We start from the raw sequence: 72089 nt of genomic DNA, 5'->3' as shown, positions 1-72089 counted from the left end.
CACCTTCCTACACAACCCCCCCAAATGAAAGGAGATAAGGCTATCCTTGACCAGGTAAGGCTATATTGCCTAAGTGGCCATATAAGGAAGTACCTGCACGGGCATGGTTACCCCCTGTCTCATGGTCCACTAAGCAATCCCTCACCCTAAGGGTATCAGAGGGTCTCCACCATAACTCTACCTGTGGTGTGTTTTGGCAAAGTAAAAGGCTGGTGTGGGAATGGAGTACTGAAGTGAGGCTCCACTAATGTTGGGCTCAGCTTCCTCCAGTCACTATCCACCATGTATGCCTTTCTTTCCATGACTGGGTTGCACTGTGCTCTTAGGGTAAACCTATGGCTACCTACAGCTGGAGGCTGGGTCCCTTCTGTTGGCTCACTGGAGGGACAGGTCAGGTTTGGCGCCCTTTGGTCCCAGGTTTGGCTGTGCCCAACAGAGTCCATTTGGGGGAGGTTCCTAACTAGGTGTAAGGGAGATCCCTCAGGAGTGTTTTTCACCTGGCTAAGGTTTCTAGCTTTGGTGCCCCATATCTGCTGATGGGGGTGTTCCTGTGGACAGGGGGCCCTTTGGGGTCCACTGGCCTCCCTGACCTCTACAGCCCTGGGCTGACTGAGGCAGGGTAGAGAGGGGCAGGTTACCTGCTCCAGACTGGGTTCCACCTTGGAAGGGTCCACTGATATCAGGGGCTCTGCCAGGCTAGGCCTGACTACCTCTGGGGCAGTTTCTTCACAAGGGGTAGGGTCAGTTCCCTGAGGAGGCTGACTCTCACCTAATGTCTGGTCGGAGGAAGACTTTTCTTCCTCCCCAATACTCTCTGTCTGAGTGGAGTGATCCATAGTTTCAGGCTTCACAACACTAAAATCTGTTTGAGTTTGGGCTGTGACCATCACAGCCCTACCAACCTTTTCAGGAAGGAACTCAGTTTGGGTGTGGGCTGTGACCATCACAGCCCTGCCAACCTTTTCAGGGAAGTCTGCCTGAGCTGGGGCTGTAGCCATCACAGCCTCACTAACCTTTTCTGGAAGGCCTACCATTTTGGAATGGGTTTCTTGTTCAACCTCAGCCCAGGCTGAGCTCTCTAGATCATTTCCCAGTAGACAATCTACAGGCAAGTTTGTAGACACTGCCACTCTCTTTGGGCCAGTGACACCTCCCCAGCTGAGATTTACTACTGCCATGGGATGATCGTTCTGCGCTCCATCAATGTTAGTCACCTGATAGGTGAACCCAGGTAAAAGTTGTCCTGAGGGGACTAGACTGTCAGTCACCATAGTGATGCTTGCCCCTGTGTCTCTGTAAGCTTCAACTTTCTGGCCATTGATGTGGGGATCCTGTCTGTACTTACCCAAAGTGTTGGGACCAGCAGTGAAGTTGGCAAACCCCATGCCATTTTCACAGACAAGAGTAGCTATGGAAGGGGACCTCGTTAGACCAGAGTCCGCATGAGTTCCCAAAGTAAACCCATCAAAATTCTTGGGGGCACTCCCACCACCTGGGGGATTTCTACTAATAGTAACAGGAGGTCTGGGAGTAATACTTGGGGAAATGTTATTCTTATTGTTGTCCTTTGGGCAACTACTGTCAGTCTTCCAGACATGGCAATAAGGTTTCTCTTGGTTAGAGGAAGTGTTTTGGGACCCACCCCCACCATTGAAGTTTTGGGGCCCTGTGGAAGACTTGACTTTTGATTTATCCCCACCTTTCTCTTGAGGCTTGGTAGAATCTTTCTTCTGGTCACCACCCTGATTTTTAGGCCTAATCCTGGTTCTGACCCATTTGTCTGCCCTCTTACCCAATTGTTGTGGAGAGGTCAGATCTGAGTCCACCAGGTTCTGGTGTAGAAGCTGGTTTTGACAATTACTAAGGATCTGCTCCCTCATAATCAAATTGTACAATCCTATAAAGTCCTGTACTTTGCTGCCCAATAACCAGCCCTCCAGAGCCTTAGTAGCACAATCTACAAAATCAGTCCAGTCCTGAGTCTGTGTCTTCTGGGTATCCCTGAACAACAGCGAAATTGCTCTGTGGTTAAGCCAAACCCATCAATCAGAGCACTCTTCAGGGCTGAGTAGTTTTTAGCATCCTCATCACTAACTGTGAGGAGCTTATCTCTACCTTTTTCTGAAAAGGAGAGCCATAAGATTGCTGCCCACTGACTTTGGGGTACCTGCTGTACTTTGCAGGCCCTCTCCAAAGCAGTTATCCATTTGTGGATGTCATCCCCTTCTTTGTAGGGGGGCACAATCTTGCTTAAGTGTCTATTCTCATAGGACCTATCGTTATTCTTAGGGATATTGCTGCCACCAGTGGGTTCTAACCCACTCTCTCTGTGCTCTCTAGCATGAGCAAGCTTCGCTTTGGCCAAGGCAACTTCAAGTTCTTGCCTCCCAATCCTCAGAGCAGCCTCTCTCATTTTGGCCTCATGTTCCCTTCTCTGAGGGGAGGTCATCCCTCTCTGAGCAGGGCCATGAGAGCTATTTGAAGCATGATATTGGAGAGATTCCATGGAGTGGGATCTTCCTCTTCTCTGCTTCTGGTTAAGCCCACTTGGGGGTCTGTATGGGGGCTGCCCATACTGACTGCCATGTATGCTTAGGTTAGCCTGGCTAAGTCTTCTGACTGGGACCTGGCTATTTGTCTCAAGATCAGAATCATCTTCTTCTACCCCCTCTTCGTCCTCATCTGGTACTGGAGTATCAGCGTTATCATCTGAAGAGGGAAAGACTTCATCTGCACTGTCTGTGTCACCTGTCTTAGGTGGCTGTTGAGCATCATACTCTTCTAAGAGCTCAACCAGGAACTTGATGGTAGGGTTTGAACCTTGTTTTAGCCTTCTAGAAGTACACAATTGTTTCAATTCTTGGAAGGCTAAGGCTTCATATCTCAAAGCAGTCCTCCAGGGATCTTCTTCTGCGGGCAGAGAACCACTGGGGTTCACTGTCTGAGACATGGTTTCTAGTGAGGTGTGGTGTTGCACCTACCTACACTATTTGTTTTCCTACAGAACCTTTCTAGGAGTTGTAGTCAGGGTATGCTAGGCCCAGGCTCTACAACAGCTAAGTTCAGTAGAACTTAAGTATACTAAGACTTGTTTTTATAAGTTCCTAGAGGTACCTATGTGATCTTTCAAATGATCTCAAGATTACAAGTGGTAAAACAACAGCAAGCTCTAATCCTAACTGCTGCACACCAATGTGAGAAGTTGGCCTGGTATATGATGTTCACTATTCCAGTGAACACCTTGCACCAGTCCAAACAACCCTTATGGTGATGGTTGTAAGTCAACCTTATAGACCAGCTATCCTAGTGGTAGCATGGACAGAACAGTCTTAGGCTAATAGACTCTTGAGGGCGTGTAAAGCCAGCTGTTTTACCATATGTAACCCCTTGAATATCAAATGAAAGGACACCACACAGGATATATGTAAAATATATATGTATTTATTTACTAACACACTCCCCTGAGCTCATTATGAGGTCAGAGGCAAAAGCACATAACAAGTTACTTAGTCAGAATACGTTAAGTTGCACAATTTACGGTTAGGCCCTAGGGGCGAAGCAAACCATATACTAAGTAAGTAGTATAAGTACCACGTCACAAGAAAAGGAAAGGCTTAGGGCCTAGGCAATCGATGGGGCTACACTATCTGAACCTTAGTTAAGAAGTAGGAGGCCCAAAGGCGGCGCGTGCAGTGTCTTTACACACACGCGTGAGTCAATGTTAAGTCAATGGGAACTTAGAAGTTCCAAAAAGAAGGATTTAGGACACTTCCGGTTTAGCTAGGAGGAAACAACTAAAAACCTAGACACTTGGATAGTCAATACCCTTGGGAGCACCGAAGTACTCGCGTTACCTCACCCACAGGAAGCGGGTGCATAGGTGTGAAGATGTGTCGGGTTTCGCCGTTGAAGCCTATGGAGAACTGGAAGATAGATGCTGCAGGCGACCAGGAGGAAGATGTCCGGGTGGATCCAAGGGTGGATCAAGGATGAAGAGGACCTGAAAGCAGAGGGGACAGAGTCTGGGTCACTAGCCAGTGACCGGGTGGAACCAGGAAGGAACCAGACGACGTTGAGGAGCAATCAGGTGCTGTCGTGAAGCTTGTTTCTTCAGCCACGCGGACCAGGAGGTGTCGAGGATGACCAGAAGCTGGAGAGGAGCTGTCCCACGAAGGTTCTCGCAGATGGAGGGGTCGACCGCCGGATTGGAGTCAACAAGCCTTGGCAAAGGCAACCCACGCAGGATTCAAAGAAGGCTTCTGATGCAGACCAGCAAGGTCAGAGGAGCCTCACCTTCGCAGGGAGGCAAGGGCCAGTCTGGAGCAACCAGACCAGCAAGTTGATTCAAAAGGATTGTCGTCACAGAGGCTACTAGCCAACGGGACAGTAACTGGACAACGCGTCAAGCAGAACACAAGCAGAAGGGCCCCACGCAGAACTCGTGGAGTGTGGAGGGCTGATCTTCGGTGCAGGTGAAGCTCGGATTCGGGGCTTCTCAATCCCCAGTGAACAGCTGCGAGGATACCTCAGGAGCTGCACTGTTAGCAAGTCGTGGACTTTTCAAGATGTCCGGTCCCACGTGTCTCGTCGCCTCTACGGATCTCAGCTATGCTGCAGACGTGAAGAGAGGGTCAGAGAGGTCTGGGTCTTGTCAGCCTCTGTACTCGGGTCCCGGCGGGAGCGTCGATAAAGCAAGCCGTTGATTTGCTGGATGGTGCCTGGTTGCCCAGGATGGTCACTCCTTGGCCACAAGGGAGATTCTTCAGTCTTCAGCTTCAGCAACATGACGCAGGTCCAGAGTTTTGTTTCAAGTTTCAGTTCAGGATCAAAATCTAAAGTCCTAGGTCTCAGCTCTTAACTTTATACAACTAAAAGGGGCTGGATTACTTTCTAGGTCCCTCCTATGTGTGAGACCAGGAAGGGGGGTGGTTACACCCCCTTTCCTTTGTCCAGTTTCGCGCCAGAGCTGGGGCTCGAGTGCCCCAGCAACCGGTTTGAACTGGGGTATGCATGGAGCACCTAGTGTGCCCCAGGCAGTGTCTCAATCTATTCAGCCCTCCCTGTCCCAATACACAAAGTCCTGTCTGGGGTGATGCTAGCACCTCTCCAGGCAGGAAACCTATTGTCCAAACCTCCGTGACTGGAAGGACTCCCAGCAGCAGGAGGTCAGACTTGTGTCTGTGGCAGCAGCGTCCATTTTGTGACGCTGAGGCTCTGGTTAACCTTAACCGGGATAGTCAGCAACAACATGTCTTCTCCCTCTAGAAGGGTGGAATGCTACCCCCGTCACCAGAATTGGCGAGGGGGTAGTATTCCAAAGCATATGACACCTTACACAACATGTTTAGATAAAGCCAAACCAATGTTAGCATTTAACCCCGAGGTTCATAATGCTCTTAAGAGTATATGGTATGGCAATATCATAGAACAGCAATAAGGACACGGTTCCGAAAGCTGCAGACAGGCTCAGCTCATGCTAGAGCACCATCTCACACATAACCAAGCACTCTGTCTCCACGATTGTTAAGGCTGCCATAGGAGTGACTTATAGGTTACCATGTGTCTATATATAGGTAGGTATAGGGATACTATACCTAAGCAAGGGGTGATTACACAACCTTCCCCAGCTGAGTTATCCACCAGTCATGTCAATTTAGGTGGTCAGCCAGGGGTGGAATAATATATGCTGCTGCCCCTGGTAGGCCTTGGGTGCACCTATGCCCTGGGTACCTATGGTACACTTATACAGGGACTCACAAGGGTGACCCAATATCCAATTTGGTTTGTACCTACAGTACATGGAGTCCATTTTACAGAGAGAGCAGATAGACTGTGGTCCTGAATAGCAGAATCCCAGGCCAACTAAGTCGCAAACAAGCTAAACACTAGGCAAAAAGTTGGGGATAACCATAGTCAGGTATCCACCTTCCTACACTCCTCACACCCTAAAATACAGACATCCATTCTCAAAAACATAGACACACCAATACTAGTACAACCACAATATCCTGTGCACTATGCATGCAGACCTTTAATCAGCTATATAGCATTGATACAGTCTTTTAAATACTCAATTAGTACCTATGAAGTCTAGTAATCCTTCTGTCTGTCCCATGCATTTGTCCATGTACCCGTCTAGCACTATGTATGTATCCTATCACTCTGCCAATACCTAAGCACTTATAAATTTAGCATGCACTGTTTTTACAGCACTGTAATTACTCCAGTTATTAGTCATATACTTAAGGAATGGCCTAGCCACTAACCCAAGTACAGGTACAATGTTTTGTACACTATGCATGCAGATCTCTAACAAGCTAAATACTATTAATACGCACTTCTAAATACCCAGTTAGTACCTATGCAGTGTTGGAATCCTTCTGTCTGTGCCATTTATTTCTCCAATCACCCATCCAGCACTGTCTACGTATCCTATCACTCCGCCAATACCTAAGCACTTATAAATTCAACATGTGCTCTCTTTGCAGCACTGATAATATTCTAGTTACTAGTCATGTACCTAAGGAATGGCATAGCCAGAAAAACTAGTACAGCTTCAATATTCCGTGCACTATGCATGCAGATCTCTAATCAGCTACATAGCATTGATACAGTCTTTTAAATACTCAGTTAGTACCTGTAGAGTCTAGGAATCCTTTTGTCTGTCCCTTCATTCATCCATCCAGAACTATCTACATATCCTATCACTTCACTAATACCTAAGCACTTAAATTGAGCATGCACTCTCTTTGCAGCACTGAAATTACTCCAGTTATTATTCATATACTTAAAGAATGGCCTAGCCACTAATACAAGTGCAGGTACAATATTTTGGACACTATGCATGCAGACCTTTACCCAGCTACATACTATTGATACGCTCTTCTAAATATCCAGTTAGTACCTATGCAGTGTAGGAATCCTCCTGTCCGTCCATGCATTTCTCTAATCACCCATCCAGCACTAGTTACTTATACTATTACTCCACCAATACCTAAGCACTTATAATAACTGAAAAAAAATGTTTAGCATTTTTTAATATGTACTACTGTCAAGGTGAGATTAAGTAATCCAAACACTATCAATGCACAACTAGATGTGCACTATATATATAAACCTCTAACCAGCTACTTAGTAAAGTACTCCCCATGCAACCTAGGAATCTTCCTATCTGTCCCATGCACTTCTCCAATCAGCCATCCAGCACTATCTACGTATCCTATCACTCCGCAATACCCAAGCACTTATAAATTCAACATGTACTCTCTTTGCAGCACTGAAATTATTCTAGTTACTAGTCATGTACCTAAGGAATGGCCTAGCCAGTAAAACTAGTACAGCTACAATAATCTGTGCACTACGCATGCACACCTCTAATCAGCTACATAGCATTGATACAGTCTTTTAAATACTCAGTTAATATGTATGCAGTCTAGGAAATCCTTCTGTCTGTCCCATGCATTTCTCCATTCACCCATCCAGCACTATCTACGTATCCTAACACTCCACCAATACCAAAGCACTTATAAATTCAGCACGCACTTTCTTTGCAACACTGAAATTACTCCAGTTTGATTAACCAGCTACAAACTATTAACACACTCTTCTAAATACCCAGTTAGTACCTATGCAGTGTAGGAATCACCCATCCAGCACTATCTACTTATCCTATTACTCCACCAATACCTACGCACGTATAAATTCACTATACACTCAGTTTGTAACCCTGTAATATTTATAGTTACTAGTCATGAACTTATGGAATAGTCTAGCTACTAACACAAGTAAAGCTATAATATTTTGTTCACTATCCAAGCACACCTTTAACTAGCTACATACTATTGATACACTCTTCTAAATACCCAGTTAGTACTCATGCAGTGAAGGAATCGTCCAGTCTGTCCCATGCACTTCTTTAAGCACTTATCTACCACTAACTACTTATCCCATCACTCCACCAATACGTAAGCACTTATAAATTAAGTGTTCACTCTGTTTACAGCACTGTCATCATTCCAGTTACTAATGGTATTCTTATAAAATATTCTGTGCATAATCCCTACAAATCTCTTAGCAGATACATACTATTGGTCCACTCAATTAAATACTTAAGTAGTACCCATGGAGCGTAGGATGCCTCCTGTCAGTCTCATGCAATTCTTCCATCACCCATCCAGCACTATGGTCTTATTGTATCAGTCTGCCAATACCTAACCACTTATGGGTCAGATTTACAAACACCCTGCACCACCAGTACATCACTTTTTGTAACGTAGTGGTGGCGCCAGTCACTCCTTCATATTTACAAGGAGAGGAAAAGCCACTCTGCGTGGTTTTTCCTCTCCTTGTAAATATGATCCCTTCATACCCTGACCTTTGCATTGAAGGGGCATTCCATAGGTGTTGCTGTGAGTGTTCCCACGCAACACTCATAGAACAAGATACATCTCCAAATTTATGAGAAATCGTAAATCTGGAGATGAGGTGTGAATGCAGCGCCATCCTAGAGTTGGTGTAGCAAGGCACAATGAGGAGAATTGTGTTCATTTCTCCTCATTCTTTCCTCTTTCAATGCATGCTGCATTCCACAGCATACATGGTACAACGGTGCCTGTGTCACCGCATGGCTGCAGTTTGTGTAGCAGTGAAGAGAGAAGCACAGAATTGCAACATATTCATGTACAAATGTCACATCCCTGTGCTTCGGAAGTGCCACGGTGCAGTGAAGCTAAAGAGCTTGCAATGTCACGCTGCAGTACTTCCTCATGATCTTCACCTATAAATTCACCATACACTACTAATGCATTCTTTCAGTCAATCATGCTGTATACATATATTCAACCAAACCTTCACACATTACATGGCAATTATAGTTCTTTCTTTAACCAGATAAGGTAGTTCTGATAAGAACTTTTTTCTTCTTCCTTTTTTCTTTTTTATCTTTTTATTTTTTTGAACAATGTTGTATTTTTTTGGTGTTTTTTCAAAAAATGAACAAAAAAAGAACAACTAAAACAGGAAACCTTTGGAATTACCCATCATTTCAAAAAATAAAAAAAATAAAAAACGTATAACAAAAGTTGCGTTGCGCAGCACAAACTGCATCCACCGGCTGCTCACCGAAGCATACACGTTTCTTACACTTCACGCAGTGGTGCTTGAGAAAGATGTCCATTGCAGGTATTCCTGAGGATGATCCAGACGTACTTGCCACAGCAGTTGAAGGGTTCAAAGCAGCTTGCCTCATTTCCTCCCGAGCAAGATTGAGAGGGTGTGTTGTCCGGAGATGCTTGTAGATAGAAGCAGTGCCACAAGAGTATTTTTTTTCACTTCTTCTTGACAGGACTCGGTCACAAATTTTGCTTGTCACCTTTCTCACATGCATTTTCTTCTCTCCAGGTGGAAAAGTGAAGAATTTCCACACGACAGATTCCGGCCACTGTGGACATGGTGCCTCATGCAAGAATTCTTCTTCAAAAGATACTTCCTCCTGCTGCTGCTGCTGTACAGATGCCATTTTGTTTGATATCTTTTGAAAAACACCAAACAAAACAAGCAAAAAGGGTTCTTGTAGGAAAAGAGATGTCTCCCTAAAGATGCTCCATCAAAAATGATTAAAATTGGTGGGGTCCTTCAATAGTTACAGTGGGAAATGTTATGAACCAATGAAATCTCTTTTTTTTTTAGGTCACATGGGATCCGGGCACTCTGCGTCCGCGAAGCATGCACCCGATGCGACTTAGCAAAAATACATTTAAAAATAATGTACGTTTTTTTATAAGTGCAAATATATTATTTTTATGATCATCTTAGATAATCTCTTGCCCTAATATGTATATTAAAGACACATACATATCATTTTAGAACATAATATTTTTTTGCGGGAGAAAAAAACATTTAAAAAAATAAAACAAAAACACAAAACAATATTTCAGTTAGATTTTTTAAATTTTTGTTTCCTATTTTCAGAAATATATATAATGTTATTTAATGAATACAATATTTATAAATAAACAGTTAAAAAAACTGTAGAAAATATGTAGAAAAAATAGGTATAACTACTATTACACTTAAAAATTAGCATTTACAAAAACCTTTGAAATTTACTGAAAACAACATAGGTTTCAGAGACGTTATAGTTAGAAATTAGCATTTAAAAAAGCTTTGAAATTCACTGAAAAAACCATAGGTTTCAGAGACGTTATAGTTAGAAATTAGCATTTAAAATACCTTAGAAATTCACAGAAAAACCATAGGTTTCAGGGGTGTTATACCTCATCATACACTAGTATAAACTTTCATCACTCACTATAAAATACAATGTACCATATTTGAAACCATTGACACACCAATACCAGTTACTACATACCCACTCACTGATTCCTAAGTCTACACTCACAACTACCCACTCAACAACAGAATCACTTATACATGCAGTCACTAATTAATAGAACACTATCAAATGCACTTATTCACATATATAGACATTGACACATCAGCAGTCATCTTAGTCGGTTATGCAGTCATCCTACTCACTCATGAAAACTTTAATCACACTTACATTTACTCACTTACACAATTATACACACATCACCTTATTTATTCAAACACATAGTAACTTATAGTTAATATGTTAAACAATCACTATTACAATTATACACTCATTCATAAAGTTACTCTCACAATCACTGATCCTAACATATACTTATGTATATACATCAACTCTCACATACAATGCAGTTTATTTTTTTACTTTGTCGAAGATGATCAACTAAAACATATATTCGCTCACCAACACACAAATAAATACACGCAGTCACCCAAACAACTGTTTACACATGCACTCTGAAACCTATGCACCTAGTCAGTCAACCATTCATACTTCTATGCATAGAGTTACACATAACCCATCCAACCACACACAAACTCAGTGTCCCATACAAATACTCACCCAACTAATCAATAACTAATATACACACTCATGTAGTTAGTGACCAACTGATGCAGCTTGTTATACAACAACAGAAACAGTGATGCAAACATTCACATAGTTTAGTTACTAATCCATGTATTAAGTGAGACACTTTTAATTACTCACTTAAACAGACAGTCAGACAGCTACTAAATCCTCCATCCAGACAGCTGTATATCCACTCAATCTAAAATAGAGAATGGTATATACTTAATACATATTTAAATTTCAAACTAAACCACATTCACTGGATGATATCATCAGTGATGTCATTTGAGATGTCACCAGTGATGTTCTCAGTGATGTCACTGACCATGCAATGCATGATGTAATATGTGACATCATCAGCAGTGTATTGCTGGCGTGCGAGTTATAGTTAGCAGAACTAACTATAACGGAGGAACTTCTATGGTTTTGTATAGGCGAAATGTCCAGCTAACTATAATACCCCTGAAACCTATGGCTTTTGCTGTGAACATATATATCTATATATATATCTATATATCTATATATATATATATATATATATATATATATATATATATATATATATATATATATATATATAGATATATATATATATATATATATATATATATATATATATATAAAAAAAACAAGTCTTCGACACTGCAACAAGCTCCTGCAATAGAAGACACGGACCCCAGGCTGCAGTAAGGTAGATTTTATTCTCCTCTCAGGCGACGCGTTTCGAGCAACACGTGCTCTTGATCACACACCATACACCTGGTCAGCACACATTTAAATACATTTTTTTCTTTGCAGTGCTCCACCTCCAAAGTGAGTCACATGGTGCATGAACATAAATAAAATACTTCACCGCACCCACCATCCTTCAACTTAAAGACAGGGGAAAGGAAAAGAAAAAATATATAGCTGCATGAATGCAATAAATAACAATGTTCTCATAAATCACTCCTTGTCCAATCCATCATACAAGGGTTATAATCTCACCTCCTATAGACCAAATCCAAAAAACTACCCCAATTCACAACCATTATCCACGTACTTAGAAAAAAAAATATATATATATATGTGCAATTCCTATATACAAATACTTACATATATTATATTCCTATACAACTATATACATTATCTACAAATATATACAACTAAATATTTTTGCATAGAAAAAATACTAAACTGGTGTTTATGGCCGGTCTAAATGATAGGTATTTGAGAACACCATATTTCATATATTCACATTTCCCCTATAGTCCATACTTTAACCCTAAGTGGCAATACATATATAAGTGATTGTAGACAATTAAAAAAACAACAAAGTACAAAAAAACCTTTGTGTTTAGTAAATATCATTAAACGTGCTCTTCTCTTGATTTATACATGTTCGTTGGATGAGAGTTTTAACAGAATTCTCAGCTTGTTATCAGTTCATTGTCGTGGACGATGTAATTCGCACGATTGTTTCCACATAGGTACAACTTAATGCTGCTACTGTTCTCATGTTACGTACTGTATTTCGTAATCCTTGAAGGCCCTTGAAGAATAAAAAAAATAAGAATCCTTAACAGGATCTAATTCATGTTGACTATTGCTTATATACTACGTAACACAACATACATCATGTGCATAATTATAGAAGATGATGCAGATCTTCAGTCGTATTAAGCCCATTCGGATATTTGCTATCCAGCTCCACAATGTACTCTGTCTCTTTTCTTCTTAGGAATCCCTCTCTGTCACCTCCCCGACTGAGAGGGGCCACCACATCTATAACAAAGTAAGTCAATTGTGACAAATCATTGTTATGTGTTGATTTGAAGTGGCGTGCCACTGGGTACGCACCCTTCGTTGTTCACTATTGCACGCAAGTGTTGCAAGATCCTGACATGCACCTGTAGCTTCGTGCTGCCCACATATCGCAGTCCACAGGTGCATGTCAGGACATATATTGCAAACTCACTATGACAGTTAAAGTTACCCCGAATAGCCTTCCTCGTAGGACAGAACGGTGTGCTGTAATGAGTGGTGTTCACACCAAACTTGCACGCCCTGCATGTGGAGCATTTAAAAAAACCTTTGTATTTGAGCCAGGTGCTGCCACCACCTGATTCTGGGCTGGTTTTCACTAGGCTGTTATGCATACTATGTGATTTTTTATAGGTTATCGTTGGTGAATCTTGTAATACCTCACTATAAAAACCATCTGTCATCAAAATAGGCCAATGTTTCCTAACAATGGACCTAATTTGTTTTTCCTGCTTGCTATAGGTTAGAATCAAGCGCGGAGTACTGTTTTCTGAAGTAGGTTTTGGTGTCTCAGATCTGAGTAATGATTCTCTAGATTTATCACGACTTCTTCTCAGGGCACTATTCAAAACCTTATCGCTGTACCCTCTGATTCTTAGCCTATCAATGGTATTTCTGGCTTCTTGTTCGAATATCTCAGGGGTACTGCTTATTCGTTTGACCCGCACCAATTCTCCATATGGGATATTATTAATCACATGTTGCGGATGGTTACTGCTGGCATGTAATATGCTGTTTCCAGCTGTCAGTTTACGGAAAAGAGAGGTAGTCACAGAATTATTTTCAATCATTAGATGAACATCTAAAAAATCTGCTTGTACCTTACTGATATTGGAGGTGAAGAAAAGATTCTCTTGATTATTATTGAGTGCATCAACAAAAACCTGCGCACTCACCTCATCCCCCTCCCATACACAGAAAACATCATCTATAAACCGTTTCCAGTATCGCACATGCTGAAATCCTGGTGTGGCAGTGAGGCCGCGCTCCTCCCACCAGCCCACGTGTAAACACGCGTAGCTGGGGGAGAAGCACGATCCCATCGCCACACCCCGTACCTGTCTCCATATGCCCTTAGCAAACATGAAGTAATTGTTATGCAAGCACCAGTGTATTAGTTCACATAACATTTTGTTGTGTGCGTAGTATTCACATGATCGTAGACCAAGATAATGTTTGATTGCCTCCAAACCTTTAGAATGATCTATAGACGTATACAATGACTCTATATCCAGAGTTACTAGACACCAGTTTTCTTGCCACACAATAGAGGACAATTTCATCAAAAAGTCCCCTGTGTCCTTAATGTAACTTGGTAAGTTTTTCACAATGTCTTGTAAGAAAAAATCAATGTAACTGGAAATGTTCTCTCCTACACTATTAATAGCCGCAATAATCGGACGGCCAGGTGTTGGAACTTTCTGTTTGTGTATTTTAGGAATCAGATATAGTATGGGTATCACTGGGTGCTCAACATTCAAAAAGTCATACTCAGTTTGTGAGATCAAATTATTCCTTTTAAATGACATTAGCATCTTTTTCACCTCATCCTTGGCTCGCTTATATGCCATTCCATTCGATCTATCATAACAAGAGGTGTCATTTAATTGTCTCATGGCTTCTACAATATATTCTTCCTTATTCCATAACACAATATTTCCACCTTTGTCTGATTTGTTGATCACCACTTCATGATTCTGACTCAATTTTTTCATTAACATGTTATATTGATTTACTTTAGCATTGTTCATGTGCGTTTGAGCCTGCACTTTGCGGTTTAGTTTCTTAAGATCTTCAATGACACAATCATGGTAAATGTCTACCGCATCTTTTGGCATTACAGGCAAAAACGTGCTTACCGGTTTACCGGTTTATAGATATATAGATATATATATATATGAATATATATATAGATCTATATATATATATATATATATAGATAGATATATATATATATATATATATATATATATATATATATATATATATATATATATATATATATATATATATATTCACTGAAAAAACCATAGGTTTCACACCAGTTATAGTTAGCTGGAAATTTTACTGACATAAAATCATTGAAATTCCCATGTTATAGTTAGTTGGACTCACTATAACTCGTGCGCCCGCAATGCACTGCTGATGATGCCACATATTACATCATTCATGACATGGTTAGTGACATCACTGATGACATCACTGATGACATCTCAAATGACATCACTGATGACATCTCAAATGACATCACTGATGACATCACTGATGACATCTCAATTGACATCACTGATGACATCACTGATGACATCATCCAGTGTCTGTGTGTTTCTGTAAAGTTAAAATATGTTTTACATATTGTAGAGTAAGTGTATGTATGAGTGTCTGGATGAAGGATTTAGTAGGTGCGTGACTGACTGTATGAGTGAGTGATTAAATGTATCTTAGTGAATGCATGGGTTAGTGACTAAACTGTCTGAATGTGTACATCATTATGTTTGTTGTTGTGTAAGCTGCTGCATGTGAGAGTTGTCATATATAAATGACTATATCTAACAGCTTGTGATTGCATAAGTGACTGTATCTATCAATATGTACTTGTATCAGTGATTGTAAAAGACAGTAAGTATGTGTTAGTCTATGTTTAAATAAGCAAGGTTTTGTGTGTATAACTGTATAGTTGTGGAAATGGGAGTGTGATTGATTCTTTACATGACTGACTAGGTGTATGAGTAACTCCATGGATGAGTGGCAGTGTGTGAGTCTCTGTGTAGGTGTATGAGTGCATATGTTGGTCTTGTATTGATGAGTGACTGTATGTATGAAAGATTGTATGGGTGAATGAGTGGAGGTGTATGTAGACCTAGAAATCAGTGAGTGCGTATGTGGTAAGTGGTTTTACTGTGTCAATGGTTTCAGGAATGGTAGTTTCTATTTAACACTAGGTGTATCATGTGTTAGATTAGAGTGTGAGGAGGTGTATTGCACTATCACATGGATGATGTCATCAGTGATGTCATTTGAGATGTCATCAGTGATGTCATCAGTGATGTCACTAACCATGTCATGAATGATGTAATATGCGACATCATCAGCAGTGCATTGCGGGCGCGCGAGTTATAGTGAGTCCAACTAACTATAACGTGGGGATTTCAATGGTTTTATGTCAGTAAAATTTCCAGCTAACTATAACTGGTGTGAAACCTATGGTTTTTTCAGTGAATTTAATAGGTTTTTTAATAGCTAATTTCTATAGCTATGAAATATAATATTTTTTATAATGAATCCTATATTGTATATTTATGTAATACTATTTTTTCATTTATATTGTTCATGTTTATTTATTTTATTTTTTTTGGCCTAGAGCGCTCCCGGTGCGCGTAACGGTGAGCGCACCGGTAAGCGCAATCTTGCGGCGCGCCCCGGTGCGCGTACCGGTGAGCGTCCCGTTAGCGCCATTGCCGCGAACGAAAACAACATTGTGACGTAACGCGTAGCCGCGTGATGCGTCTTAAGACGCACGCCGTAAGCGCCCCCGGGCCCGCCCAGACGCGCTTAGCGTAAGAGCGTCGGGTCATGTGACCTGAAAATAACACTTTTCATTGGTTCAGAACAGTTTTGGTTTCCAAATGATGAAAGCCCGGGTCATGTGACCTGTAAATAACACTTTTCATTGGTTCAGAACAGTTTTGTTTTCCAAATGATGAAAGCCCCCACCTTTTTTCCTCATTCTCACTTTGTTCTTTGAGTGAGGAAGACCTGCTTCTATTCATAGAGAAATGGCTACAGTAGCAGCAGCAGCCGGAGCATCTGCACCACCACCACCACCACCACAAGGACCACCACAACACCACATTGGTGGTGAAGAAGAAGAGGAGGAGGAGGAGGAGGAGGGGGAGAGGCAGTTCCTGCCTGAAGACAATCCCCCATATAAACCTAAGGAGCACTTTGTGGGGGAGTTTTTTAAAATCCCAAAGGATCAAAAGAAAGTCAATGCGCCAAAGGTGACCTGCCTCATCTGTGGCGCTGTACTTTAGAGTAAGCATGGGCGTAAAATCCGTTACGCTCGCGGATTTTTCGTATTTTCGGAGAATCCGCAATCCGCGAACTCTCGCGGATGCGGCGAGAATACGCAAAATCCGCGCGAAGCGGATTTTTTGTTTGTGTTCGCACTGCTCGCGCTGCTCGCGGTCCGCGGCGCGGGCAGGAACAATCTCACACTAGCGAAAGTACAAAAATTACTTAGTAAAGGAAGTGGCCCAGTCTCCAACTTCCTGTTCCTGTCCAGCAAGCTCCTCCCATAGGGGTGGGGTGAAGGAAGTGCCCCAGTCTCCAACTTCCTGTTCCTGTCCAGCAAGCTCCTCCATTTCCTGGCCACTTTGATTTCGATCTTGACTGGGAAGGATTACTTTTTGTGGTTGCTGCTGGATATTTGGATTTGAGGCCTTTTGGATTACTTTTGGATTCGAATTTTGATTTCACAAAGAAGTAAGTTGATGTTGTTTGTTTGTGGTGATTTTTGTGTGTGTTGTTTTTTTTCGACTTTTTTGGGGGGAAAATCTGCAAGTTCGCGAGCTGAGGATGTGTTTTTGCTTGTGTTCGCACTGCTCGTGTCCCGCGCAGCAACAATCTCGCACTCGCGAAATTGTAAAAATTACAATTCTGCTGCACATGAATTGAAAACCACCAGGCTTATTTATGGGTGCATGGATGATACAACTGTTTTGTTGAAATTATTTTTGTTAACATGATTCTGGCCAGGGCATGGATGACATTGGATTGTGCTGATTTTTGTGTGTTTTAGGACTTTTTGGGGTGGTGTTGGGGGCTTGCTATGGGGGTGGGGGCCATTTTATTGTCTGGTCCCGTGTGGGTGGGGGTCTAGGGGCCATTTGTAAGTTGTGTGCTTTGTGCCATAGGCCTGCACCCACTGTGCTCTGATGTCATCCATTATGCCCAGGGGGGCCCAGAATCGGTCTGTTCGCGGATTTTGTGGGTTTTTGCCACGTTCGCGCCGTGAAGCAACAATCTCGCACTCGCGAAATTGTAAAAAATGCAATTTTGCACCGGAAAACCACCAGCAGGCAGCATAAGCCTTCTGAAAATGGATGGATGGCATTGGATTGTGGTGATTTGATTTGTGTTGTGTGTTTTCACTTTTTGGAGTAGGGGTTGGGTGCTGGCTATGTTGGTGGTGGCCATTTTGAGGCATGGTCCTGGCCATGTGGATGGGGGGGTCAAGCGGCCATTTTGAAGGCAGGCAGTGAGCTTTGAGACATAGGTGTGCCTTGCTTTCACCCATTGTGCCCAGGCGGAGTCAGGGGTACATGAAAGCACAACCCTCTGTGTGTGTGCTCTCTTGGATCAATGTTAAATTCCTGTTTCCCAAAAATTTAGCAAATCCTAATTTTGAAAATTCCATATTGTGTGGTGTGCACGTGTGTATTCATAAATGCCTACTTGCTAACTGTTTATTCAAGCGCTACATATGCAACATTTATATTTACTGATGTTCCTCTGTCTTCGTTTGCGTTTAGGTGCACAAAACTACGCATCATCATCGTTGAGCATCAGTGCCAGGAAGAAGTGCTGCTGCGGCCTGTTGTTCCGACATCTGAAGAAGATGGCTCCAAAAAGAGGTGCCCGTAGGTCCTCTTCCAAGAAAGATGTCTCTACTAAGGAGAAGAAGAAGCAAGTGGCACCACTTACCAAGGCGACTGGTTGCTCAACCAAGACATTTTTTGGGCAACAACAACCAAAAAAACAAAGGCCCACCATGAGTGCTGCACAGGTAGCCTGTTTAGTTGTTGAATCACCAACGACCAGTGATGTTGGATCATCGCAAGAAAGTAGCAGCACGCCATCAACACAGGTTTTAACTCATCTCTCAAGTACTATTCAACAACCAAAGCCGCAACAACAACTGCATGGGCTACTAGTACAAGCAGAAGTACATGCGCAAGGAGCTGTCCGAGAAGGAGCTGTCCGAGAAGGAGCTGTCCGAGAAGGAGCTGTCCGAGAAGGAGCTGTCCGAGAAGGAGCTGTCCGAGAAGGAGCTGTCCGAGAAGGAGAAGGCCGAGAAGGAGAAGGCCAAGAAGGAGCTGTCCGAGAAGGAGCTGTCCGAGAAGGAGAAGGCCGAGAAGGAGAAGGCCGAGAAAGAGAAGGCCGAGAAGGAGAAGGCCGAGAAGGAGCTGTCCGAGAAGGAGAAGGCCGAGAAGGAGAAGGCCGAGAAGGAGCTGTCCGAGAAGGAGAAGGCCGAGAAGGAGAAGGCCGAGAAGGAGAGGTCCATGGAGACTTGCAAGTAGAGGTCAGTGAAGATGGCCATGGAGCGGTGCAAGTGCCCACAATGGTTGTTCTTCCAGAAGTAGGGGCACAGGAGGAAATTGACTTTGGAGCCGGGGTATCATGTCAGGAAGACGAAGCCACTCCTCCTGATGATTCATTTTCTCCCAGCTCCCCAGCAAGGAAAAGATCAAGGAGGGTGTGTAGAAGTTCCTCTTCAAGCCCCGCTCCATCAGATGATGATCTGGATCTGGATTGGCAACCATCTCCGACGTCTGAGAGGGAGGCACACCATGAGCTGCGAATGGTATCAAATCTTAAAAGGAAGGGCCCCGGAAAGCTCATACTTATGGATCCGAACGTCGGACTTGATGAAGTGGTGCATTCTGATGTTGTTGAAGAGGATGACAGCAATGACCTAGTCATCACACATGTCAGTCCAGCCACACCGGCCATGCAGCAGACAGACATTTACACCCTATCCCAACGTCATGCTGAGCGTGACCCTGGCGACGTGCCACTGGTAGCACCACCAACGCAGTCAAGTAGTACCACAAGTTCAACAAAACCTACAGCTCCCATATTTTCTCCCCGGAGGGGGACTCCATCCAGCTCGACTCCCTCAAGTAAGGTTGCTGCAATAATTGCACAACCCAGTAGATGTCTGCAAGGCTCATCCACCACTGCTTCATCTGGCATTGGCAGCAGTATCACCTCGTGCGGCAAAACCAGAAGTTTCCAGTCCCCAGTTTGGAACTTTTTTAGTGTCCATGAAAAATATGATAACATAGCCGTTTGTTGCATTTGTAAGACTAGCGTTAGCCGTGGTAAGACTGGTACCAACTATGGAACCGGAGGCCAGATAGGTCATCTTGAAAGAAAGCACGCTGTCGAATGGTTTCCGCACCTAGCAAACGTCAAGGGAAAGCGATCCCAAAGGGCAAGTGGCCAAAATATACCCATAGTAGGTGTTTCATCTGAAGATGATGGGGAGGTAGAAGAAGCGTCAGACATGTGTCCGGTTGCACCCAGTACCCCTTGCAGCACCACACCCTCCGTAACACATAGCAGGCACACTGAGAGTCTGGGAGACACACCAATGCGGAAAATGTCAACACTGATCAGAAGTGGGTCGAAGAAGGCATCAGCATCATCCCGTAAATTTGTCCAGCGCACCATTTCAGCCATGTTCTCCTCAGATGCGCAATTTCAACGCAACCACCCAACTGTACGCCTCTATAACACTAAGCTGGCAAAAATGCTAGCGGTGGACCTTCTCCCTTTTTCGTTTGTCGAAGGTGTGGGTTTCCTTGAACTCGTGGCAACATTGGCCCCTAAATGGAAGGTTCCTAGCCGGTACTATTTTGCCAGGGTTGCTGTTCCAGCACTACACAAAGAGGTGCTTGAGTTGGTGGGAGCAGCTTTGCAGAAGAGTGCTGTTCACACTATACACCTGACAACAGACATGTGGACCAGTTGCGCAGCCACTGATTACATGTGCATCACTGCACACTGGGTCTCTTTTTCAGGGGTTATTAAACAGATAAATGCAGGTGGTGACTTGGTCGAGATTTTTAAGGGTGCTCGTAAACATGCAACATTAGCCATGTTTGGCATGGAGAAAAGTCATACTGCAATCAACATTTTGGCTGACTTTAACAAAAAGGTCTTGCAATGGCTGCGCCCAAGACATTGCAAGGTTGGTTATGTTTCTACAGATAATGGCAGCAATGTAGTTAGGGCCATGGCGGACGGTTTCTATTTCAGAGTGCCGTGTTTGGCGCACTGTATCAACCTTGTTGTGCAACATTTTTTGAAAAAAGAACTTGCAGTCGACAAAACACTGACCATCTGCAGAAGAATATGCACACATTTCAACCATTCTTTTAAGGCCCGGAAGGAGCTGAGGCGCAAGCAAAATGAACGTAGAATGCCAGTGAAAGCACTTATCCAGGAGGTGGCAACACGTTGGAACTCAACCTTCTACATGCTTGAGCGTCTGCATGAGCTGTTTCCAGTAGTCAATGAGTATTTCTACAACCTGGGTGGTGATACGACAGGAATGATACTAGCGGTGGAGCAATGGCAGCTAGTTAAAAGCCTGACAGACATGCTTCGGCCTTTTGAGGTCTTCACGCGTGACGTGAGCAGGGAGGACTGTTCTTTGAGCAAAGCTATCCCACTGTTGCTGAAGCTCGAGCACCAAGTCAAGGTGGTGTCTTCACAATTAAAGGACGTTGGAAAGAACGAAGCACATGAGTTGGCGCAGAGATTATTACAACGCCTAGTTAGCAATGAACGGCTTGTAAATATCAAGAAACAACAGCACTACATTTGTGCTACTATTCTGGATCCACGTTACAAAAAGCCATTGTTTGGCAAAGTAATAATTCCTTTTGAAACATCGGATGTTACAGAGTACAAAGGTTGGCTAGCTCAGTCAGCCATTCGTTTTGAAATAGAACGGAAGGAAACTGTAGGAGAAGACAGTACTACTAGTGAATCAGCAGGCGATCAGGCGTCCCAAAAAAGCACTTCACCATCTGTGCCTGTGGCAGAAGTGAGTGATTTTTCCTCTGAGCCGTTAACCACACCAGCAACCGTATCATCTCCACCAGGCGCATGCGATATGTCTGAAGCGAGTTGGCTAACTCAGCTAGGGTTTCCTGGTCCTAGAAAGGACACAGAAGTGCAAAGTACAGGAATCCGGGAGGACATTCTTTCAATGGTGCAGGCCTATCTGGATGACTCAACAGAGGTCAATATTACTGAGGACCCATTGGCGTATTGGCATGGGAAAAGAAAAATATGGCGAGAGCTCACCAACCTGGCTATCAATTACTTGTCTTGCCCACTCGCAAGCGTGTCTTCAGAACGTGTTTTTAGTTCTGCTGGTGGCATTGTGACTTCCAAAAGGTCCCGCCTCTTGCCCGCAAATGTGGAGCGGCTCACCTTGATAAAGATGAACCAGCACTTCATACCACCAGATTACAGAGTACGAGAATGCACGCAGGAAGAAGAGGACACCGCCCTACCCGAGGAAAGTTCTCCTCAGTTACCAGAAGTAACCCCGACTGATGAGTTAGCAGAGTATGAGGACGAGTTCTGCTTCCCTGACAGCGAGTTCTGAAAATGACTCAATCATTCATTAATTGTAAATAGTCCTCCTTATTCACTTTTATTCCTGTGTGTCTGCCTTTCTTTAGCAAGTGCTTCATCACATTCCCAACAAAACTGTAATCAACCAATAAAACAACAAGCCCATCAACAGAACTATCTTGATTTTGATGCCGCAGCATTCCTCAGGTTCACAACAGTTAGTTGACAAGAACTCAGTCCTGGTCGTCTATCCTGAGTCCTCCTCCTCCAGACTCACCCTATCCATTACCCATAATGCTGATGCCTGGATTCTGCACAATGAAGAAATGAAGGAGCCAGCCCTCAAACACAAATTACAGGTAAGATAAGCTTTTGGATGGGAGGTAGTATAATGGAGTATTCGGAGAGGCGAGAGAGTGACAGTGGTACTAGCAGCAAAGTCCTAGGGCTCTTGAATTAACAAAGTCTGTGACAGGCATTTACTTAGGAAAACATTTGGCCTATTGCACGTGAACGTGTAGGCGTTATATTGCTCGCTTGCCTGTCTCAGGGGTGCTGTCTCTGGGGCTTCTAGGTTTTAGGGTTGTGTCAGCACCGCTACCACATTTCTAATGTTGATTGTTTTTGTTTTGCAGAAAATCCACGCCGGGAAACTCCAGTTGTGGCCCTGCTGCAGAACGCGTTAGGACTCTGTGAATTCCAGGTGGAGCCAGCCCTCAAACACAAATTACAGGTAAGATAAGCTTTTGGATGGGAGGTAGTATAATGGAGTATTCGGAGAGGCGAGAGAGTGACAGTGGTACTAGCAGCAAAGTCCTAGGGCTCTTGAATTAACAAAGTCTGTGACAGGCATTTACTTAGGAAAACATTTGGCCTATTGCACGTGAACGTGTAGGCGTTATATTGCTCGCTTGCCTGTCTCAGGGGTGCTGTCTCTGGGGCTTCTAGGTTTTAGGGTTGTGTCAGCACCGCTACCACATTTCTAATGTTGATTGCTTTTGTTTTGCAGAAAATCCACGCCGGGAAACTCCAGTTGTGGCCCTGCTGCAGAACGCGTTAGGACTCTGTGAATTCCAGGTGGAGCCAGCCCTCAAACACAAATTACAGGTAAGATAAGCTTTTGGATTGGAGGTAGTATAATGGAGTATTCGGAGAGGCGAGAGAGTGACAGTGGTACTAGCAGCAAAGTCCTAGGGCTCTTGAATTAACAAACTCTGTGACAGGCATTTACTTAGGAAAACATTTGGCCTATTGCACGTGAACCAACACGATGACAGTGTTCAGTTAAATGAAATTACTGCAAAACCACCACCCACCCAGCTCAAAAGTTGTAAAAAAACAGGTATGCTCAGATAAAGTTTGAAAAAGTATATTTATATCCCTAACAAAATAATCTCCCGCAAGACCCTCCCTAACCCCAACAAATAGTCCTCAAAAGTCCCCAAAAAACCCAACTCCCAATTCCCACCCCCCAAAAGTCTCAAAAAAAGGGGCAAGGGACACTCTAGGGATGCAAGCTGGTAAGTTTGGCCTCCAGGGCATCATGCTTTAGGGCCAGGGCATCATATTTTTCTTGGAGGATGGCTTGCTCTAGGCGGAGGCCCTCCACCACATTTTGAAATTTGTGCCATTTCTGGACCTCCGCCTCTAGGTCTGACACTCTGCGGAGTGCACGGCGCAAGCGACCTTTAACAGTGCTGCGAGGTGCAGCTTTTGCTGCTCGGCGGTGGCGTCTTCCGGCACGGCTCCGGTTCGCTGGAGCACTGTGCTTACCGGCAGAACGTGGGGTAACAGAGGAGGATGTAGACGATGTTAAGTTGGATGCACTGGAGTGCGTGTCATCCCCCTCGAGTTCCACCAGTCGCCGATATTCCGCAACAGTTGCTTCCAGCCTCCGTTGCCGGGCCAGTACAGCCAGCATACTCCTCGTTGGTTTGGAGGTTTTAGTATTGCCAACTATATGAAGAAAGAAAGACATAATCTGTAAGCAATGCTCTTTAGGAATATGATTAACACAAAATGATTCAGCAGGAAGTTGTGTCACAGTACAACTAGCAACTAGCCAGGGCAGTACAAAACTATTCAGGCCAGTATCATGGGCGTCCGCAGGGAGGGGCGCTTGAATCACCATTTCCCTTCCCACAACTCTCTTGTATCCTTGGTTTGGTGCTCTTTCATATGAAAGAGATGTGGCAGAAGTGAGTGATTTTTCCTCTGAGCCGTTAACCACACCAGCAACCGTATCATCTGCACCATGCCCAGGCGATATGTCTGTTTCCCTCCCTCTCTCTCTCTCTCTCTCTCTCTCTCTCTCTCTGTCTCCCTCTTTCTGTCTCCCTTTGTCTCCCTCTACCTCGCTGTCTCTCTCTCTCTGTCTCCCTCCCTCACCCTCCCTCTGGCTCCCTCCCTCTCTCTCTCTCTCTCCTTCTGTCTTCCTCTCTCTCTGTCTCTGCCTCTATCTGTCTTTCGGTCCCAGCCTGCTGTAATTACCATATTGTAATTTGTCACTGGGCCACCACTGGATACACATCATATCCTATCTAAGAGTCAGATAGTACCATGATCCAGCTTACCTGTACTCGCCACCGCCACTGTCTCCTTCCTCACAGTCTGTACTTCTTCTTGGTCCGACTCCTCTAGCGCCGCCTCCTCCCCAGATTGACCCTCGGACTCCGAGTCAATGATGACCACATCCGAGCTGGCCCCGCCACCAGATGTTCCACCTACAAAGTAGATTTAAGAATATTAGATTACACCACTCCACTAGTATTTGGTCTATGAATGAAAAAATGTGAAAACAACTGAAAAAGTAATTGACTGTCTACTCTAGTCTAAAGTAAATGTCCCTCCTTCCAGGGAAAGCTGTTGTCTTGCTTAATTTTTTTGTCACAATTGTTGAATGCTTGCTTAATTTTAACACACATTATTTTTCTCTGAACAGACAGAAACTGGACTTCTAAGGACAAGAGGAACATCAACTTGAAACCAGGTGAAAGCTCGGCTCGACCACAAGAAATTTCTACCAATCCAGTACTCATCAACTCTGCACCAAGCACTTTTCCATTTCCAACTAACTTTATTTTAATATATGTGTTTACTTAAACTTTTAATAAAGCTTTTAAACTTGAATTGACTCTGTAGTTTTTCCTCCAGAGAGTCCAGACTAGAGTGACTGAGCGAAAAGTTTTGCAATTTTTGGAAGGAGGAATCTGTGCTGCTGACACTACCAGGTTTATTTATACAGTGTGCCAAACACGCCACTCTGAAATATTATTACTCTGGTCTTTGGTGTCCATAGTTCGGTTTGTGGAGAAGTGTCCCTGCAACAGTAGTATTATGGATTTTGCTCCTATCTAAACACTATTTCGAAACAATTAAATTAGGAATGCTTGGACAACAATAGGTCCTCTATATTTAAATGAAAACTTACTGGGGCCAGCAAAGGAGCACTCGCCGCCCTGGCCTGCATCCTCCTCCTTTGGAGCCACTGCTGCATCCTCCTTTTCCGCCCGCTTGCCCCTGGGCGGACCTGACGTACAACATGAAAGAAATAACAGAAAACATTGATGATTGCTGCTTGCCGATGTCCTTGTCAACCAAATCAAACATTTAGAAAGAACAAGAACCTACTATTTCAGCCAAAAAGAGGGCTACAATGGAAGGACTGCACCTGAGCCTCTACTCTAGGGGCAGATTTACAAGCCCCTTGCAGCTCTTCTGCTCCATTCTTGCGTAAATTTTGTGACGCAGCGCCACAAGAGAGGCGCCATGGTCTGGCGTATATTAACAACGTGACGCATATGGGAGATGCATCCCATTCTAAAACCCTGCCCCATTAGGGAGCATTCCATCGCAAGGGATGGCGTTCCTGCGCAGGAACGCATGCTAAAAGTGGCTATGGGGAATATATACAATTTCAATCAGTCATTTAGGACAATGATGCGTCACTGAAACCCTGCGCCTGCATGAAGCAGACTTACGGCTTGACGCAGCATTGCTGGAGCTGCGCCATCGTTGCAACGCAACTCCATCAAAGAGCCGCCTTTACGGCACCGATGCGTAACGCTTCGGTGACGTTTTGGGACCATGGTGTGCCGCATTGTAAATACGGCGCACCATGGGTGGTGCTGCCGTGCCACACACTTTGCAGGGATGCGCAGGTAATTGCTAATCTGACACTTACGGGCATACTTACGAGTTCTGAGCTGGACACCTCCAGATGTGCACCAGAACAAATACGTAACGCAAAACTAACCTTGCGTCACGGCAGATGCGCCGCTATTACAATGCGGCAAACCCTGGCGCAAGGGTAGGCAGATGCGTAACGCATCTCGTGACGAAATAGGGGCGCATCTCTAGAGTCGCTTCGTGGGCGCAATGCAACTATAGCAGTGCTCAGGGCTGCCCAATACTCTACATACCGCATCAGTCCTTACGCCTGCTTCAAGCAAGCAGGCATAAAGAATTGACATAGCAGCGTCGCGGAAGTGCCTGCGCTAAATCTTGTAGATTTTACGCAGGCACTTTTGTGAGGCACACATCTGCCTGACCGGCACCACCCACCCTCCACTCCCCCCCTGCGTGGGAACGCACCCATTGAGGCGCAGGCCCAGGCATTCACGTGGCGCATCTCCTTAGATGCATCACGTTGTACATGACTCGCAGGGATGCGCCACGTTTACGTCGCTGTGCGTCAGGTAAGGCAGTGTAAACGTGGAACAAGGGGCTTGTAAATCTGCCCCTTTGTGTCTAGCATTACGCAGTTCTGTAAAATACACTCATACTCAGCCCAATTAAATGAACACAAAATAGATAACAAATAAGCAGTGGCACCGGCACAGAGAAGGAGAACAGTGCACCTGAAATGCACAGAAGATTTTGAAATATTAATGAAAAAATTGCTACTACTACTCACCAAGACCGGGGACCTCCACTCCCAGCACGTCTAGCAGGTCACGCTCTCGGTCAAGGATGTCGGTCCAGCGGTGGGTGACCTGATTGTAGGTGCGCTGGACCCCCGTGATCTTAAAAAGGGCCCGGCACACCTGCCCCCACCGCTTCCGTCGCTCCTGGCTGTTGGTGTAACCAGCAGCAATCCTGCCGCCTGCCGCGATGGTCCTGGGGAGACGGCGCTGCACGTAAAAAACAAGTGCGCCCACCTCCTCAGGGCTGAAAATCTCCCGGGGCACCACCATTTCCGCCCTCAATCGACCACACGGGAGCCGGGCACGGGCTGCGGTGCCCGTCTTGGGCAGCTTGACTGCTGTCTTCACCATGTTCTGGGCAGGTAAGGAGATAAAATGAAAAAGAATAAGAGTAGAGAAGAAGGAAAGTAAAAGTTTAAAAAAGTAGTTAAAAAGTAAACAAAAATAGCCTAAAACACAAAAATATAGATCTAGAAAAATACAGGGATAGAAAATAAGTTAAATAGATCAAAAAAATAGTAAAACAAGCAAAGGATGGCAGAGATATAGAGAGGATAGAAACACCATACCCAGACACATAGGAATGAATGAAAAACAAGATGGCGGCCCGATCACGTGCGCGTAAGTAAGTTCGCACGCGATTTCTCTCGCGAACTCGTGCGAACTTGTATTCGCAAGGCGCGAGTCGGGCGAGATTACACTTAGCGGGCGGAAACGGAAATACGTCACGCAAACAAAATGGCGGCGCCCATACTCAACCTTGAGGTAACTCGCACGAGTTCGCGGCCTCCACGGGCCAGTTCGCACTACGACGCGCCCCGCGAATAGGGCGAAATTACCGAAAAACGAGTTTTGCAAAAGCAAAACGAACGAGCAGGTGCAAAAGTTCGAGCTCATCATTTGTAACCATTTACCTGTAGTGCTTCCTGAAGGGGCCCTCCAGAATCCGGTTGCCTACTTGCAACTATTGTGTGACCCTGCTCTGACAGTCACAGAATAGTTACAAGTATGCCATTGCATCCTGTTAAAAAAAATTATTTACTTTGCATTTGCAACAAAAAGGAAAGGGAGCAGACAAGCAGGTGCCAGCCTTCATTAATGTCAGTTGGGGCAGGGCAGGTGTTGTTGTTTGCAAAACTTAAGGCACTTAGCAGGTGTTTGTTCACTCAGTGGTCAATCAGAGGGTGTTGTGATGACACTGAGGGTGGCATGGGTGTGCCAGCCAGAGGGTGGCATGGGTGAACCAGAGTGCCAGTGTTGACAGAGGATGGCAGTGCTTTGCTTTGCCCCAATAATGTACACTGGTGAACTAGAGGGTGATGTGATGACACAGAGGGTGACATGGGTGAGCCAGAGGTTGGCATGGGTGACCAAAGAGAGTGCCAGTGGTGACAGAGGGTGGCAGTGATGAAGAAAGCTTAGCAAACAGGCTGGGCACATAGAAACAACAAGTTCGCTAAACTGGCGACCCGACAAGTAAGTTCGCAATTTGCGAAATAGTACAAAACCCTCGCGAACTTGCAGAAACCCGTGCGAACATACACACCCCCAAAAAATCCGCTAATCCGCGAGAATTCGCGGATTTCGCGTATTTTCGCAATCCGCGAATACGCAAATCCGCAAATTCGCGGATTGCGAATCCGCAAAATCCGCCCATGCTTACTTTAGAGGGGGAACCCTGCCAAAAAATATTAATTTGGGAACTACACAATGCTTCGCCACATGCAACGAAGGCACCCCAACAACTATGCTGCAGCAGAGGTCAGAGAACTGACCAGAAACCCTCCCCAATCTTCTCCGAGCACCTCCAAACAACCCACTCCATCGTGTCCAGAGAGTAGAGAGAGAGTCCCAAACATTCAACGCCAGTTTGCAGATTACAAGATTACTTGTATATTTTGCAGGACTACAATTTCTTATGGGGAGCAGAGCATCAAACTAATAAACCGTGCTGGAGACAACCACAAGTGCCGAAAGAAGCCTTAATTTTTTCCTGATTTTTTTTGCTCCAGTTGAGCCGTTTACAATTCCGTTTTTTGTTTGTCCCCATAAAAAATACAAAAAAAATATAAAATTGTTCATAAAAGCCAAAAAGAGTAAAAAAAATTCAAAAAAACAAGAAAAAAATATAAAACAACAAAAAGAATAAAAAAACAGTTCTTTTTAGAACTACCTCTACATTTTTAAAAAACTCTGTCATTCTTTTTTCTCCAAGGTATGCGTACCGGTACGCGCACCGGGGCGCGCACCAAAAAAAAAAAAAAAATAATGAAGGAGTGAGCATGATGGAAGGGGACAGAGAGAGTGATGTTAAGAGAAAGAGAGTTAGAGGGAGCAACACAGAGGGACTGTGTATTAGATAGTAAGACAGAGAGAAGTTGTAATAGGGTGTAAGTGAGAAAAGGAAAATGAATAAGGGCACACAAGAAGGGAAGAGAGAGGAATAAGACTAAAGCAGAGGTACTGGGAGAATGTGAGTGGGTGTTGAAAGTAAAGGGAAGGACAGTAAAGGATGGGGAATGAGGGGTAGTGACGGAACTGGAGTAAAGGAACAGCGGTGAGGGAGGGTGAGAAAAGAGAAGTGAGTGTAAGTAAAGAGGGGTGAAAGAGGGTGGATAAAAGTGAATAAGGGTAAGACATGGTGAGTGACAGAGAGAAAGGAGAGAGAGAGTGTGGATGAGTTATGGGGAGTGAGCATGACGAAAGAGTAGTGACGGAGTGAGGGGACAGAGACAGTGAGGGTAGGAGAGACAGAGTGAGGGAACGGGAGTGAGGAACTGTGAGGACAGACGGGCTGAGAGAAGGAGTGAGAGGAGTGGAGTAAGTGAGTAAGGGAAAGGGAATGAGTGAGGGAGCTAAGGAAGGGAACAGAGGGTAAGGGAAGTAAAGCAGGGGGACTAAAAGAAGTTGAATGTGGTAGCAGAATGAAGGAAAGAGGAGTAAACATGTAGGATAAGAATAAGTGAGGGAAGCAGAGTAAGGAAACAGGAGTGAGGTAGGGTGAGAGAATAGTAGTGAGGTTAAAGCAAAGGGTGTTGACAAACTACATTTTTTTAGTCGCACTTACCATATTATTAATGTAAATTTAATTACATGTTTTTACTACACTTTGTATCTGTGAAAGAGAGAAGAAAAAATAAGTTATAATTAGTAAAATATATATTTTAAAATAGAAGAGACAGGTCAAGAGTTTAAAAAACATAAAAGTGTACTAAGAAATAAAGTAAGAGTGAAGGACACAAAAAGGGAAATAAACTAATGTAGAAGGACAAAAAGAGGGAAAAAGAAATAGAAGGAGAGCAAATTACTAAGAGTAAGGCAGATACATTCAGTGACAGAGAGGAAGAGATGAAGAGAGAAATGAATTGAAGGTAATAAAGATACTAAAAGAATGTGAGTTAGCAAAACTAAATCAGGAAAGAGGAGTAAGTAAAAAGGGAATGACTGAGAGGGAAAGGAGTCTGATTGAGGATGCATTTACAAGAATGAGGAATGGAAGATGACTGAGAGTGAGTGAGGGGGAGTCACAGAGTGAAGGGATGTAGGGAGTGAGGATAATATAGAAAGATTGAGGGGAAAGGAGTGAGGAAGTTAGTAGACAGAGGAACTAAGGGAAGACTGAGTGAAGTGGATTACAATAAGTGAGGAAAGGAAAATGAATAAGGGAGCAAAAGAAGGAAAGAGAGGGGAAGAGGACTAAAGCAGTGGAACAGAGAGAATGTGATTCGGTGATGAAAGTAAAGAGAAGGACACTAAAAAATAGGAAATGAGGGGTAGTAATGGAACCAGAGTAAAAGAAATGGGATGAAGAACGATGAGAGAGGAGCAGTGAAGTTGCTGTAAGAGAAATGATAGAAGGTAGATAAACACAAGTGAGCATAACACAAGGAGAGTGAGGGAGTGAGGACATAGAGGTTGTGAACGAAAAACAGAGAGAAGAGGACAAAAGAAAGGAGCAAAGAAAGATATGTGAGGGAGAGTGGGTGAGTTATAGTGACAGAGTGCAACAAAAGAGGTGACTGAGTAAAGAGGAATTACTAATAGAGCAAAGAAGGAAAAGACGGAAAAGGGACATAAAGCAGAGAGACTGAAAGCTGAAAAGTGATGCAAGGGAGAGAGGGGATGCAGACAGTTGAAATGGGAATGAGGGGTTGTGAAATAAGTAGAGTAAAGGAACGGGGTGAAACAGAGTGAGAGAAAGGCAGTGTGAGTGAGTAAAGAGAGCTGAAAGAGGGTGGAAAAGGGAAAGTGAGTGTGAGACAATGGGAATACAAGTTAAATTACACAATACAAACTATAGAATAACGTGTACAACATGTTAGATAGTTTATTTTTGCTGTTCTCAGAATATATTGAATTTCACTAAAAACAGTGAGTTCAAACTACTCATCATATGACAGCGGGAAAAAAACACAATCTAAAAGATTGTGTTAAAAAAAACATATAAACTTAAAAATCACATATGTACACTAATCTTTGATTCACTTACTTTTCTTTTAAGCCAAATAGTACATCATGAAGATCCTTTTCGTTGGAAAATACTCTGCTGTTCTCTAAAACTTCCATTTCTTCGACTTTCTATAAGAAAAGCTCCAAGAACATCTGAAATATTTTTCAATGTTTTCATTTCCTCCTTGTGTTCAGTCATGACTCTTTGCTCAATCCTTCACTTTTCCTTAAGGCCAAATAGTGTCAGATGTCTCAGTATGTTTTCAAATTACTCAAAACAAACTCTGAAATTACAGTTTTCCCGATGTTCTGAAAGAAAAGCTCATAGAACACTTTCACAATGTTTAAATATTCATATTTCCATCTCTGGCTTACTCATATTCAACATTTCCTATAATACTGATATCACTTACTATGAGATCCACTTACAGTACCTATATGACAACTCAATTTTTTATATTATCTTGATCACTTTTACTCAGAATATAATTTTAAACAGTAAACTAACTTTTATTAACTGCTCCCGTCTTCATAGGCCAATTATCTTTACTTACATTTTAGTTCTAAAAACACTAGGTATCAATTTTTTAAGTCAAAAGGCAAACGTTGTTTGAAAGTCAAATGAGTATCATTACACAGCTTCCACCCTTTTTGACATTTAAATTGCATGTGTAATGCCCTGATGTTGTTGAAGGACCGTCATGATAAATAATAGCTACAGTTGCAAAGGTTCTTCCTCAAATTGATAACTGAGAAGCCACACAATTTTTAATAGAAGTTGTCAATTTAGTTCCATCAGGTCTACATCGTTGGAACATTAAAATGACATACTGACCATAAGTTTGTATAAATAATGTGGACAGCATTGCACGCTTACATTGGGTACACACCATATTGTGATCAGCTGCTTTAACTAGATTATTAAAAGACACTGATTTGCAGTCTGGTAAAGTCAAATATATAAATCTTTCAGTGTCTATTCTAGTACTACTTGATAAACTACAATTGTCACAGTCATGCTGCCATTGATAAGAAAGGCCAAAACGATTTTCTACATCCACACCTTCATCTTCCAAAACACCAAACATATACATTAAAAATTCCTGACAATCCTGCTGAATATTCTGTGAAAATTGATTTTGACCAGAACATATGTCTAAAAGATTTCGAATTTCTGAAACACTTTCTATTTTTGTTCTATCACTGCTACATTTCTCAAACACATAATTCAATAAACAGCAGAATGTTTGATCCCGATTTTCAACAATCTGTTCTTGTAAATTTTGAAGAAAAAAACAACATTAACCACTACATTAGCATGGCAGTTGACACCAGAACTGTTTTCAAACTGAAATCCAACAACATCTTCAACAGAATCCTTTTTCTTTCTGCTTACAATTACAGTTTCATCTACTTTTTGTCTTTTTGCTACTACCTCACTGCAATTATTCTCATTTCTTCTTTTTCGGCCTACCACACGTTTTTCAAACAGAGGATATTGAGGCAAATGTGGAGCATACTCTCTTCTTAACCTATTGTATTCTTTAACACAATCTAGATCTGCACAAATCTTTGTCTCATCACACTCAATCAAGTACAATCCTGATAAAGTTCTGACTCGTGATAATGCCACATATGCCATACCCTCTTTAAACACAGAACTTCCAATGTTCACCAAAGCACTATCTGCACTTAAACCTTGAGATTTATGAATTGTGACCGCATATGCCAAACAAACAGGAAACTGTTTTCGGCAAACATATAAGTCTTTTACAAGCAAAAATCCAGCAGAACAACGACTGATTTGTTGTACTTCCTCAATGCCATCAAATTTATTTTTTAAAAATTCAATTCCATCTCTATTTCTGTAATTCAGAAATTCAACAACATGACCCATTGATCCATTTACCAGACCTCTATCAACATTTAAATTCCTTCTCAAAATGATACGACAATTTAAACACACATTCAGAGTCTTTTCAAAACCAGCAGTTTTAGATATACTCTTCTCTAATGAATCCAATTTTGATTTCAAATTTTCTGACAAAATAATTGTTGCTCCCATATGCTCTGTTTTATCTATAGCTTCCAGTTTCACAATCTCTTCATTTTCTAACTTTAACATTTTGTTGTTGAAGATGGAACATTCTTGCAGAGTTGGCATCAAACATATCCCAGATTTGTTCTCAGTAATTTTCTTAAAAATATTCTCTGGAAGAATGTTTTCATTTGGATACAAATTTGAAATTAATCGTGCATGTAATGCTTCTTTCCCATGCTCACTTACTTTTCCGATTCTTACATCTTGTAGAATATTTTTATAATCTTCATCCTTTGCCTGTCGCATATTTTGAAGTAGTTCTTCATATTTGAAATTTAACCATATATTAACGTTTCCAATGCTTCCTAGGCACTTCCTGGTATCTTCATGCGTGAGCATTTTAAACACTGGTTGTCCTTTCACTGGAGTCAACTGCAGTAGATCTCCAAAAACAATAATGTGTTTCCCTCAAAATAACACATCATACTCTGTTCTAGGAATTTCTTGCATTCTCAAATGCACAAAAGCAAGCATTAGATTTGAGACCATGCTTACTTCATCAATGATAAGAAGTTTCATTTTCTTCAGGACTCTGGAAACTTCAGAACACGCATCTCCAGATAGCTTGTGGCATTGCAATTTATTATCATGCTCAACTGGTAGCATCAGTAAATGATGTAAAGTAATCCCTTTAATGTTATGTGCTGCCAGCCCAGTTGGAGCAGTAACAAGACAAGACAGCGGCGATTCAGTCCTTTTCTGCAGATAAGTTGCAATTGCTTTAATCAGAAAACTTTTTCCAGTTCCCGCTTCTCCACTCACGTACAGTCGGACAGGCTTAAAGGATGTACATGAGCACTCTTTTTTCTCATGACTGAATCCATGTTCAACCTGTTCTGTGACTTTGTCATATATCTGTTTCTGCTCAACGTTTAGTTGTTTCACCAAATCTTCTAAGTTAAGTACATCCTCTTGAGCTTGTTCCATGGCTCTTTCCACCTCATCCATGGCAGTGGCAGCTTCATTTGGGATAATCGGTCCTCCTAGTGGATCCTGACTCAATGAGGTAGAACTCTGACTGTCTTGAGAACTGTCTCTAGCAATCTCTACAGCAATTGTGGCTTCTTGCTCTCTTTCTTCGTTCAACATTTGCAGATAATTTGGAAAAACAGGACATTCTATGGTATCCTCGGTTGCATTAAAAGAATCTTCGTAACAGAGAAAATCTCCAAGTAGTTCCTCTTCTGTACGCCATGGCTTAAAGAGTTGCAAAAGAGCTAAATAGTAAAATTCCCTTTTGTCTGGAGATTCGCAACTCAATTTTTGATGATTAATCAAATGGCCTTTTCTCTGCTTCACTAGACATCCTTCACACCCAATGACAGCATATATTCCATTATTGATATCTTCTGTGATGTTCCTCTTATAACTATAGTTTTGCAGAACTTCACACAAACAACTGTTCTCAAGATGACTATTTCTATTTGGATAGTATGTATCCAACATGTTTGTCTTCAAAATATCTGTACTGTCTGGTTCTTTCTCCGCCAAATACTCAATTTCTTGTACAGATTTCAAAACTCGGTTTCGTGTTGTAGCAAGACCTAGGCTCGCCCAAATGATTGTTCGAGATTTGGCATAAAGACTTGCTGATGATAACCGATCAGAACATTCATATGCTCCAATTTCTCGATGCGACAACATCTTCAGACTGAAACTGTATAGTTTTTTACTTATACTCTTTTCATGTGAAATGTCCTCCCACATTTCCTTCAGTTCTGTCTTTTCTTTTTTTGTGATGTAAGATGTCACATATCTAGCCACAGCAATAGAGTTGTCAGCAACAAAGTGAATATCCATGTTAGCATTCCACATGGACAAAATCACTGGGTTGTAGTCGTTATGTACTTGGACTCTTCGTTTCTTTTTAAATTGTATGTATTTTTTGCTGATTTCCTCGTCACAGTATGTCGCAGAGAAGACATCAAATTATTTACTCTTCCTTTAGAAATCACTGGTCGTGGAAACCCGAAACGACATTTTGTGTAGAACTTGTCCTTGTTTCTGAATTTTCGACGACAGTACTTTCCACAACGATGGGATTGAAAGCGTAAAACTTGTTGCCTTAAACTGTTTTCTTCTGTAGTTTTCGGAACAGCACATGTTGAATACTCTTCAATGAAGCTCATCACTGTGTCATCCGAATCTGTTCCAAATTTGGGTGCATCTTTAACCCATAACAACATATGTATGTGAGGAGCACCTCTCGCTTGATACTCCTTTCTCCAAAAGAAATCCAAAACCTCTCCAAGGGGAGGATTTTTTTGTTGGTAATAAAAGACATAATAGCTTCAAATCTATGATTGAAATATCTGCATACATTCACTGGATCCAAAGAACACAGTTCTCCAGGTGTTTTGAATTCTATATTTTGTATGTTTGCGTTTGCCTCTTGTAGAAATTGAAGTAAGTCGTCCCATGCATACTCAGCACAGCTAAGAGTGAGGAACCATGTAGGAGTTCCTAAGTTTCTTAGCATACATTTCAATTCCCCATGACGACAGAACCAATACTCGTTTGTACCACGTTGACATGCCATGAGATTGATTAGATGAGATTACGAATTACTGTCTTGCAGATTGACTTTCTCCATAAAGTCCCTCGCCGAAACATTTTGCAGATGTGGTCCACTTTTCAGTATATGGTTCACTGCATAAGAAAGCCCAGATAAGTCACTTTCATACAGTAGATGAAACAAATACGGAATGCATTGACGAAACCTTGGATCTTCAGCATATAATCTTAAAGTCCGGTATTCAGATGCAGGAATTTGAAGTGGTCGATCTTCATATCGTCCACCTTGACCTGTTGGAAATAACTGTGGAAAACAACGAGCTTCCAAACTTTTTTCCCATACACTAATGGGACTTCCTTTTGCTGCTTTCATTTGAAACAAGTCAATTGCATTCCCCATTACTTCTTTGGAATGCAAAGGATGAACAGTATAATGTTCATATATTTCTTCACTTCTAGACACATCAACTTTTTCAATTTGGCCAGCTGAACAATCACTGTCTTCTTCTGCAACTGTTTCCTCTGCTCCAACACATACATGTTTGTAGTATTCATTGTTTTTGACCAAATACAACGTTGCCTTTTTGACTTTCCTAACATCCACTAAATCTTGCCAGATTTTCTTACTCTTTGTCGGAACCCCATTAACTAGAATAACCAGAGGTTCCTCTTCCACTTTTTCTACACCAATTGTATCAACATTTTTCTTGAAATCTAGAAGCAAATAAACAACTCTTCCCTTTAATCCTCTCTGTAAATCTGAAGGAGGCAATTTCCCTATCTTAGGCTTCATGCGAACAATAGCCTGAAAAGGATGCACACATTGAATCAGAAAGGACTCATAGGTATTTAAATCCATCAATTCAGAAGGAATGTCTACCAACTCCAGATTATTATGAACAGCTCTAGCAGGCATTCTGTTTTCATTTAATTTATTATAACAATATTTACAAATACGTTGATCGGAACCCAAATCAAAACAATTTTCTACCAACAAATAAGTTGCAAAATCCTTCCACTCATTATTATTTACCTTTTCACTTTTTACATATAAATCAACTAATCTAGTCTGATGCTTATAATGAGTTCGTCGACAACACACACAACTAAAATTTGGCCTTTCACTTGATTTCACCTTAAACTTGGAAATTTCCTGGTCAAACTTTTCTGTGCTTGAAATCTGTACATTGTCTTCCACATTACCTTCTATTACTGTGTCAATTTCTACACTGTCCTCTTTTTCCCCAAAGTAACTTAACTCAATTTCTTCACAAATGTTCCTTACATCTAATTCAGTTCCATGCAAAAGAGCACTGTTTAACTGTTTAAGATTAAGTGCTGGACTTTTTGCATAATACAACATTCTCACTAATTTCCTCATTTTAGTATGATGCACAGCTAACATCCTAAAATGATGAAAAACACTCTGACATACTTTTCTAGAAAGACAAGCCAGTGAATGCCCATGCAAACCTGTGTTTGCTCTCACTCTGCAAGGATCTAAGTCTTACAACATCTTCATTTTCTGTTTTAGACTTTTCTTACTATATGTCCGTAAGAAATTACGAAGCAAATCGATTGAATCCTGTCGCACACTACAAATACTACTATACTTCCAAGTGTGCACAGGACCCTTAGTACGTCTCCCTAAAACTTCATCAGCTAACACCTCCTATGCATCTCTAGACACAAGTTTCTCTTTTTCAATTGGACAACCGTCTTTCACCTCATATGCTCGACCACTGGTGTCAACTGCATGCACAAAAACATTCTCCTGGAAGTAACTCTCCTCATTAAAAAATGGCTCACAACTTGAACTATGCATCCATTCTCCAGAAAAAACTTTACAAAAATTAGTCCGATTAATTATTCTTTTGCATCTACTGTTTGATTTGAAAACATCAATTGCCTTGTTAAGTATCCTAATTCTATTGATTACTAAAATAAATAATTTTTTCTTAACTTCAAAAGCCTGATCAACAATCTTCTCTACACTTTTCTTTTTCTTGTAAAAAGCAGCTCTCTGTTTACCTTTCTTAATATTTTTTTAACAAATTTAAAACTACCCTATTGTGAAACATTCGTCTAAGAATGACCCTAAATTGGTTTTGCCTTCTACATACTGTTCTCTCCTGCTCCAATATTAAAATTTTTTGGGGGCCTCTCCTTCTTTTTCAAATTTGCTCTCGCCTTCTGTATATTCACATTTCCATTAACATTTTTTTTTGATCTACATATGTTCCGAAAAAAACACTTAGTTGTCTTACCAGGAGCTTTTTTGCTGTTTTTTTAAGTATTTGTTATAGGGGAGTGCTTTAATTCCGTTGCTGTTTTTGATTTTTTCCGCTTGGCATCTTTCCTTCTCCTCTGCCTTGAGGGCATATTTCCTTACTATTGAAATCTTGATTTCAATCTGTGGTAAACAAAAAAAATAACACATTAAGGCCCACTATTACCAAACAACAAAGCAATGACAATAAGCAAACGATATAAACACTAGTTTACAACATATCTAAGTTTATACCACAGCAACTATGTAACTAGGAGTAAGACAGAGAAAAAGTGCTAGAGGGAGTATTACAAAGAGACAGAGAGAGTCAGACAAAGAAACAGGTAGAGGGAGTAAAACATAGAGAAGGAGTAAGACAGAGAGAGAGTATAATATGTTGTAAGACAGAGAAAGGATGTAATAGGGAGAGGGAGTAAGTCAAAGAAAGGGAGAAAGGAAGTAAGTCAGAAAAAGGGTGTAACGGGGTGAAAGACAGGGAAAGGGTGTAAGAGGATGTAAGACAGAGAGAGGGTGTTAGAAGGGGAGAGGATGTAAAATAGACTAAAACAGAGAGAGGCTGTAAAAGGGAGAGAGAGAGAGTAAGTTTGAGAGAGGGTGTAAGAGGTAGTAAATCAGAGAGAGGATGTAACAAGGAGTAAGTCAGACAGAGGGTGTAACAGGAAGAGAGGAAGAGAATAAAAAAGTCAGAAAGAGGGAGAGAGGGTGTAAAACAGACAAAAGGTGTAATAGGGAGTAAGTCTGGGAGAGAATGTTACAAAGAGAAAGGTTGTAAGACGGAGTAAATCAGGAAGAGGATGTAAGAGAAAGTATGACTTACAAATTGCTGTAAAAAAAGAGAGAGGGAATAAATTAGAGACAGGGTGTAAGAGAAAGTAAGTCAAAGAGAGAGTGTAGGAGAGTGTAACACAAAGTCAGGATGTAAAAAGGAATAAGTCAGAGAGAGGGTGTTAGAAGGGGACAGGTGGAAAAATAGAGTAAGTCAGGAAGAGAATATAATAGAGACTAATACAGTTTTAATAATGCTTGGTAAAGAAATGTTGGTGCATAAAGGAATTGTATTTTCTAAATGAGTGAGGTTTCAGTAGTGTAATGAAATGCTTATACATATGACCTGTGCTCTGTTTTGTAAATGGTATTTAAAAAAGATTGGTTTTACATTATTGACAAGGATTAGATAGTATCTGCATGATTAAAAAAATATATTAGCACATTTCACAATCATGTCACCTGTGTTTCCTCAGATTAGTAAGCAGATTGTGCAGATGAGGCGAGGCCTGTCCAGGGGTGCAGAGGAGGTAAGTCCTGTGTCCAAGAGTGCTGTGGACAGGACTCACCTCCTCTGACCCTTAGACAAGCCTCACCTCCTCCGTGCCCCCTGGAGAGGCCTCACCTCATCTGCACAATCTGCTTACTAATCTGAGGTAACACAGGTGACATGATTGTGAAAGGTTCAAATATATTTATTTAATCATGCAGACACTATTTATTCCTTCTCAAACATGTAAAAGTCATTCATTTGCCCCAAAATCGTTTTTTAAATAACATTTAAGAAACAGTGCGCAGGTCCTATGTACAGGCATTCAATTTCACTACTGAAACATCACTATTTTATAAAATACAATTCCTCTATCTTGCAAATGTTGATACCAAGCATTATCAAAAAACATGACACAAACCAACAAGAAAGAATCTCAATCTGCTTCCTAATCTGAGGTAACACAGGTGACATCATTGTGAAAGTTTCAAATTTATTTTCTTAAATCATGCAGACACTATTTATTCCTTCTCAAAAATGTAAAAGCCATTCATTTTCCCCAAAATCGTTTTTCACATCACATTTAAGAAACACAGCACAGGTCTATGTACAAGCATTCCATGTCACCACTGAAACTTCACAATTTTACAAAATACAATTCCTCTATCTTGCAAATGTTGATATCAAGCATTATCAAAAAACATGGCACAAAGCAACATTAAAAAACAACAATGTGCTTCCAAATCTTCTACATAGAGCATACAAGTCTTTATCTATATTAAATGAATCATTACTCACCTTTACAAATGCTTTGGGAGATTGAGAACAGTGTCAGACACACACACACCAATATTTCTTTAGCAGAGCAAAAGGTATGCACTCCAGACACTGCAACCATGAATGGCACAGAAAACCTCTAATTCTACACACATATTCCTCATGTTAACCAATTAAAACTCTTCCCTCACTATTTCAAATCCAACACCCTTCCCCCCTCAGCCCTTTTTGCCTGTTACCATAGCAACTCCCTCCTCACTGACCTCTCAGGTTTAAAAGTTTATTCTACAATGTTGCAAATGAACTCAGCAAGGATGTTTGACCTCTCAATACACCAGCTTATCCAGTGCAATGTTTCTTTAAATGACTTTTTCTTAACCATTTAAATTACTTCTTTCACAGAACAGAAACATGCACCCTAACTTTCAGTTTTCAATTATCTGAATCCACTAATCATTGCTTGTGATTCAAGAGCACTGAAACTCCACAGTTTTTTTTTGCAAACTCCTACTGTTCCAACTGCCTCTCACCATGTACTCTGTCAGAATTATTGGACATAGCTACATCCACTGGGCTCAAAGGTACGCAGCTATCAGAAATGTTCAGAACCTTGATTTACCAAATGTGGACATCAAGTGGATTGGCCAGAGAGGATTGAGATGTCACCAATTGATACCATTGGTGAAAACCTTTTTGCATCTGCCACACGCTCACCTCATAATTCTACACTGTGGTGGAAATGACTTAGGCACTTTGACTGGGGTAGGTGTGGAAATGCTTTTAAAGGACACCTTTAAGCAATTGATGCCACTTTTTCCACAAACTGCCTGGGTATATTCCAATATATGCCAAAGACAGAAATGGAAGTGGTCCAACCAATTTTGTCCACAATTTGAGAAAGCACGGAAACATGTGAATAAATCTGTTTCTGCTTACATGAGAGACTATGGAATGGGTTCAATATACAACAATAACTTGCGTTACAACATGCAAGATATCTACAGAGGAGATGGTGTGCACTTCTCAGATGAGGAGAATAGAATATTCCTCCTGAATTTAAGACTGTGCATTGGAACCTACTTGTAGGTACCTAAATCAGCCACAGAACCCAAAAGCTCTTTTCAGGGATACCCTACCTCTGATCACTCAAAATGATTATTTTACTCTAACTTTTTTCACTAATTTTCACCAAAGTACGCTCCCTGGTACGCTCCCCGGTACGCGTACCGGGCGCTCCACCCGCGAAAATGTTTTTAAAAAAAAAAATATTTTTTTTGGGCCTATATGGGCCTCCTAAGACCCCCTCAGAAAACCTAGGGGCTCAGGGGGTCTCTACCGTGCCCCCTTTTACCCAGTCCCAACGTTATTTGTCCTCCATCTTGTGTCTCAATTGTACCGAAACACCAGATGGAGGACTCCCGTTGCGCTGCCGGTATGCGTACCGGGGCGCGCACCGGTAAGCGCCCCACAAAAAATTTGGAAGGTAATTTACATAAAAACCACTGGAGAGACTTTCACCAATTATAGAATAGGCCCTACTACATACCAGTCCCTACCATTTTCCCAAATTTGGTGGAATTCCATTGAGCCATTTGGGCTGTAGCCCTGTCTAAATATCCTGAGGTAAATTACATGACAAAAACTCATATGAAAGTGTTAGAATTTACAACCAATTAAAATGTTACTTTCGTTTTGTATTTTTGTGTGGTGACATTTGATTGGTTATGTACATGAATATATATGAAAAATGAGAGGGAAACACGGCCATTTTGACTACTACTACCTGAGGTACATTTATTAAGGATTTTCTCTGAAAACTTCAACTGTTTTCTGAAAGGTAAGTTGTTAATTTGTAAGAGGAACTATATTGTGCACTTTAAGTTAATTTTGAAAAACGTTTTCTGTTAGTTATTTACTGTCCCTCTGTTATAGTTATAGATTGAGATAGGTTTCTCTGTTATAGTTATGGATTGAGTTAGGCTTCTCTGGTATAATTATGAATTTACTTAGACTTCATCACATGCACTTTTTTATATTTCTACTTCCTGCCTGATACCATACACTGCCCAAAGATAACTTGACTGTTAAAAACTCAGAAGTACCTCTCTGAACTTAAACCCAACAGTGCCCTAACTCTACTGATATAGTTATTTTTTATGCAATTTACAGCAAGAAAATGGAAGGTACACAACAGACCATCAATATTTCTTTCGAAATTACCGATGAGGAGATTCTTCAAGAAGATTTTCTTGACTTCCTGGATGAGTCTCTTGACCAACCATTCATTGACTGTTTAGATAATATGGAATCATGCAATACAAATTTGGAGGAGATTCCGGATAATGAAATGTTGGAAGTGTTATTAAATTATGAAAATTCAGAACAATAAATGTATATTTAATAATTAAAAATTGTTTGAGACATTATTCATTTTTATATGTAATTCATGAAGTAGTACCAAAATGATTATAATATAAAGTGAGACTTACAATATACTGTGCAACTTTTTTGTGTTACATAGTAAGTTTGCTCATAGTTACTTCCTTTCTCCAACTATATTATCTCCAATGTGTTTTTGACATCTCTTTTTCATCTCCTGCCTCCTTTCTCTCACTGTCTGTCTCTAATGCACCATATCACCACCAATTTTGTGTAGATTCAGAAGAGAGTAAAATGTAATACTTGAAAACATCATAAGGGAGCAGGGTAGACTACCCATGATCCCCTAGGCCTTCTCAGGGAGTGCTTAAAGGATCTGTTTCTGCTTTCCTGACAGACTATGGTATGGATTCCATATACCACAATAACTTCTGTAACAACATGCAAGATATCTACAGAGGAGACGGTGTACATTGAATTTAAGACTCTGCATTGGTACCTACATGTTGGTACTTAAATCACCCACTCAACACAACAACTTTATGCAGAGCTACCCTACCTCTAAGCACTTTAAATAATTATTTTACTGTTTCACTGGGTTTCCCCATGGTACGCTCCCTGGTACGCTCCCCGATGCGCGTACCGGGCGCTCCCCCTGCGAAAATCGAAAAAAAAAAGTATTTTTTTTGTTTGCCCCGCGGGGCCCTTTTATGGCCCCCACATCAAACCTAGGGGGTCAGGGGGGGTCTACCCTGCCCCCTTTTGGTCATTTCCCCCTTTGCTTTTGCCACCTCTTGTGTCTCGATCCTACCGAGACACAAGATGGCGGCCGCTCCGGACTGTTTGGAATGTTGACAGACACCCGAGAGCCAATCAGCTTTCCGCACGCGAACTCGCGTTGTGCGCTGGTACGCGCCCCGGTGCGCGTACCGGGGCGCTCTTATAGATATATATATATTTCTGAACCTAAATTACTCAAAATCCACTGGAGCACATATCTTGAGACATAGCAAAGGCACATCGGGCTACCAGTCCCTACAATTTTGACAAGTTTGGTGGAAATCCATTCAGCCGTTCGGGCTAAAAGTGAGTCCAACCGCCCTATGGAAATTAACATGGGGAAAACATGTTTTGGGTAAGCATGGGCGCAAAATCCGTTCCGCTCGGGGATTTTTCGGATTTTCGGTAAATCCGCAATCCGCGAACTCTCGCGGATGTGGCGAAAATACGCAAATCCGCGCGCGGCATGATTTTTTGCTTGTATTCGCACTGCTCGCGAGCCGCGGCGTGGGCAGCAACAATCTCGCACTCGCGAAATTACAAAAATTACAATTGGGGAGGGGTGAAGGAAGTGGCCCAGTCTCCAACTTCCTCTTCCTGTCCAGCAAGCTCCTCCCATTGCTTAGTCCATTTCCTGGCCACTTTGAATTCGATCTTGACTGGGAAGGATTACTTTTTGTGGATGCTGCTGGAGATTTGGCTTTGAGGCCTTTTGGATTACTTTTTGATTAGAAATTTGATTTACAAGTAAGTTGATAAGTTGATGTTGTTTGTTTGTGGTGATTTTTGTGTGTGTTTTTCGACTTTTTGGGGTGGGTTTGGGGGCTGGCTATGTGTGGGAGGCCATTTTGAGGCATGGTCCTGCAGGTCCTGGCCATGTGGATGGGGTCAATCGGCCATTTTGAAGTCAGGCAGTGTGTTTTGTGCCCTATGCCCACCCAGTCTGCTCTGATTGCTTTCATTATGCCCAGGGGGCCTCGAACTCCCGCGGATTACCCGAAAATCGGATTTAAAAATTTTTTTTTGACTGTGTTCGCACTGCTCGCGTCCCGCGCCGCAACAATCTAGCACTCGCGAAATTGTAAAAATTACAATTCTGCACATGAATTGAAAACTACCAGGCTTAGTTATGGGTGCATGCATGATACAACTGTTTTCTTTAATTTTAACATTATTCTGGCCAGGGCATGGATGGCATTGGATTGTTGTGATTTTTGTGTGTTTTACGACTTTTTGGGGTGGTGTTGGGGGCTTGCTATGTGGGTGGGGGCCAGTTTATTGCCTGGTCCCGTGTGGGTGGGGGTCTAGGGGCCATTTTTAAGCCAGTTTGTGTGCTTTGTGCCATAGGCCTGCACCCAGTGTGCTGTGATTTTATCATGCCCAGGGGGGCCAGAATCCGTCTGTTCGCGGATTTTGCTGGTTATTCGCCACGTTCGCGTCGTGAAGCAACAATCTCGCACTCGCGAAATTGCAAAAATTGCAATTTCGCACCAGAAAACCACCAGCAGGCAGCATAAACCTTCTGAAACTTGATGGATGGCATTGGATTGTTGTGATTTGATTGGTGTTGTGTTTTTTGACTTTTTGGAGTAGGGGTTGGGGGCTGGCTATGTTGGTGGGGGCCATTTTGAGGCATGGTCCTGGCCTAGTGGATGGGGGTCAAGCGGCCATTTTGAAGGCAGGCAGTGAGCTTTGTGCCATAGGCCTGCACCCATTTTGCCTTGCTTTCACCCATTGTGCCCAGGGGGAGTCAGTGGTACATGAAACTATAACCCTCTGTGTGTGTGCTATCTTGGATCAATGTTAAATTCCTGTTTCCCAAAAATGTAGCAATTCTTAATTTTGAAATTTCCATATTGTGTGGTGTGCACGTGTGTATTCATAAATGCCTACTTGCAAACTATTTATTGAAGCGCTACATATGCAACATATATTTACTGATGTTCCTCTGTCTTCGTTTGCTTTTAGGTGCACAAAGTCAATAACTCTGCATCATCGTTGAGCATCAGTGCCAGGAAGAAGTCCTGCTGCGGCCTGCTGTTCCGACATCTGAAGAAGATGGCTCCAAAAAGAGGTGCCCGTAGCTCCTCTTGCAAGAAAGATGTCTCTACTAAGGAGAAGAAGAAGCATGTGGCACCACTTACCAAGGAGACTGGTGGCTCGACCACTAAGTTTTTGTGGAAAAAACAAAAGTCCACCATGAGTGCTGCACAGGTAGCCTGTTTAGTGGTTGAATCACCAACGACCAGTGATGTTGGCTCATCGCAAGAAAGTAGCAGCACACCATCAACACAGGTTGTAACTCATCTCACAAGTACTATTCAACAACCAAAGCCGCAACAAAAACTGCATGGGCTACTAGTACAAGCACAAGTACGTGCGCAAGGAGCTGTCCGAGAAGGAGCTGTCCGAGAAGGAGCTGTCCGAGAAGGAGAAGGTCGAGAAGGAGCTGGCCGAGAAGGAGAAGGTCGAGAAGGTCGAGAAGGAGAAGGTCGAGAAAGAGAAGGCCGAGAAGGAGAAGGCCGAGAAGGAGAAGGCCGATAAGGAGAAGGCCGAGAAGGAGAGGTCCATGGAGAGTTGCAAGTAGAGGTCAGTGAAGAGGCCCATGTAGCGGCGCATGGAGCGGTGCAAGTGCCCACAATGGTTCTTCTTCCAGGAGTAGGGGCACAGGAGGAAGTAGACTTTGGAGCCGGGGTATCATGTCAGGAAGACGAAGGCACTCCTCCTGATGATTCATTTTCTCCCAGCTCCCCAGCAAGGAAAAGATCAAGGAGTGTGTGTAGAAGTTCCTCTTCAAGCCCCGCTCCATCAGATGATCTGGATCTAGATTGGCAACCATCTCCGACATCTGAGAGGGAGGCACACCACTCGCTGCGAAAGGTATCAAAAGTTAAAAGGAAGGGCCCCGGAAAGCTCATACTTATGGATCCGAACGCCGGACTTGATGAAGTGGTTCATTCTGATGTTGATGAACAGGATGACAGCAATGACCTAGTCATCACACACATCATTCCAGCCACACCGGCCATGCAGCAGACAGACATTTATACCCTATCCCGACGTCATGCTGAGCGTGACCCTGGCGACGTGGCACTGGTAGCACCACCAACGCAGTCAAGTAGTACAACAAGTTCAACCAAACCTACAGCTCCCATATTTTCTACCCAGAGGGGGACTCCATCCAGCTCGACTCTCTCAAGTAGGGTTGCTGCAATAATTGCACAACCCAGTAGATGTCTGCAAGGCTCATCCACCCCTGCTTCATCTGGCATTGGCAGTATCATCTCGTGCGGCAAAACCAGAAGTTTCCAGTCCCCAGTTTGGAACTTTTTTAGTGTCCATGCAAAGTATGATAACATAGCCATTTGTTGCATTTGTAAGACTAGAGTTAGCCGTGGTAAGACTGGTACCAACTATGGAACCGGAGGCCAGATAGGTCATCTTCAAAGAAGGCACGCTGTCGTATGGTTTGTGCACCTAGCAAACATCAAGGGAAAGCAATCCCAAAGGGCAAGTGGCCAGAATATACCCATACTAGGTGTTTCATCTGAAGATGACGGGGAGGTAGAAGAAGCGTCAGACATTTGTCCGGTTGCACCCAGTACCCCTGGCAGCACCACACCCTCCGGAACACATAGGAGGCACACTGAGAGTCTGGGAGACACACCAATGTGGAAAATGTCAACACTGAGCACAAGTGGGTCGAAGAAGGCATCAGCATCATTCAGTAAATTTGTCCAGCGCACCATTTCAGCCATGTTCTCCTCAGATGCGCAATTTCAATGCAACCACCCAATTGTACGCCTGTATAACACTAAGCTGGCTAAAATGCTAGCAGTGGACCTTCTCCCTTTTTCGTTTGTCGAAAATGTGGGTTTTCTTGAACTCGTGGCAACACTGGCCCCTAAATGGAAGGTTCCTAGCCGGTTCTATTTTGCCAGGGTTACTGTTCCAGCATTACATAAAGAGGTGCTTGAGTTGGTTGGGGCAGCTTTGCAGAAGAGTGCTGTTCACACTATACACCTGACAACAGACATGTGGACCAGTTGCCAAGCCCTTGATTACATGTGCATCACTGCACACTGGGTCTATTTTTCAGGGGTTGCAAAACAGATAAATGCAGGTGGTGACTTGGCCGAGATTTTTAAGGGTGCTCGTAAACATGCAACATTAGCCATGTTTGGCATGGAGAAAAGTCATACTGCAGCCAACATTTTGGATGACTTTAACAAAAAGGTCTCGCAATGGCTGCCCCCAAGAAATTGCAAGGTTAGTTATGTTTCTACTGATAATGGCAGCAATGTAGTTAAGGCCATGGAGAACGGTTACTATTTCAGAGTGCCTTGTTTGGCGCACTGTATGAACCTTGTTGTGCAAAAGTTCTTGAAAAAAGAACTTGCAGTCGACAAAATACTGACCATCTGCAGAAGAATATGCACACATTTCAACCATTCTTTTAAGGCCTGGAAGGAGCTGAGGCGCCAGCAAAATGTACGTAGAATGCCAGTGAAAGCACTTATCCAGGAGGTGGCAACACGTTGGAACTCAACCTTCTACATGCTTGAGCGTCTGCATGAGCTGTTTCCAGTAGTCAATGAGTATTTCTACAACCTGGGTGGTGATACGACAGAAATGATGCTAGCGGTGAAGCAATGGCAGCTAGTTAAAAGCCTGACAGACATGCTTCGTCCTTTTGAGGTCTTCACGCGTGACGTCAGCAGGGAGGACTGTTCTTTGAGCAAAGCTATCCCATTGTTGCTGAAGCTCGAGCACCAAGTCAAGGTGGTGTCTTCAGAATTAAAAGATGCTGGAAAGAATGAAGCATATGAGTTGGCGCAGAGATTATTACAACGCCTAGTTAGCAATAAACGGCTTGTAAATATCAAGAAACAACAGCACTACATTTGTGCTACTATTCTGGATCCACGTTACAAAAAGCCATTGTTTGGCAAAGTAATAATTCCTTTTGAAACATCAGATGTTACAAAGTACAAAGGTTGGCTAGTTCAGTCAGCCATTCGTTTTGAAAGAGAGCGGAAGGAAACTGTAGAAGACAGTACTACTAGTGAATCAGCAGGCCATCAGGCGTCCCAAAAAAACACTTCTGCATCTGTGCCTGTGGCAGAAGTGAGTGACTTTTCCTCTGAGCCGTTAACCACACCAGCAACCGTATCATCTGCACCAGGCCCAGGCGATATGTCTGAAGCGGATTGGCTAAGTGAGCTAGGGTTTCCTTGTCCCAGAAAGGACACAGAAGTGCAAAGTACAGGAATCCGGGAGGACATTCTTTCAATGGTGCAGGCCTATCTGGATGACTCAACAGCGGTCAATATTACTGAGGACCCATTGGCGTATTGGCATGGGAAAAGAAACATATGGCGAGAGCTCACCAACCTGGCTATCAATTACTTGTCTTGCCCACTCGCAAGCGTGTCTTCAGAACGTGTTTTTAGTTCTGCTGGTGGCATTGTGACTTCCAAAAGGTCCCGCCTCTTGCCCGCAAATGTGGAGCGGCTCACCATGATAAAGATGAACCAGCACTTCATACCACCAGATTACAAAGTACGAGAATGCACGCAGGAAGAAGACGAGGACACCGACCTACCTGAGGAAAGTTCTCCTCAGTTACCAGAAGTACTACCGACTCATTTTGCAGAGTTTGAGGACGAGCTCTGCTTCCCTGACAGCGAGTTCTGAAAATGAGTCAATGATCCATTAACTTTAATATTAGTCCTTATTCACTTTTATTCCTGTGTGGCTGTCTTTCTTTTTTTAGCAAGTGCTTCATCACATTCACAACAAAACTGTAATCACCCAATCAACAAGCCCATCAACAGAACTGTCTTGATTTTGATGCCGCAGTATTCCTCAGGTTCACAACAGTTAGTTGACAAGAACTCAGTCCTGGTCGTCTATCCTCCTCCTCCAGACTCACCCTATCCATTTCCCGTAATGCTGATGCCTGGATTCTGCACAATGAAGAAACTTACGTTGACGAGTCCCCTAAAGAGGGACTGTCTGGAAGTAGTGAGTCCTCATTTAAATACATTTTGCTAAGTGTGACTTTTTTGCGTTTGGGTTTACGGGTCTTGGCTGGGCCATTGCTGGCATGGTCTATTAAGGGATGAAATTGGTTAGGCATTTACTTTGGAAAACATTTGGCCTATTACACGTGAACGTTTAGGAGTTATTATTGCTCGCTTGCCTGTCTTAGGGGTGCTGTCTGTGGGGCTTCTAGGATTTTGGGGTCTGTGAGCACCGGTGCCATATTTCTAATGTTGATTGCTTTTGTTTTGCAGACAATCCACGCCGGGAAACTCCAGTTGGGGCCCTGCTGCAGAACGCTTTAGGACACTGTGAATTCCAGGTGGAGCCAGCCCTCAAACACAAATTACAGGTAAGATAAGCGTTTGGATGGGAGGTAGTATAATGGAGTATTAGGAGAGGCGAGAGAGTGACAGTGGTACTAGTAGTAAAGTCCTAGGACTCCTCAATTAACAAACTCTGTGACAGGCATTTACTTTGGAAAACATTTGGCCTATTACACGTGAACGTTTAGGCATTATTATTGCTCGCTTGCCTGTCTTAGGGGTGCTGTCTGTGGGGCTTCTAGGATTTTGGGGTCTGTGAGCACCGCTGCCATATTTCTAATGTTGATTGCTTTTGTTTTGCAGACAATCCACGCCGGGAAACTCCAGTTGGGGCCCTGCTGCAGAACGCTTTAGGACACTGTGAATTCCAGGTGGAGCCAGCCCTCAAACACAAATTACAGGTAAGATAAGCGTTTGGATGGGAGGTAGTATAATGGAGTATTAGGAGAGGCGAGAGAGTGACAGTGGTACTATTAGTAAAGTCCTAGGACTCCTCAATTAACAAACTCTGTGACAGGCATTTACTTTGGAAAACATTTGGCCTATTACACGTGAACGTTTAGGCGTTATTATTGCTCGCTTGCCTGTCTTAGGGGTGCTGTCTGTGGGGCTTCTAGGATTTTGGGGTCTGTGAGCACCGCTGCCATATTTCTAATGTTGATTGCTTTTGTTTTGCAGACAATCCACGCCGGGAAACTCCAGTTGGGGCCCTGCTGCAGAACGCTTTAGGACACTGTGAATTACAGGTGGAGCCAGCCCTCAAACACAAATTACAGGTAAGATAAGCGTTTGGATGGGAGGTAGTATAATGGAGTATTAGGAGAGGCGAGAGAGTGACAGTGGTACTATTAGTAAAGTCCTAGGACTCCTCAATTAACAAACTCTGTGACAGGCATTTACTTTGGAAAACATTTGGCCTATTACACGTGAACGTTTAGGCGTTATTATTGCTCGCTTGCCTGTCTTAGGGGTGCTGTCTGTGGGGCTTCTAGGATTTCGGGGTCTGTGAGCACCGCTGCCATATTTCTAATGTTGATTGCTTTTGTTTTGCAGACAATCCACGCCGGGAAACTCCAGTTGGGGCCCTGCTGCAGAACGCTTTAGGACACTGTGAATTCCAGGTGGAGCCAGCCCTCAAACACAAATTACAGGTAAGATAAGCGTTTGGATGGGAGGTAGTATAATGGAGTATTAGGAGAGGCGAGAGAGTGACAGTGGTACTAGTAGTAAAGTCCTAGGACTCCTCAATTAACAAACTCTGTGACAGGCATTTACTTTGGAAAACATTTGGCCTATTACACGTGAACCAACACGATGACAGTGTTCAGTAAAATGAACTTACTGCAAAACCACCACCCACCAGGCTCAAAAGTAGTAAAAAAAAAGATATGCTCAGATAAAGTTTGAAAAAGTATATTTTTATATCCCTAACAAAATAATCTCCCGCAAGACCCTCCCTAACCCCAACAAATAAATAGTCCCTCAAAAGTCCCCAAAAAACCCAACTCCCAATTCCCACCCCCCAAAAGTCTCTAAAAAAAGGGGCAAGGGACACTCTAGGGATGCATGGTGTTGTTAACTTTGGCCTCCAGGGCATCATGCCTTAGGGCCAGGGCATCGTATTGCTCCCGGAGGGTGGCGTGATCTAAACGGAGGCCCTCCACCAAATTTTGGTACTCTTTCCATTTCCGGACCTCCGCCTCCAGGTCCGACACTCTGCGGATTGCTCGGCGCAAGCGAGCCTTTACAGTACTGTGAGGTGCAGCCTTTGCTGCTCGGCGGTGGCGTCTGCCAGCACGGCTCCGTTTGGCTGGAGCACTGCGCTGACCGGCAGAACGTGGGGTCACGGAGGAGGATGCAGATGTCACGTTGGAAGTACTGGACTGCGTGTCGTCCCCCTCCAGTTCCACCAGCCGCCGATATTGGGCAACAGTTGCATCCAGCCTCCGTTGCCGGGCCAGTACAGCCTGCATACTCCTTGTGGGTTTTGTTTTAGTATGACCAACTATATGAAGAAAGAAAGACATAATCTGTAACCAATGCTCTTTAAGAATATGATTAACACAAAATGATTCAGCAGGAAGTTGTGTCACAGTACAACTAGCAACTAGCCAGCGCAGTACAAAAGAAACTATTCAGGCCAATATCATGGGCGTCCGCAGGGATGGGCAAGAGAGGGCGCGATTGCCCCCCCCTGGATCGCAGGTCCATCCAGTGCTGGCCCAGTGACAAATTACAATATGGTAATTACAGCAGGCTGGGACCGACAGACAGATAGAGGCAGAGACAGAGAGAGAGGAAGACAGAAGGAGAGAGAGAGAGAGGGAGGGAGCCAGAGGGTGACAGAGGGAGGATGAGGGAGGGAGACAGAGAGAGAGGGAGGGGGAGAGAGAAAGAAAGATGTGTGTAATGTGTATGCCAGGTCTGGTGGCTCAGTGGACGAAGGCATCCGCTGCAGGGGCTTGATTTCAATTTCATGGTCATATTTTTTTTGTTGCTCTAGATCCACCCCCCTCCCCCACTGACCCTGCCCCCTATGGTGCGGCCCTTGGCAACAAACCACACTATCAATCATGTCAGGAGTAGGACTCAGGAGATGGTGATGATGTTGCACCCCCCCCCTGGAAACATTTCATAGTATGTTCGTAGTTCATCCAGTGACCGTCTACTCTCTGTAGATACACATCATATGCCATCTAAGAGTCAGATAGTACCATGATCCAGCTTACCTGTACCCGCCACCACCACTGTCTCCTTCCTCACAGTCTGTACTTCTTGGTCCTCTTGCGCCGCCTCCTCCCCAGAGTGATCCTCGGACTCGGAGTCGATCACTATTACCACATCCGAGCTGGCCCCGCCACCAGATGTTCCACCTACAAAGTAGATTTAAGAATGTTAGATTACACCACTCACTAGTATTTGGTCTATGAATGAAGAATGTGAAAACAACAGAAAAAGTAATTGACTGTCTACTCTAGTCTAAAGTTAAAATGTCCCTCCTTCCAGGGAAGGCTGTTGTCTTGCTGTATTTTTTTGTCATAATTGATGAATGCTTGATTAATTTTAACCCACATCATTTTTCTCTGAACAGACAGAACCTGGACTTCTAAGGACAAGAGCAACATCAACTTCAAACCAGGTGAAAGCTCGGCTCGACCACAAGAAATGTGTTCCATTACTCATCAACTCAGCACGAAGCACTTTTCCATTTCCAACTAACGTTATTTTAATATATGTGTTTACTTAAACTTTTAATAAAGCTTTTAAACTTGAATAGACTCTGTGGTTTTTGGTCCTCCAGACTAGAGTGACTGAGCGAAAGGATTTGCAATTTTTGCAAGGAGGAGTCCGTGCCGCTGACACTACCAGGTTTATACAGTGTGCCAAACACGCCACTCTGAAATATTATTACTCTGGTCTTTGGTATCCATAGTTAGGTTTGTGGAGAATTGTCCCTGCAACAGTAGTATTATTGATTTTGCTCCTATCTAAACACTATTTTGAAAAAATTTAATTAGGAACGCTTGGACAACAATAGGTCCTCTATATTTAAATGAAAACTTACTGGGGCCAGCAAAGGAGCACTCGCCGCCCTGGCCTGCATCCTCCTCCTTTGGAGCCACTGCATCCGCTTTTTCTGTCCGCTTGCCCCTGGGCGGACCTGACGTACAACATGAAAGAATGAACAGAAAACATTGATGATTGCTGCTTGCGATGTCCTTGTCAACCAAATCAAACATTTAGAAAGAACAAGAACCAACTATTTCAGCCAAAAAGAGGGCTACAAAGGAAGGACTGCACCTGAGCCTCTACTCTAGGGGCATATTTACAAGCCCCTTGCAGCTCTTTTGCTCCGTTCTTGCGTCACTTTTGTGACGCAGCGCCACAACAAGAGAGGCGCCATGGTGTGGCGTATATTAACAACGTGACGCATATGGGAGATGCATCCCATTCTAAAGCCCTGCGCCATAAGGGAGCGTTCCAGCGCAAGGGAGGGCGTTCCTGCGCAGGAACGCATGCTAAAAGTGGCTATGGGGAATATATAAAATTTCAATCACTCATTTAGGACAATGATGCGTCACTGAAACCCTGCGCCTGCATGAAGCAGACTTACGGCTTGACGCAGCATTGCTGGAGCTGCGCCATCGTTGCAACGCAACTCCATCAATGAGCCGCCTTTACGGCACCGATGCGTAACGCTTCGGTGACGTTTTGGGACCATGGTGTGCCGCATTGTAAATACGGCGCACCATGGGTGGTGCTGGCGTGCCGCACACTTTGCAGGGATGCGCAGGTAATTGCTAATCTGACACTTAGGGGCATACTTACGAGTTCTGAGCTGGACACCTCCAGATGTGCACCAGAACAAATGCGTAACGCAAAACTAACCTTGCGTCACGGCAGATGCACTGCAATTACAATGCGGCAAACCCTGGCGCAAGGGTAGGCAGATGCGTGACGCATCTCGTGACGAAAGAGGGGCGCATCTCTAGAGTCGCGTCGCAGGCGCGATGCAACTATAGCAATGCTCAGGGCTGCCCAATACTCAACATACCGCATCAGTCCTTACGCCACGTTTACGTCGCTGTGCGTCAGGTAAGGCAGCGTAAACGTGGCGCAAGGGGCTTGTAAATCTGCCCCTTTGTGTCTAGCATTACGCAGTTCTGTAAAGTACACTCATACATTACTCAGCCCAATTAAATGAACACAAAATAGAAAACAAATAAGCAGTGGCACCGCCACAGAGAAGGAGAACAGTGCACCTGAAATGCACAGAAGATTTTGAAATATTAATTTACCTCTCCTATCAATGTAATCAGCAGCATTATTGCTGTTTGTAAAAAAGTTAAAGCAAACATTTGCAATATAACACAGTCACACAGAGCAGGAGAAAAAACAGAGTAGTGAGTGATGAAAAAATTGCTACTACTACTCACCAAGCCCGGGGACCTCCACTCCCAGCAGGTCTAGCAGGTCGCGCTCCCGGTCCAGGATATCGGTCCAGCAGTGGGTCACTTGATTGTAGGTGCGATGGACCCCCGTGATGTCAAAAAGGGCCCGGCACACCTGCCCCCACCGCTTCCGTCGCTCCTGGCTGTTGGTATAACCAGCAGCGATCCTGCCACCTGCCGCGATGGTCCTGGGGAGACGGCGCTGCACATAAAAAACGAGTGAGCCCACCTCCTCAGGGCTGAAGATCTCCCTGGGCACCACCATTTCCGCCCTCAAACGGCCACACGGGAGCCGGGCACGGGCTGCGGTGCCCGTCTTGGGCAGCTTGACAGCTGTCTTCACCATGTTCTGGGCAGGTGTTAGCAGTAAGGAAAAAAAGGAAAAAGAATAGGAGTAGGGAAGAAGGAAATAAAAGTTTAAAAAAGTAGTTGAAAAGTAAACAAAAGTAGCCTAAAACACAAAAATATAGACCTAGAAAAATAGAGGGATAGAAAAAAAGTTAAATAGATCAAAAAATATTAAAACAAGCAAAGGATGACAGAGATATACAGAGGATAGAAACACCATGCCCAGACACATAGGAATGAATGAAAAACAAGATGGCGGCCCGAACACGTGCGTGTAAGTAAGTTCGCACGCGATTTCTCTCGCGAACTCGTGCGAACTTGCATTCGCAAGGCGCTCATTGCGCGAGATTACACATAGCGGGCGGAAACGGAAATACGTCACGCAAACAAAATGGCGGCGCCCATACTCAACCTTGGGGTAACTCGCATGAGTTCGCGGCTTCCACGGTCGATTTCGCACGACGACGCGCCTCGCGAATAGGGCGAAATTACCGAAAAACGAGTTTTGCAAAAGCAAAACCAACGAGCAGGTGCAAAAGTTCGAGCTCATCATTTGTAACCATTTACCTGTAGTGCTTCCTGAAGGGGCCCTCCAGAATCCGGTTGCCTACTTGCAACTATTGTGTGACCCTGCTCTGACAGTCACAGAATAGTTACAAGTATGCCATTGCATCCTGTTATTGCAACAAAAAGGAAAGGGAGCAGACAAGCAGGTGCCAGCCTTCATTAATGTCAGTTGGGGCAGGGCAGGTGTTGTTGTTTGCATAACTTAAAGCACTTAGCAGGTGTGCTTGGCTTTGCCACAATAATGTACACTCACTGGTCAATCAGAGGGTGCTGTGATGACACCGAGGGTGGCATGGGTGTGCCAGCCAGAGGGTGGCATGGGTGAACCAGAGTGCCAGTGTTCACAGAGGATGGCAGTGCTTTGCTTTGCCCCAATAATGTACACTGGTGAACCAGAGGGTGCTGTGATGACACAGAGGGTGACATGGGTGAGCCAGAGGGTGGCATGGGTGACCAAAGAGAGTGCCAGTGGTGACAGAGGGTGGCAGTGATGAAGAAAGCCTTGCAAACAGGCTGGGCACGTAGAAACAACAAGTTCGCAAAACTGGCGACCCGACAAGTAAGTTCGCAATTTGCGAAATTGTACAAAACCCTCGCGAAGTTGCATAAACCCGTGCGAACACACACCCCAAAAAAAAATACGCAAATCCGCGAGAATTCGCAGATTTTGCGTATTGTCGCAATCCGCAAATACGCAAATCTGCAAATTCGCGGATTGCGAATCCGCGAAATCCGCCCATGCTTAGTTTTGGGACCCCCCTTTTATCTCAACCCCCACTTGATGAATCCCCCCCAAACTTTCAGGGAAGGGGCGGAGCGGAGCTGGCCATTTTCTTGCAGAAATTCAGCCAATTCCGTCTATCAATGCCAAAGTTATTCCCAATAGAATGTTGCGGATTTCCTATGGAAACTAGGTCCTAACTATAACTACCTACTGGCGACCGCCAGTAGGTAATATATATATATATATACATATATATATATATATATATATATATATATATATATATATATATATATATATATATTGCAGTACTCTATCCACAACAATCCACTGCCACAACGGAACAGGATAGACACGCGGACCCAATTACTTGTGCTTTCATTTATTTAAAGTTATTACCCTGCATCTAATGCCGCCATGACGCGTTTCGGTCCGACCTGGACCTTGATCACATGACGCGTTACTCATGGATAGGCGCCAGATTTAAAGTGAACAGTGCCAAAATTAACAACAGCTGTGTATAAACACGATGGAGCTGGAAAACAGACTATGGGGTACAATTATTACGTATAGTAACACAGACTAAACAATACAGTGGTTGCTCAAATGTATAAATCTGAAAAAGCACATAATGTTAAAATATCCATTGTAACAATGAACCTAGTGCATAATAATTTACATATGCTACCTTTTAACAACATAATGTTAATAAAAAGACGGTTCTAATAGTGCTATACAGAGTTTGATTTAACCACGTTATTCTCGTACCCCATATGCAGTCTGTATGTCATTGAAAAGAAGAATTAAGCCCAAGTGGGCAAGCACTGTAAATAGGCAACCTGTATCCAAAAAATTCAGTGGTCGATTGCATCAACTACAAAGGTGCCAATGGCATGAATTGTATAATGCATAACATAAAAAGTGTATTACAGATAGTGAACCCAGTGTTGGATCTAAATCGATCCAGAATTAAACTATACCAGTGTAAACAAAGTTTATAAGTATGTGAAATATATTGTTAAAAACAAATGCATGGATTCATATTAAAAAGGAAAGGCGCTTCATCTCAATTCATTTGATAATGTGTTAAATGCTTGGCAAATCGTTTCCAAAATGTGTGAGATGGCAAATAGCAGATAAACATTAACACATGTATATTTTGCAAACAGTTGACTCTCTGTCATGGGTTACTTGGGAATCTCCAACCAAACATAGTGTATACAAGGAGTTGATTCATATACATGTGTGTAAGTCTTCCGTGGCATTCAGGCCCATCGGAGACTTGGTGTTCAGTTCCAGGATATATTTAGTTTCCAACATGCGTAAGGCACTTTCTCTGTCCCCACCCTTACGTGTCGGCAATATACAGTCAATAGCAAAGTAGGAAAGAAGAGTGTTGTCGCTACCATGCTTGGTTTCAAAATGCCTGGCAACCGGATATGATTGATCTTTATTCGTGATTGCCCTGAGGTGTTGTAAAATCCTCATATGTACAGGTAACTTTGTGCTACCAATGTATCGGAGTGCACATGGGCATTCCAAAACGTAAACAACGTATTCAGTTTTACATATAATACGCCGTTTGATTTTGACTGGCCGGGGCAGGAACGGAGTGGTGTATTCCTTAGTGTTTTTAGCATGTTTGCATGCTTTGCAAACAAAGCATTTGTAGAAACCCTTTTGTTTTGAAAGCCAGTTGGAAGGCTGCCTGATTTCAGAATTACTTTTTACTAAACAATTGCCCATGGATCTAGCTTTCCGAAAGGTCATTTGAGGAGTGCGATTGCTCTTGATTAATTCACCCCCAATGACCGGGTCCTTTAGCAATAGATCCCAGTGTTTCCTTAATATCTTCCTAATTGCACCTTGTTGTTTACTGTAAGTCACAATAACTCTCACTTTGTTGGAAATGTCACTGGGTACAGTAGGGATTTTAAGGGTCAATGTGGTGTCACGAGTCAAGGACTCAGTTTTATGAATAGCTCTCTCAATAATGGAGTTGCTATAACCCCTTTGGAGAAATCTCTCCTTGCAGCTTTGCTGTGCTAGCTTACATTCCTCCCCATTGCTACAAATACGTTTGATCCTCAACATCTCCCCGTAGGGGATGCTGTTGATCAGATGTTGGGGATGGTGGCTGGATGCATGCAATAATTAGTTCCCAGCAGTTGGTTTACGGAAAAGTCTGGTACAGATCTTATTGTTACATATGTAAACCTCAACATCAAGGAAAATTACTGATGTTTTACTCATTTGTGCTGTGAACTCCAAGTTCAGTTGATTGATGTTCAATTTCTTAATGAACTCCCAGGCCAGATCCTCTGGCCCCCTCCACAAGAGGAAGAGGTCATCTATGTATCTGAGCCATAGGGGGACATGTGTGTTCAGAGTTTCTTCATGTTGTAGTTTAAGAACCTGCTCCTCCCACAAGCCCATGTGCAAACAGGCATAGCTCGGGGAGAAGCAGGCCCCCATAGCTACCCCCCTGATTTGCTGGAAGACAGTATTTTCAAAAGTGAAGTAATTATGTTCCAAACACATTTTGATCATATCAATCAACATTTTGTTATGTAACAAAAAGCATGCAGGTCTGCGATTAAGATAATGTTCAACCGCTTTAATCCCATCCCGGTGGCAAATAGAGGTGTATAGGGACGTGACATCCATGGTAATAAGAATCAAGTCATCAGACCAATTGCTTTCCTGGATCTTTCTTAAAAAATCTGAGGTATCCCTAATATAAGATGGTAATTTGACAACCCATTCCTGTAGAAAATAATCTACGTATTTAGATGTGTTTTCTGTTATACTACCAATAGCTGAAATTATTGGGCGGCCTGGGGGTTTGAGAATGTTCTTATGTACCTTGGGAAGGAAATACATGGAAGGTATAGCGGGGTAACTATTATGCAAGAATTGATGTTAATCATTGCTGATAAGCCCACTACTTTTCCATGCCACCAGTTTACCATAGTAATCCAACCAAGAAGATTTCACAAATTGCAAATTACTACGTTTATAGCAGGTTGTATCATTTAATTGGATATATGCCTCCTCCAAATACATGTGTCTCGGCCACAGGACAATGTTGCCCCCTTTGTCAGATTGTTTTATGACAAGATCTTCATTTTTCTGCAGTTTTTTCATTAATTCAATGTAACACCGTTGTTTGATAGTCATTGCGGTGGCAGTGTGGTGAGTCACCCTGTATAAATCTTTCAGGTCCGAGGCAACCAATTCGTGGAATCTGTCTATGTTGTCATGACTCATTATCGGTTGGAAAATAGATTTAGGTTTAAATGGTGTTTTGATAGTGCTGCCCAAGTCCATTCCCTCCAAGCCTAGTGGACCAATTGTCTCATTTTGTTCAGTTTGAAGTTGTCTAAGGTCAAAGAAGAGGCCAACATCACCTGCGTTGATCAGAGGCGGGCTAGTAGCATAAGTAGGGACAGTGGACGTTTCTTTATCCGCCTTAAGCTTATGGTGTTTTTGCAATTTCAGTTTCCGTATGAAACGAAAAACGTCCATGCGTGTTTCTGAGTAATTGAAGTTACTTTCAGGACTAAAGGAGAGTCCTAGAGATAATATTTGGCATTCCGCTTTGTTGAGGACGATATCCGAGAGGTTAATCACAGTGTTGGAAGTGTTTTCCTGAGTTACTTCCGATTCCATCTGCCTCTCTTGGCTTTCTTGGGCGATTTTTTCGCGTTTTCGCCTCCGGTTGCACCTCCTCCTTGCCCCCCGCTTGGCATTTGAAAGCCTTTTTGATGCGGCTGTTTCTTCCGGGGTCTTAGCTTGTCTCGCCTGTCTTGGCACAGGACATTCATTTCCTCCGCGCGAGACAAGATTAAAACTTTTTCTTTTACTGTGTTTGACGGTCCGCCATTATCTTCTTCGTGTTCATTTTCACTGCCAGTGACACTCTGTTCAGAAGTTGAAGTTAGGGAAGGTGTACTATCCCCCGTAGTGCCTTGGATTTTGCGAAAGTTAGCCGCACCGCCCTTATTTTTCACTGCTCCATATTTCCGAGCAAAGGTGAACACAGTGCCATTCTGGTAATCCAGTTTGTCTCTAATGAATTTGAAGGCTTTACGTTTTTTAATGGCGTCCTCATCTTTCTGTAGTTTTATCGTCATCTCTTTCCTCATTTTTTTGATACTTTCAGTTTCCTCAATCAGGGCAATTTCTGCATTTAACTCCTCTACTTTAGCCTGTAGTTTAAGCCTGTCTTTGGCTGCATATTTAACCAGTATACGTAGCAGCCTGGCAGATGAGTCTAGGTTGCAGTCCGCCCATTCTCCCAGCATTTCCGGGTCTGGATCGTCATAGCTGGGGGCCAGAGTTAACCTTAAGCCCCTGGGGACCCTGCCAACTTCCAAATAGCGAGCAAGCGATTTCTCCTCCCACCATTTCGCTTGCTCGGCACGCATTAGTTTCTCCAAGCGTCTAAATAGATCCCTCGCGCCTGAGTTCACTTGGGGCACAGCAGCCTGCTGCACCTCCATTGATGACGCCCCAGCCGGGGAATCATCAAATATATCGACCGCAGCCACCTCTCGGCTTCGTAACGCCTCCGCGGCCATGATGCAATTTTTGTTCGGGCAATAACAGCGCTATAGCAGCGAAAAGCTTTTGTCAACAATGTTCTGAGCTTTTCACTATGCACTCTCCTTACTGGATTGTCCGTAGTCTCCTACCTTGCCAGATATCTTCCAGTTGCTCGGATTCACACTCCGGCCACCTTGATTCCAGTCTCCTTGGTAGGAGCAGTTCAACGGTCTCCAGGGGCTTCCGTACGGCTTGCTCCACACCAGAGCCAAATGAGTAAGTCCCGCCAAGACGAGACCAGTTGCTTCGAATGCCGTAACGCCCAGAAAGAAGGAGGGGTTTTCCGCAAGTGTCGACGAAGCAGTTCGACACTGAAACACTGCAGTACTCTATCCACAACAATCCACTGCCACAACGGAACAGGATAGACACGCGGACCCAATTACTTGTGCTTTCATTTATTTAAAGTTATTGCCCTGCATCTAATGCCGCCATGACGCGTTTCGGTCCGACCTGGACCTTGATCACATGACGCGTTACTCATGGATAGGCGCCAGATTTAAAGTGAACAGTGCCAAAATTAACAACAGCTGTGTATAAACACGATGGAGCTGGAAAACAGACTATGGGGTACAATTATTACGTATAGTAACACAGACTAAACAATACAGTGGTTGCTCAAATGTATAAATCCGAAAAAGCACATAATGTTAAAATATCCATTGTAACAATGAACCTAGTGCATAATAATTTACATATGCTACCTTTTAACAACATAATGTTAATAAAAAGACGGTTCTAATAGTGCTATACAGAGTTTGATTTAACCACGTTAATCTCTATATATATTTATATATATATATATATATATCCGCTCCGACAGTCCCTCCCCGCAATGCGCGGGAAATAGGAAGCAGCACTCCAAATAGGTTTTCACAATGTTTTTAATCTCTGTTGAGATTAAAAACATTGTGAAAACCTATTTGGAGTGCTGCTTCCTATTTCCCGCGCATTGCGGGGAGGGACTGTCGGAGCGGATATTGTTGTCGGGTGCACCCCCGACTGGCAGGCACCCGCCTTGGAGTGCAACAGGCTGGTGCGAGTGGAGCGTTGATATATATATATATATATATATATATATATATACTTGAAGATGAAGGATCACAAGAAAACAACAGCCAGCCAGGGCAAAAATCCGGATCCCAAAGGATACAATGAGTCACAAAGAAATAAAATATCCAAGAAAGAAGTGACTCAAACAGATAGATTAACCAAAGAACAAAAATATATTTTCACTACAACGTTTCCGCTACCGCCTTCCTCAGGTAGTTTCAAGTTGGTAAGCTCAGTGGCTGCACAGATGACACAGCTGAATTTTCAAAAAGCATCATGAGTGAAGATTCCATTTGGAATGTGGAATCAATGCAGTACTGAGAGTTCTTGAGATCTGTAGTAATCAGGTTGTATTGTCAGTAATGTTCAGTCCATCTGGATGCAATGATTTTAAACGGTACATTCAGAAGTTTTCCCTGGAGTCCAGTAGCTCTTCCTTTGAGACATGTTCCATGGGGAAAATCTTCAAATCTGATAGTGAATGATCCACAAGGTTAAAATGATTGGCTACAGGCTGGTCAATTTTCCTATTAATTATTGCTGATTTGTGGTTCACACGATTCGGGAACCACAAATCAGCAATAATTAATAAGAAAATTGACCAGCCTGTAGCCAATCATTTTAACCTTGTGGATCATTCACTATCAGGGCAAAAAAACTTTTTTTTTTTTTTAAATCGCGAGGTGCGCACACGGTGCGCGCACGATGGAAACAACAAAACAAAAAAAAGACAGTTAAATAACAAGTTTAAGTGTTTAGATGTTGATATTATTATTTTGTATTTTGTATTGTGAATTATATATTATAACTCAATTGTTTATTCTCTTCCACAGATATTATATTTATACCGTAAGTACGACAAACAAAAAATACTTTTTCATCACTTTCTTACTTCTCTTTCTCTCTATCCTTTCTTCACGCTCTCTCTTACTCCTTTACCTTCCCTCATTCTACTTACTCCCCTTCATTCACCTTTACACTCCTTCTCTCACCATCAGTACTCTTCCTTCACCCTCACTCATCTTGTCCAACTCCCTCTTTCCCCTGTCTGTCCCTCACTTGTCTTTCCTATCTTCCTCCATCACTACCCTTGTCTTGCTGTATCGATCAGTCTCATCTCACTGCCCCCTTACTCTCTTTCCTTCACATCTTCCCTCAGTGACCTTCACTCACTTCACTTCTTTCACTTCCTCACTCCCTTTTGCTCACTCCCCTTTCCTGCATCCGTCTCTAAGTCTGTTCCTCTGTGTCAGTCACTATAACTGATTTTCTCCCTCACAGTCTGTCACTCTCCCTCTGTTTCTCTCTTTTACTGTCTCCCTCTCTCTCACCAGTCTTCCTTTTCTTTTCTCTCTCTTTCCATAAATCCTTCTCTCTCACTTACTTCTTTTTCCTTTCTCTTAATATTCTTCTTTTTCCATCACTCCCCTTCCCTCACCCTTATATCCCTTCCCTCACTGTCACTGCCCTTCATTCAATCTGAGTCCTCTTCCTCCACTTCATGTTCTCTTCTCTGCGTCACTCTCATTCCATTTCTCCTGCACCCATTCCCTTACTCTCCCTCATACTCTTTCGCTCACTCCATCCGTCAATCCCCTTCCCTTATTTCCCGTACCTCAATCCCTTTTGGTAACTCTCATTCCTTTAGTCTCTCACTCCTTTCACTCCATTTTTCTCTCTCTCTCTCCCTCTTTCTCACTCAGTCTAACCACTTCATTTCCTGTCCGTCACTTCCTATCTCTCTTTCTCTCTCACTCTCTCCCTCTGTGTTTCTCCCTCACCCTTTCATTCTTTCCCTTTCTGTTTTTTTCACTTCTACTTTCTTTTGTATTATAAAATATATATTACAACTCAATTTTTTCTTGTCTTCCACAGATACTATATTTAGATAAAAATATTCTATTATGTTGTCATTATTTATAAGATAAGTATGACAAACAGAAATTACTCTTACTTCACTCTCTTACTTCTCTTTCTTATTCTTTAATCTCTCTCTTACTCCCCTTCCTCTACTCATCTTAGTCTCCTTTTCACATTCTCATTACTGCCCTTTATTCACTTTTACAGTCTTTCTGTCACTATCAGTACTCTCTCTTCACCCTCACTCACCTTGTCCAACACCCTCTTTCCCCTGTCTGTGTCTCACTTTTGTTTACCTATCTTCCTCCATCACTACCCTTGTATTGCTGTATCGCTTAGTCTCTTCTCACTCCCCCTTTTACTCTCTTTCCATAACATCATCCCTCATTTACCTTCACTCACTCCACTTCCCTCACTCCCTCACTCTCTTTCGCTCAGTTCCCTTCCATTATGCCCTCCCTCACTCTCTTTTCCTCCATCTGTGTCTAAATATCTTCCTCTGTCTCAGTCACTATAACTGATTTATTCCTTCACACTCCCTCACTCTCTTTCTGTTTGTCTCTTTCACTGTCTCCCTCTCTGTTCACTACTCTTCCTTTTATGTTCTCTCTCTTTCTATAAAGATGCTTCTTTTTCAATCACACCCTTTCCCTCAATATCCTATCCCTTCCCTCACTGTCACTGCCCTTCATTCAATCTAAGTCCTCTTCCCCTACTTCATGTTCTCCTCACTGTGCATTAGTCCTATTCCCTTTCTCTTGCTTCTATTCCCTCACTCACCCTCACTCTCTTTCACTTACTCCATCCGACAATACCCTTCCCTTATTCCCCTTTCCTCATTCCCTTTTGCTAACTCTCATTCCTTTAGTCTCTCACTAACCTTCACTCCTTTTCTCTCTCCCTCTGTCTCACTCAGTCTAACCACTTCACTCCCTGTCACTCACTTGCTCTCTCTCTCTTTCTGTCTCACTCTTTCCCTCTCTCTCTCTCCCTCACCCTTCCTTCTTTCCCTTTCTGTTTCTTTCACTTCTACTTTCTTTTGTATTGTGAATTATATATTATAACTCAATTTTTTCTTGTCTTCCACAGATACTATATTTATAATAAAAAGTGCTAATAACTTATCATTATTTATAAGGTAAGTATGATAAACAAAAAATACCTTTTCATCACTCTATAATTTCTCTATCTCTCATTCCCTTTCTTCACTCTCTCTTTTACTCACCTTCCTTTTCTTCATCTTACTCTCCTTTCCTCATTCTCCTTACTCCTCTTCATTCACCTTTACACTCCTTCTCTCACTATCAGTACTCTTCCTTCATCCTCACTCACGTTGTCCAACTTTGTCTTTTCCCTCTCTGTCCCTCACTTCTCTTTCCTATCTTCCTCCATCACTACCCATGTCTTGCTGTATCGCTCAGTCTCTTCTCACTTTCCCCTTACTCTTTTTCCTTCATATCATCCCTCATTCTCTTTCACTCACTCCACTTCTCTCACTCCCTCTCACTCTCTTTCCCTCACTCCATCTGTCAGTCCCTTTCCCTTACTCCTCTCACTCTCTCTCTCTCCCTCACCTTTCCTGTCTTTCTCTTTTTGTTTCCTTCACTCCTTCTTTGTCCTTCAGTCCCCTTTCTTCTCTCTTAATCTCCTTCCTTCTCTTTCATTCCCTTCCCTCACCCTCATATACCTTCCCTAAGTGTCACTGCCCTTCACTCACCGTCACTACCCTTCCCCACTCCACTTTCTCCTGTCTATATTTTTCACCCTTTCACTTTCCCGTTCCCTTTTCCTCACTCCCCCTCGCTCTCCTTCTCTCACTCCATTCTTTACTCCCCTTCTCTCACTCACCTTTTCTAAGTTCCTCCATCCCCTCACTCCACTTCTCTCTCCCTCACTTCCCATCTCTCACTTTCCATTACCCCCTTCCCTCACCCTCATACCCCTTCCCTCACCGTCAGTTTACTTCTCTTACCTTCACTTCCTTCACTCTGCTCTACTTCTCCCTTTCCATCTCTTACTCCCCTTCTCTGTCTCTGTTCCATGGTCCCCTTTTCTCACTCCTCCTCTCTCACTTTTTTTTCCTTACTGCCCTTCCCTTACTCTTTCTCTCCACTTACCTCACTCCCCTACCCTTTGTCCCCTTGTTTCAGTCACTCTTTGACTCCCCTTTCCTCACTCACCATACTACCCTTTCCTCACTCATACCATCAATCCTTTCCTCCTTTTCACTCAGTCATTTCAGTCATTCATGTATACACTACACATTCATTCAAAAAAAGTATGACACAGTATATGAAAGCTATAGCTCTTCTTTGAGAAGTGAGGTTAGTTCTGAAAATAACTTTTTTTTTCTTTTTCATTTTATATTTTTTTCGTTTTTAAACAATTTTATATATTTTTTTACTTTTTTGAACAAAAATAAAAGACAGGTAACAAAAAAATTGTTCAAATGGAACAAAAATAATAAAAGAAAAAAATTATCTCCTGGAGCATGTGTGCTGCTCAATCTTCTTTTCAATTAAATTAACACTGTGTTCACCATAACACAGTATCTCGTTGCACCTGTTGCAACGTATATGAACATTCTTAAACAGTGGCCGGATATTCAAAGCTCTTGATGTTGGAGAAGCTCCTGCCGAAGATGTGCTGGGCCCAGCAGGTGCAGGGTTGTCTGCAAGGGCTTGAGTAGATGCCCGAGCATAGTTCATTTGATGGACATTCTTTACATGTCGTACCATGGTATGGATACTAAAAGAGTAATGTTTTTTAGGATCCCCTCTAGATAAAACAGAGCCACAAATGTTACATGTGACCTTGGGGGCATTAACTTTTTTTTGCCCCTCTGGGAAAGAAAAAAATTGCCAAATAAAAGAGTCTTTCTTTTTCTCCTTTGGAGGTTCCACAACAAAGGTCTCCACCTCACTGTCTGAAGAAGACTGCTGTTCTGCCATGTTGAAAATGGATTGGAGCACGATGTGTCTTCAGGTCCTTCTCCCAACAAAGTAAAAGAGATAGTGAGGGAAGTGGGTGGGGTGTTTGAAGATTCTGGAACAGAAACTACTATGAACCAATCAAAAGTGTTGTTTTCAAGTTACATGACGTCGCAAATGAATGACATTTTACCCGATTTTCGTAAATGCTTTTAAAAACGTGAAAAGGAGGTCAGGAAGAGACTCGCTGACCCCCTAGGCCTTCTCAGGGGGTCCCTGAAGGACCCAGAGGAGCAAAAAAAACCATTAAAAAAAACCGCGAGGTGCGCACCCTCGAGGCTGAAGTGAGTCAAAATTTGCGAGGTGTGTGCACGTTGAAAATAAATCACAAAAAAAGGTAAATAACAAATTTGAGTGTTTATTGTTGATTGAAGATGTAGACTATACTGTTCAACTATAACCAAATCATAAAAATGTGCTGTGCCATAGCGTATTACTGGATATAGTGAATCTAATATAATATACAAAGGCAGTTTGAGAAAAATAAATATATAAAAAATATAAAAATTGATACAGAAAGTAGCATGTTAAAAACTTCGGCAATTCACTGAAAAAAACATATATTTCAGACCTGATATAGTTAGAAATTTGCATTTAAAAAACCTTGCAAATTCACTGAAAAAACCATAGGTTTGATACACTTTATAGTTAGAAATTAGCATTTAAAAAATCTTAGAAATTCACTGAAAAAACCATAGGTTTTATACCAGTTATAGTTAGCTGGACATTTTACTCATACAAAACCATTGAAATTCCCCCATTATAGTTAGTTGTACTCACTATAACTCGTGCGCCCACAATCCACTGCTGATGATGTCACATATTACATCATTCATGACATGGTCAGTGAATGATCATGACCACTTAACCTGGCTAGAGGCGGCCTTGTAAATAAGGCCCCCTTTCACACTACACTTAGCATGAAAGGTGAAAGGGGCAGGCAAAGGGTGTTGTGGTGGGTGTTTCACCGCAACACCCATTCATTTTGACTCTGCCCCCTATTTAAAAGAGCAGCATAATAGGAGGCAGCACCAAAATTAAGACCAGGGAAAACGTTGTGTTAAACAGAATGTTTTATTTCTCCTCGTTTTTGCTGTTTCCATGAGTGCTGCCTTGGGCAGCATGCACAGAAACAGCAAAAGGCTAATAATTGTTTATGTGCAGGAAGGTCCAACCTTCCTACACATAAACAACCATTTGAAAAAAATGCAGTTTTGCAACTTCTATGTGTGCTGCTTTAAGCATCACAAACCAGCATTTCAAGATTGTACATGTGCTGGAAGGGGGACCTTTCTGCACATAAACAATTGCGATTCTCCTATTATCATGCCTAGAGAATCTAGATTTCATTAAAGACACGGAGGCTCACATTATGCAATGACTTTTAATTGCAGATCCAAGCCAGCCGCATCACAATACAAAGGTTCCAATAAGAACACTGAGATAAAGTAAGACATTACACATAGCAATCATCAGCCTCTTTTAAATCTGGCGAAAGTAGATCCAGTAGATTCCAGGAGATTCGAAGTAAATAGAAGCAAAATTGAAGAAGAAGACAATCAATCGACCTCCTGATGACGAAAAACGTCCAAAGTAGATTAAGTAGACGGGTTATCTGAAAGAAAGAGGACAATGTAAATTGTATCCTAAAAACAAAGAAATCCAACTCATATCCAGATGAACAATTGAACAATAATTATTAAACATTTCAAATACATAACATCAAGCTGATAAATAACATCATGTTAAGTTATACCCAATACCATGGGAAGGGTTGGGTGGGATAATGTGAGCCTCCGTGTCTTTAATGAAATCTAGATTCTCTAGGCATGATAATAGGAGAATCGCAATTTCATTACAAGAACGGAGGCTACATTATGCATGTTGGTAGCCCTGTAAAACTACATTAGACATTTGTTCAATTGGTTTACAATAATGCCTTGCAAAGGTACTTGCATTAGACCAGTCAGCAGCTTTAAGGATATCATCCAACTTACCTCCGGACCAAAGAGACTTACTTGCCATGGCACCTCTAAGAGAATGAGCTGGAAATTTGGAAATATCAATACTAGCCAGAGACATAGCAGACTTAACCCATCTGGCAATGGAAGTGGAGGAAATAGCCTTATGAGGCTTAACAAAGGAAATGAGAAGTTGATTCTCTTTAAGCGGTCAAAGATTAGACATTTTCATATCATACGCTTTCATACATTCAACTACACAAAGTTTCGGAGAAGGATCGAAACGAGGATAGAAGATGGAATCAGACATGGTCTTGGTTCTTCTATAGACCTCAAATTTAACTCCAAATAAATTATAAGACCGAATTAGAGATCTCCAGAGCTTTAACATCAGAAACTCTACGACAGGAGATAAGGCAAAGAAGAGTTGCGAGTTTAATAGGAAGAACCTTTCTGCTCAAAAAAGAATTATCCGGCCAGGAAGTGAAAAGATCTAGTATCAAATTCACATCCCAGAGAGAATCATATTTCGGCCTCGGTGGTCTTTTTAGACGAATGCTCTTCATTACCCTACAAACAATAACATTTTTACAGATCGACTTGCCGTTAATAAGGACATGACCAGCAGAGATCGCCGATCTATAACAGTTGATTGATCTATAACTCAATCCTTTGTCGAAGAGTTCAGTGAGAAAATTCACTATATCAACGATAGGTGCTTGAGTGGGATCCAAATCCCTCTCCATGCACCAACAAAACCAGCATTTCCAGATATTGTTGTATCTGTAGTGAGTTCCCGGTGCCCAAGTCTCTCTAAGGAGAGTAGAAGCTGATGACGAAAGTTTCCTTGCTAGGTTCGAAAGGTCGGCAGACTTCGTACCTCTCAACTGATTGATGTAGGCTACTGCCGAGACATTGTCCATTTTCAGAACAACCGAAATCCCCTGTATTGAGTGCTTGAAACTCATAAGGGCGTAAAGGCCAGCAGTAAGTTCTAGGAAATTTATATGCTGAGTTGACTCCTCCTGAGACCAAATGCCACCCGTATTCCGGTCTAGGAAACATGCACCCCAACCATGAAGGGAAGCATCTGATTCCAAAACAAAGTCCGGTTCCGAACCGAAAATTGCTTTCCCATTCCAAGCCTCCAGGTTTTCCAACCACCAATTTAGCTCTGTTTTGGCCTCCGAACCTAGCGTGATTCGGTCTTCGTACCAAAGACCGGATCTCAACGCCCTTCCTCTTATTCTTTGCAAGGCTCTGTAATTCAGAGGTCCTGGGAATATCGCCTGACTGGAAGAAGATAAGAGACCTAGGAGTTTCGCCAGTTCCCTTAGAGGGATGTCTTGCTGTCTCAAAACATGACGAATCTCTTTCTTGATCTTCGAGATCTTGGAAGGAGGTAAAAGTAGAACACATTTGGAAGTGTCTAGAGTGAAACCCAGACACTCCAGAGATTTGGAGGGGGTTAGAATAGACTTCTCTTTGTTGCCAATGAAACCTATACTTTCTAGCAGATTCATAACCGTTTCCAGGTCGATGCGAATCTGAGGCAGGTCCTGGGACATTATCAAGATGTCTTTGAGGTAAATAATAAGACGAACAGGAAGGAAAGAAGCTACTGCTCTCATTACCTTGGTAAAACACCAAGGGGAGGACGAAAGTCCGAAGGGGAGAGCCTTGGACTGATAAAGATGATTTTTCCAAAGAAATTGTAGGTAGGGTTGATGTATTTCCGCCATCGGGATAGAGAAGTAGGCGTCCTTCAAATCTAGTTTGACTAACCAGTCTTCTTTTTGAAGAAGGTCTCTTAGAAGATGTATTCCTTCCATTTTGAAATGCCTGTAAACGAGAAATTTGTTCAGGGCCTTCAAATTTATAACCGGTCTCCAACCTTTTCCTTTTTTCTCTACAAGAAACAAAGAGCTTACAAAGGTTAGGGAATCCAGGGGAACTTCTAATATCACTCCTTTTTGGAGCATAGAGGATATCTCTTCCTCTACTATTTTCTCCTTCTCTACTGAGATGGGAATATCCCTCGGGAATGAGGTTTGAAACGGAGTTTGAACAAAATCTATCATAAAGCCTATCACTGTGGACAGTACCCACGGATCTTGAGTTATTTCCTCCCATTTTTTCGAAAAGAGTTTCAGTCTGCCTCCCTCTTTTGGAAGGATAGAAGGAGAAAGTAAATGAAGGGAACTTACTTGGCGGGTTTGACGAGAAAGATGATCGCGATCTTCCACCTCTTGCTCGATTTCCTCTTCCACGGTTGGAGGTGTTGTAGTAATTACTCTGGTATGAGCCTCTTCCGAAGGGGCGTGATCTCTGGTAGGGCCTTTGGTTATACCGGCCGGAAGAAAGGCCCCTTCTTCTGGCCCTTCCAAAAACATTATTGCTGAATACTCTTTTTATATTCTTTTGGGCCTTATCAAGAGCAGTAAAAGTTGAGACATACTTTCCCAAAGATCTTATAAGCTCTTCACCAAAGAGCAGGCCTTTTGGATTCGAGGAAGGTTCCTTCTCAGCCATATATGTGAGTTTAGGGTCTAGTTTAAAAAGGATGAGCGTACGCCTTTCAGCGTTAATGATAGTATTAGCATTACCTAGGAGAATGAGGGCTCTTTGACTCCAACCTCTTACTAGATCTGTATCAAGCTGGGTACCTTTAAGGTAACATTCCTCAGCGGAGTCAAGAATTCTGCTCAATGGACCAAGCACGTCCAGTAGGCGATCTTGGCACCCTTTAAAGGCTTTTTCAAGACCTTTCCTAGGGCCGCGCCCAAGTCTAAAAAGGTACTTAATTAATCTGGGGTCCATATTAGGGGCATAACAAGCTTTCTCATCGATTGAGGGTCTTGAACATTCAGCCCTCAGAATATTCCTTGTCCCTCTTTCAAGAGGGAAACAAATCCATTTTTGTAATAAATTTAGAGACATGCTCCTGGGGAGACCATTGTGAGGAACAGGGATGTTTTAGATTTAGGGGGGAGAACATCTCCTCTCCCAGGGGGTTTAGAATGCTATCTTTGGAAGTAGAAGGG

General features: G+C 42.8%; 1 protein-coding gene across 1 annotated transcript; it reads left to right on the top strand.

Annotated features, from left to right (window-relative positions):
* The first annotated feature begins 20869 nt into the window (after nucleotides 1-20869).
* On the top strand, nucleotides 20870-22844 carry LOC144771996 (zinc finger BED domain-containing protein 6-like). The gene is made up of 2 exons (XM_078656218.1): nucleotides 20870-22500; nucleotides 22777-22844. Exon 1 carries the CDS (start codon nucleotides 20973-20975, stop codon nucleotides 22170-22172), a length of 1200 nt encoding a protein of 399 aa, XP_078512344.1. The 5' UTR covers nucleotides 20870-20972; the 3' UTR covers nucleotides 22173-22500; nucleotides 22777-22844.
* Nucleotides 22845-72089: the final 49245 nt, after the last annotated feature.

The sequence above is a fragment of the Lissotriton helveticus genome, chromosome 8 (genome assembly GCF_964261635.1).
Source record: "Lissotriton helveticus chromosome 8, aLisHel1.1, whole genome shotgun sequence".
NCBI classification, from domain to species: domain Eukaryota; kingdom Metazoa; phylum Chordata; class Amphibia; order Caudata; family Salamandridae; genus Lissotriton; species Lissotriton helveticus.
The sequence above is the reverse complement of the archived record's forward strand: the minus strand, read 5'-3'. Positions and strand labels throughout refer to the sequence as shown.

What these genes read in the sequence shown, in the direction of transcription:
- LOC144771996 (XM_078656218.1), top strand. Translation starts at nt 20,973, where the DNA reads ATGCCAGTGAAAGCACTTATCCAGGAGGTGGCAACACGTTGGAACTCA.